We start from the raw sequence: 67,032 nt of genomic DNA, 5'->3' as shown, positions 1-67,032 counted from the left end.
GATAGCAGAAAATTTAATCGAATTCATTTCTTCTCTCTATAAGCAAACGGATTGATAGCATTAAGCTTTGAGAAATGCTGGATTCTCATCAACAAGATGTTCATTGTGTCTTGCTCCAAAGCCTTATCCTACTAATGTTATATGGAGGCTGCTAAATATAGGTAATTTTTATGATATTCAGACATGAAGAGAAGGTAACTAGTGGTGTTTGTGTACAGAAGAAGCTGATCTGTGCAGGGAAAATACAAACTCTGCTTCCTCATTTCCATGACAGAGTGAGTTTAAAACTGTAACATGTCCTTTTTCCCTCTTGCCTCCTCAGAGAGAGGGGAAAGAAGAAAACCAGGTTCTTTGGTCAAAAATACACTCAGAGAAACTGGGAGAGTTCATCTAACACAGCAACTTGAGCAACTTTAATTAAGGATGTTTAGTAGCTGGTCATGATCATGAGCAAATGAAAATCAGAATTAGGATGATGTCAGTCCAGTTAACTTTAATTTGATTCTCAACATGCATCAGTCAGCATAGCTCCATTAGTTGAAGAGCATGTGTCTGATACTGTTGCTGTTGTCATCAGAGCTCTTCTACACAAGAACATTAAAATCAACAAATCAATAAGATGGAAATGAACCATCAGCAGGAACCCTGCTGCTCCTGCAAGCTTAAAAAAATCCAGAGAAGTTTCTTACACACAGAGAAAATCACAACTCTTGCACAACCAGTCTCAGCTTTTTTCATCTATTTATCCAGGTTTACCTTCTAAACTAACCTTGCCCCAGCACCTCCTGATGCTCAGTGGTGCTAGCAGAGTATTTGGACTCTAGTAAAACAAGAAGAGGTTGGCATGGAATGGCATATACTGATCTGTGGCTGTAAGTATCCTGCTCTTCTGTAGTATGCATAGTATTTTTCCAGTAAGCATTAGCTTGAGATTATTATGCAGTAGTGCATCCATATTTGTACAACAGAGGTAGCTCTGAAATGAGAAAATAAATATATAGACAGCTCACAAGTCAGTGGATAAAGGTACATAAAGCTACCAAGTACATACAAAAATGTCTTGCAGTGTGAGGGAAATCCATGTCAGGTCTATTGACTTGTAGGAAATAGCCCTCTGTTGACTTTCATCAGGTGTAGGCATTGCAGGTATATGCTGAGGTTTGTGTTGTGGTCAGAGACAGAAATGTAATGCAGCCATGAAAAGCCAGGCAGTTCAAAGTGATCATCACTATGCTATGGGCTATGCCATGCTTCACTGTCCTCCAACCTCAGTTTTCACTCGACTTTGAGCCAATGAGGAACTGTGGAGGAATTCTTCATGAAAAGGGTATTGAGATCCACTGAGAAAATACCTGTCTCTAAACCAAACTCTCTTTAATGCTTTGTATTTCCCTAGTAATGTGTGCTGCATACAAATAGTTGCTCATAAATAACAAAGCTCATATTGCCAGCCTACAGAGTGCTGATGCATACCCTGCCAGTGCAAAGCATTACTCATTTGAGCTTGATAGAAAGGTACTGCCTCTGCTGAGATGGTCGCTGAAATGGTACTTCATTAAAAATACAGATATCAGAAGGAATAGATAGCATTTTGAATGCACGGCATTTCCCTTATACTTCCAGTCATTGTTCATCATAGTTTGCATTTTGCTATGTTATGTCACTTTTCATTTGACTTGTATTTTTAGGGGATTTTGGAATTACTGCTTTAAAACCTGTCTCCATTCCTTTGAGATAAAAAATGCAGATCTCACAAAATCATCTTTCCCATGTTTTAAAATTCTCTTGGGATTGGTTTAGGAGGGGCATTCTCCATTATTCTACAGCTGTGGTGCAGCAGCTGTGGTGGCCAAAAAGTGATGCGTAAGAGAAGCTGTTGTAGTGCAAGCTAAGGAAAACGTAAGTGGTGAACATAGAGCAGGCTTCAGAGTGTTTACATGATCTTGTAAAGGTTTTATTTTTAATCAGTTAAAGTGAGTATTTATTCAGATACTTGTGCAGTTATGCTGATGGTGGAATGGTTGTGTCAGCCTCCATGACAAATGTGTAAATGCATTTGAGTGTGACGTTAAAACGACCGTGGTGGTGATGGGAAGTCCCCAACCCAATATTGAATGCAGATGGTGTTTCAGGGTTGTCAGTCAATCAGGTAATCAATTGGGAACAAATTCTTACGTTTTTGTCTTAGCTTTGAAAAGTGCAGAGAGATCAAAATCAACTGCTACTTTGCTGACTGGACTTGATTTTTCTGCACGTACAAGTAATTCATTTTTTACAGCAGAGATCTTTGGTCACCTGTAATGTGCTCTACACTGGCCTCAATACATCACTGTCTGATGTCATCACTGATCCCCCTTCTGTAAGCACTAGTGTGTAGTCCTTCAGAGACAAAAGTTTTTCCCCAGAAGGAGAGGATAAAGTCTTGGGTCTTCTGTATGAAGAGAACCAAAGAAACTAGAGTCAGGATGATGAAGAAGTATTGGAGAAAATAATGATAATGAAGATCTGGTAAAGAAGAACAGGGCAGATCCTGGAAGTCATAAAAATAGGAGTACCTTGGAGGAGTAAGCCAGTGGGATTTTAAAAAGAGCAAAACCCAAAACCATGCACAATAGCTGGTCTGGTAGGATCAGGAGGAAGCTATTTTGCGATATTACTCTTGCTGTGAATTTGTCAATTCTGTGGCTCAGTATAGATGGTAGAACTCTATCTTTTCTGTAAACATCAGCAGCCCACTTGTTATATTTCCAGGAGACATTATTTAAATTGCAGTCTGGTCTCATGATAGACACAGCAGTGTTGCGTTAGCAGCTTCTCAGAGCACATTAACATGGTAGCTCTGTTGTAGTGGTGTATTCCAATGTGAGGAGTTCAACTGGCATGTCACATATAGCATGTTTTGATGTGTTCTATTTCTGTCAGTTGTTTCAAATTTGTAGAATTGGGAAAAATATTTTGATACTCTTGAAAGAGACTTAAAGACCTTGCTGTAATTTTATGCATTGACATACAATGGTAACTTTTGCATAGGAGGACTTTGGGCATAGGTCAAGATAGTTTCGTTTTAACTTTCTAGGTTGAGCTTTTTTCTTGGTTTCAGAAACTTTGTACCTCTGTTTTTTCACTGATGTTTTGTTCTGCAAAAAAGGTCTGATCTGTCAGGCCAATTCCAAAAGGCCAAAATTACTCCTGTTCTGGGTAGCTTGATGTCAGCATTCCTTAGCTGGAAGTCCCTGGTTAACTGGATTTATTAAATGCATTGGCACTTAGCTGAACTCTCCAGCTAGTCCTGGATCTTGGTGAGAGTGTTACATACAGGTATGAAGGATCAAGTAGATCTTCATTCAGCTGTTCTCTTTGATGTGGATGGGTCAGTGATGCTTAGGGTCCCTATAGCTGCTGCCTGTGAAGTCTCTGTCAGATACAATGTTCTTTGGATCTGTTGGTACTCTGTATTGTGTCCCCTGGGTCGCTAGGTCCTCCAAGGAGCCAACACGGAGAGCATGATCTTCCGATTTACCATCAGGTGGCGTTAACAGAGCAGATAGAGACGTGCTCTGGGCATTGCTAATGAAGAAATCAGTGGTACCAGCTTCCTGGGAAGTTTGGCTTACTGGCTTCCTGGTACCTTGTTACTCACCAGCTCATTCCCTTAGACTGTGCTTGGGCAGCTTTCCTGACACTTTCAAATCTTGTGCAGAATGATGGCCTTAAGTTTCTGTTGTTTAACGCTCAGTGATTTTTCCTAAGTCATATGGCCTAGTTTCTCATCTCTGACTGTACCATTGAAATACGTTGTTGTACAAGGATTAGATAAATTATTAGGAACAAGCTTGTGGAGGAATGAACATATTTGGAAAATTATTTTACGTGCTCCCAATATAAATGAGAATTTGTTCACTTCAAAACTGCAGTGGCTCTCAGTTGGAAGAGAAGATTTCAGATTGCAAAATTATATTAATTTCAAAATGAATACATTCATTTATCCAAAGGGATCTTCTTTACCTATATCACAAATTCACCTTCACCAATGACTGTTCAATAGAAAGCCATCTTTCTTGTCCTGTATGAAGTCTTCTGGTTGCTGACAGAGCATATCCTTCACATTTCCACATCCATGAGCTGAGGAAATTGCCCAAAGAATTCTTGTGCCAACCAGCATCTTAGTGCCAGGGGTTTAAGGGGGAAAATACACAGATGAATTTACAGCAAAGGTTGTCAAGTGCACACTAAAAAGTGTCCAGTTTCTTCTTTCAATGAGTCTTAATAAAGGATTATGTGGGAAATTATCAATGTCTAGAACAAAACCAGTTCAAACTAGAGGCATGTATTTAACGCCAGCAGGAAGGTTGTTACATCCCGCTCATGGCTCTTACAAAGGCTGTAATTGCCACCCATAAACCAAGTATTCCTGGCGGCACCTGATGCTGTGCAGCCGGTGTAAAACAGTGATACAGCCTTTTGCAATATCATCTGAGTCTTCCAAGCACATGTGATTTCTGGGCAAATGCCTTTGTCCACTGAAGTTACTAGACTTTGGCAAATAGGTATTTATGAAAAGGATCAGGACCTGGTGGAAGAGGGTGGGTATTTTCCTATAACAGTGCTTTGGAGGAAAAGTGAGGCATCAGAGACCCAGCAGTGTCAAACTAAGTGAAAGGAAATAATAGTTAACCAATATTTATGAACCCTTCCATCCATTACCGGTCTTAAGGAACTGTATTTCTGACAGTCATAGATGACATAACCTGGGATGTAGACTCTGGAGGGAATGTTTTCCCAGCGTATAGCTTTAGCTCAGGAGCAGTGTCTGAGTCTGCTAGCATGTAGTGTGCATGCTAAGAAATAACCAGCAACTGCTCAAAAATAGCAAGGCCAGAGAAAAGAAATTTAGGCAGAATTCCCGAATTATTTCAGTCTATTAAATGCATGCTTTGAAAAGCTCAGGCTTCAGCAGTGATGTTTACACATGTATGGTCCTTAGCCTCTGCTGACTAATTATGATTCTACCTATGTTGTTCTTGGCAAGCAGACAGCATTTGTTCAAGGGGGCTCCTGCCAGCTGTGCTGTAGAAAGTGCTGTTCAATAAGATTCTGATTAAATGTTTTATTAATATTTATTATTCACTGGTTGCAGTTGTTGGTAACATGTATTTGCCCAGGAGAGCTTAAACGAAATGCAGGAAGGTGTTAACTGCGGGGGGGGGGGGGAGGAAATAATTCTGTGGTTAGTTGTGTTCTCTGCCTGGAGTATAAGTGCTGATACAGACACAGCATGTGGATGATGAGGGTGCCTGTTCAGTGAATCCCACCCATGACCTGGTGTAGTGTAACTGGCAGGCTCTGATGGAAAGGCAGCCATAGCATGTTTGTTCAGTAGCGAGAGGCATGGGCAGCTGGTCTGGCATGGCTTTAGCTCTGTCAGTGTTTTACATGAAGCAACTACTTGCAGGTGATTCTCAGAAACTGGAAAATGAGGACACATTGTGCACTGTGTGTTCCTCTTGGTCCAGCACTGCACCATGACAAACTGCTGCCTCCTCCAACACTAATGAAACAGCTCCTTTCAGTCATGGTAGTTCCCACATGTAGTGAATCAAATGTGAAACACAAGCAGTGGAATTTACCTGGAAGCCTCTGAACTGGACACAAACTTGGGTTGAATAATTGACAACTTCTGTGGGACTGTTGATGCACAGAGGCAGTAGCGTGGTCACAAGCCCAGGTGGGTTTGAAGCATTTCCCAAATCAAAGTTTCAGACGAGCACAGCCTCCTTCCCCCCGTCACAGCTGATTATACCAAGCACAATTTTCAGATGTCTGAGCTGAGTAATTTCCATCAGCCAAACTCCACTTTACAAATAGCATATTTTTATTAAAGTGTGAATTGTTACTTTTTGTTAACATTTCTGTATAAAATCATTGTGGCCTTGCAGCAAACTCCCCTCTCTTTGCTCTCAGGAGTGAGAGTGAGAGAAAGGCAAGACAGTTAAAGGCTTCCTAACGTGAAGTTTGTCAGTCCAAGTCTTTAAATTAAATGCCTGAAATTTAGACACCTCACTCTGGCCATCCCATCAGTCTTCAAACATATAACACACAGTCTTCAAGCATATATATATATGTAAGGCATATATATGTCTCTACCAGAGCCAAACTTCTGACCTTCAAGCCAGACCTTCAGATTTATACCACTTACGCCACTTCCACACATCAGTGTTTTTTGAACAGTCAGCATATTTGTTGTGCATTTGTATTAAACTCTTTTAATGTACTGTGGTTCTGTTTCTGTTATGCTGATGCCAGCCAAGAGTAATTCCTGGGGAGTTAAGCTAGGATGAAACTGTTGTAAAGAGGAAAAAAATTACTGCATTTCTCTTTAGGACTGATTTTTCCTTTGCATTTGAACATTTATGACTGATTGTCAATGCTGAACAACATTTTTCTTCCCTGAGGTTTAAGAAAAGAATGAGATGAATTGCCAGCTGCAAGATGCTCAGAGGTGTATTTTAAGGCAGAATAGGCTGACATTTAGTGAAAAAGGAGTCAGCATTTCTTGGGGGTGGTTCAGGTTTACCCCCTTTTTTTGTATTAAACCGTGGTGTGCTTCACATTTTGTTTGTGAGCTCTTTTATGAATAAAATTCTTAGCTGTGAGTGGTGCTTCCTGTGCTCTGTGTTGATAACCAGACCATCTTGACATTGCACATGAAACCAGCTCCATGCGTGGTACGCACTGAGCTCTCTTTACTTAGTCCTGTTGATCTTAATTGATAGGGCTTATTTATGTGCATGAGGAGATTTTTCATATGATTGGTGTATTCAAAATATTGGTATTCATTTACAGGAACAAATTTGACTACCAAACATTGACTTTATTTTTTTTAAATGGATTTAAATAATTTTTAGAATGTTTGAGCGCAGTCATAATGGTGTACTCTTTAAAATTAAGCAGATTTGCTTCATGTTTAGACTGAAATAAAAGCAGTGTTTGACTTAGCAAAGCTTGAAGAAGTGGTTCCATTTCAGATATTTAGGGTTCAGTTCTGCTTGTGATAGTTGAGGAGCCACTATAGTGTTATGAGTTTTGTTTGTTGACAGAAGCTGGCATGATAGAGGAAGTGAGTTGGCGCTGGATTATCTGAATCTGCTTAAAACCCCTTTACATTTTGGTTCCAGGAAAATACTCTGGAACTTCAGGTCAGAGGGAAAATGAGACAACATGCGAGCTCACTTGCCTGGCACAGTCCTGCTTAGGTCAAGTGTTGGAGGAACATCACCCAGCCAGGAAGGAGGCAGGCTTTCGACCACAGGAGGAGTTGCCTTTCAGGCAGGCTTTTACCAGATGCTTTTTAAAGTAGATTTACAACTCTTGTCATGCACCAGGGCATAGCATGTGTGTCTGCACTTGGCCTCTTGTCTTGACACAGCATCTGAGAGTGGCTAGAATAGAAATGAGAACATCATTTGCTGAGATGGCACATGTTTTCATTAAAATGTAATCTTACACCTTATAATAGGATAGATAGCAGCTTCAGGATTGAGCCTTGTGTACAGTGGGTAGGCACAGTGAAAATTAATTTTTTTTCATTATCTTGAATGGTAAACCCATCTGCCAGATACAGAGTGGTGCTGAACAGTGCTTGCTCTGATTTTCTGTGAGGAAACTAATTAAAAGATTGTAGCTTCTGTGTTTAATAGTTGTTCAAAATATATTGGTGGCAATGCTTGCCATTTGAATTTCATCATGTTGCAGGCAGCAAAGGGAGAGCATGCTGACACTTCCCTCTCTGTGGGATTTACTTCATCTCATTCGCTTTCTAATCTGATCTCCAAGGATATCAAATGAGAGCTTCTGTTTGTTAATGAATGCCCAATGTTAAATGAAAGTGAAATGAAACCTGATATTCAGCAGTGTGTAAGGCGCTTCTGGCAATGTCCCAGAGAACTCATGTTTGTGTCCAAAGGAGAACTGACTTTCTCAGTTGTGTGCAAGAGTAACAGCTTTGGCACACTTCAGTGGTTCAGTTGACAAGACATTGTTTCTATCAGATACTTGTAAATAAGGTCCTCTTAACAAGGATGCTGAGAAACACTTCCTGTTTCCTGGATCCCACATGGTCCAGCTGATTTGCAGGGTACTGCAGTTCTGTGAAAAACTTGCTCTGCCCAAAACCCATGAGAATTCAACTTTACTCAGCATCTTCAAAGAATATTTTTTCTTTTAAGTAATAGTAGCTCAGCTGGGTGCACAATTAGAAGTGAAGGAGCAGGCTGCAGCTCTTGGATCTACCATTCTGACTTTTGAGCTACAGTTTCCCTATGTAGGTTTAAGGTCCTTTTGCCCTTGTAGATGATGTTGCTGGGAGCTGCAGCTGGCACAAACCTGCATGCGTGGAGCCCATTTGATCAGTTGTCTTCACCAATTTCAGATAGTTTAAGTAAACTGCTCATAAACCAGGCCCAAGACCTTCAAAACCCAGGTGGACCATATTGTTGGTGATCTACCAGTGAACACTTCCACAGGAATCCTCTTCCATTAACAGGATTTAGTTGAAGTCCCAGTGAATGTTAATGCCAACAGAGATTAAACTGTGCCTGCAAAGTATCACCATAAACTGTTGTACTTTGTGTTGTCTTGTTAACTCCTCATCAGTGAAGGCCAGCTTATGAGGTTGCATGTTGAGTGCTATTTATTTGGATAAACTGAAGTAGAGAAGTTAATATTTCATCTTAAAATCTCTAAGAGCAGGTGCACATTGCAGCCTTCATAGCATACAAGATATCTCACAGGTACTGCACTTTTAGCAAATAATTGTAAGGGATCCAGTACTTTAAAATTGTCCATTTGTTGTTGACTTGTGTGACCAGTGAGAGTTGGGAGATTGCCACTGTTCTTTCAGTTCTGTATTCTTCACTGCTGTGATTAATCCTCCTTCCATTCAAATGGGTGTCCCTTAATTTTGTAAGATTTCACCCTTTTTTCCTCTGCTTACATAGGAAAGTAACTTATTAGCATTAACAAGTTGGGAACAAAGACCTGGAAACCTGCTTTTGAAATGAAATGCTAATGAATGAATTTCCTTCTCTAATTGTGCAGGAAAGGGTTTCAGATTTTCAGAATTATTTCTGCTTTATCTGGCTCTTGCAGGAAGAAAGAAATTAGAGTTGTCCAGCAGTTCCACCAGCTGCAGTTGCATAACTTTATATGTGGGATGGTTAAGGGACCTAACATAACTGAATTGTGAATCATACCTGTGCCTTTATTTATTAGATATGATCTTTTTCTTACTGGAATTAAATGATATCTTTATTTTTGCGTTTTTTACTGCTTGATAATAAAAAAATCACAAAATACCGTTTGGTGCCCCTTTGGGCATAGCCCTTAGCTTCAATTATTACTTTGGAAGATTACTTTAGAAATGCTCTTTGTAATGTGAGTCCCATCCTTCTGTGAGCTTTTAATCTCCTTTGAAAACAACAGGGCTGTCTTAGGGTACATTGGAAAGCAACTGATTGCAAACCTGTAGCAAATTTTGTTCAGAAATAATAGTTTTATATCTTGATCTGTTTGCCACAGAACCTTCCAAACTGAGAGCAGTTTTATCAATAATAAAGGCATCGTTTGAGCAAAATTGAGAATAGATTAAGAACTGATGACAACTGATCCCAGTAAAACTAGGAGTTAAATTGGATTCAGAAGAGAGGTCACACATAACGAGCCATTGATTCTGAATTTTTTACTTTTATTTTTGATTCAGCTCTGTGTTCACTCGAGGTGATTCATTCTTCCAGTGAGTTCCTTCCAGGAAGGATTCCCCACAGTCCTCAGAATTTTGCTGTTTGTGCTACTAAATTTCTTTCTCCATTATTACAGTTTCTTTTTGGCTGAGTCCTCTTTGATTCCTCCCAAAGGATCCTTTTATAAATGGAAATGCAAGAGCTAAGCTGCTTATTGCAAAAAGAATTGCTCTAATAATTGTTTACTTCCCTCCCACCCTCCCCCCCACCCCCCAAAAAAAATGGATTATATGAAATGGAGATTTCCATCTATCCAACCAAGAAACTTGAAGACTTGTTAATGAGGTCAGAAGTAGTGCAGCTGCTGCTAAAATGTGAAAAAGTTAATGCGTTAAACTGGCCTTTTAACTTATTCTTTCGTATGAAATAAAGCATGAAGAAGAGATGACAGAATGTATGCAGCTTGGACATTGTATCTAAAAGGCTGTGTAGGACTTGAAACACACCACTGAAGAACATGCAACAGGGGCAGACACCAAATGTAGGCTGAGTATTAGAAAATGGAATTGTGCGATGACTGAGCAGAGCTCAATGTCTCACCCTTCACTGCAGATTTAAGTGTCCCAGTATTAGTGTTGTCATCTCTCTCCATTTGTAACCACCTATTTGAGCAGTGAATTCGGGAGCAAATCAAAGCCTCTGGTGGAAATAAATCTGCAAACTCAAAACTGTTTCCCTGCTGGTTGAAAAGAGCATTTGCTATCCTGTGGATCTACTTCACTTCCAGGCAGAATGGGCCCATGATCGTTATACTGGGTGGACAGTGTCTCCATCTTATGTGTCAAGTTTTTTCCGTTGCTTGGAGCTGTCTGTGTGGAGGTTGATCATACTGTTCACATACAGATGTCTTTTTGCAGTGAAGTGTCTGGGATTGGGGAACATCCTAGGCTGATCCAGGACAGCATTTGTTCTGATTTACAGGGGAGGAGAAGGGGTTGAGGACCTGGACATTAATCATAACCAGATTGCCAAGAGAGGGGACAGTATCTGCTCTCAGTTGTGCCCTTGCTTTATGAAGAAGAGAAGCCGCACTGAATGTATCAGGATGAGGCAGGCAATGGATGTTTGAACCACTCCAACCACTCCAAAATCCTGATGAAGTTTTGCTTACACCTGTTAAAGTGCAGGTTCGTTTCTGCCATGCAGTACTTAGTATCAGAGTGTTAACGCAGTGATTCAGTGATGACATGACAGTGGGAGAAGCAGTTTTTGTGTGATGAAAACAAGGATGTGAGTGGGTGTGTGCCTGCCAGGCAGTGATACATGACTGCAGCTAGCATGGTCATGCCAAGCTAGTCAGCTTGGAACCAGCTAAGAGCTGGTAAGAACCACCCAAGCATTGACAGGAGCGGTGCCTGAAGCCCGTACATGTGGCTGTGCTATAGGCATTTCAGCCATGTCTGTACAAGGTGTGAACATGCCTTGGATTACGCAGCAAATCAGTCAGTGTCTGGATCAAATGCCTTACCTTCTCTCCTGCTTCTGCTTTTATCTTGCTTTGTTCTTCTAAGAATTCAGAAAATGCCTCCAAGGTGTGCTCCCCAGCATAGGCCACCTCCTGAAAGAGTTTTACGGTTAAGTATTAACTCTGTACACAAAAGGCTGGAAATAATGCCATAATCAGATGCAGGATTTCAGTTCTTTAGACTGACTGAACTCTGGACTTTTGTGCTTAGTTTGGAAAGTGAGGGCAGAGGCACAGTGGGTTCCAGTGTTGTCTGAAACTCAAGTGTGAAGAAGAAATAGATGTATGTCCCTCAGAAGGAAAGAATTTGTATCAAAACCATAACCATTATTGTATAATACCAATACCAGACACCAGTATCTTTTTGTGTTTAACAGTAAGCACTTGCAAGATATTTTGAAGAACGGTCTTTCAAGTGTCAAGCCATGATATTCAGTGCTGGCTAAAGATTTTAATGGAAATAGAGTTTCTGAAAAAGCTTGGAAATACACAGTCCAGAAGTACCAGCTGTTGCACAGCTTGGAAGAGCAAGATGATGATGAGCAGTGATATTAATTTTCATACACTTCATGTTAAGTTGGGGTTTTACTGAGGATTTTCTTCTGAGGAATTTTAATGGAAGAAGCACTTTCAGTTTAGAGCTCTAAATTGGGTAGGTCTAAGCACCATATTGTATTTTAAAGATCCACCCCCCAAATACCTTTGCTCTCTGGATGTATGAAAAGATCTTGCACAAGACTTCTAACAAAAAATTGTAGAAGCTCGTGTGCATGACACTGGGAAGTGTCTGCTGTTACCTGAGTATATCTAGAAATAGGCAGATACCTATTCTTGCTTGGGTTAAGCTCACTTATTCCCACTGAGACGAATAGTGCTGTGCTGCTTTACACTAGTTAGTCTTACACTTGATGAGAGTTCAAAGGATTGTCTACAAAACACCTCCGTTCTCTGTTGAATTCGCTAGAAGTATGCACAGGTTTGATGTTTCCATTCAGTTAGGTGTTCTCTTGTAATAAGAAGGGTGTCAGCTGGAACAGCAGTTTCTCAGAGTCCGATGTCCTGTAAAGCCAGAGAAGCAGCTGAGCCCTGCACTGGTTACTGAGGGTGTGTGTCAACACTTCTCAATAGAGTGATTGTCCGTAAGAGTATGTAAATGCTATTTTTCTCACTTAATCCATAGAAACAAATAGAATAATCTTAAATCTGTCTGCATGTTTTTCTCTTACATTTGGAGTGGATGATGCAGTGGATGAGTTGTTCATCAGCTTCACAGATGGAGCTCAGATGATGCCTGGTCACTCCCTCCTCCATGTAATTCATCAGATTCCCTCTCTTGTTCCTTCAGCTCTGGCTATAACTGTTCCTCAGCACAGAAACACTCAGTGCTTTGGAAAACTGGACACATGCTTAAACACCCAACTATAGATCTAGATGTCTTAGTTCATGCAACTCCACTAAACTCCAGTTAACCTGGACTGGCTCCTGATTTAAAAATGTTGTGCGTCTAGTTTTGCGTCCACTAAAATTGAAAGGGTGACTTGTCACCAACTTCAGGAAAAGTTGAGCCTGTTCTTAAACAAACTTAAGAGTGACAGTCCACAGACAGTTCATAGCCTGGAGACCTAGCAGATACTTCTGTTCAAAGGATTATATAGAATACAGTCTCATAAGGTGAGAGGGCTTGGAAGACACTGCATAATAATGTGTTCTGCACATGGTTTTGCCTCTAAGGAGGTGTTAAGGGTGTCTCTGGTGGCCAGAGAACTTAATCCAGTTCTATAAAACAGCTTTGGGTCATGTTAGCTGCATTTCCCTTTGTTTACCAAGAGCAGGTTCATACTTCTTTATGTGCATTTTGATGTGCTTTCTAGAGTCTCCTTAACCCAGGACAATGCTGTGATACTACATTTGTATCCTGTGCTCTGACTTTGGTTACCTTCCAGAAAAGAACAAGTATATGTGGAAGAATTCCCAGTATAACTGCTGGTTGAGTGGGATATGACTGCTGCATTGACTGTGTGTTAACAGCTTGAGTGTGTCTCAGATCATTTATGGTTGCCTGTAGTGAGTAAAGATGGATGTGGCCAGCTGTTCGTACAGTGCCAGAAGAAGGAAGGCCAGAGTCAGACATCTCTGCGCTGGTAGTCATGCCCAATATAAAATCCTGAAGTTGAGGGAACTAGTATAAAAACTATGGTCCACAAGGAAGAACGTGAGATTTCAAATACTCTTTGATTTTGTGGTATTGTACATATGCAACAATTCCTTAATAGTTAATGAATATTGTTACTGACATTTCTTGACAAACTGACATTTATTATGATCATTTAGTGGGTTCCTGCTTTCCTGCATAAAGACTGAACACGGTGTGAGTGTGCAGGACTGCAGTTCAACTTATTAGGAGCTGTGCATGCACATCTGAGAGGAAAATCTCTCCCTCAAAGATTAAATGAGGACATGGGCAAATGTCTTAGAATTTAATTTAAGTATAGGACTAAGAAGAAAAATGAAAAGCTTAGTAATGTCTTAATTATAACAGTGTCTTAGCATTGAATTATTTTTTTTTTGCTTCAGAGATGTTTTCTTTTAATTAGGTTATGTAGATGGAGGAATGTAACTTTAGTATTTTTCTTTGCCTCTTTCTGCAGCATTTTCTGATTATTGTGTAACATAGCTGATTATAGCTGATAGCTATAGCTGATGGGTAGCATATTGTACAGATCATTGGTCTTAACAACAAGTTTTTATTCCAAATTGAGGATGTGATGCTGGAATGAAGTAAAATTGCTGGCATAAGTGCATAGAAGAAAGTTTGGGATTTGGATTTAGTGAAAATACAGAGTATATCAAGAGTAGCACCAGCATTTTAGAGGGTATAGTCATACCTGCTCTGGAAACAACCATGGCAGAGTAGTTCTGTAACAGTACATCTCTATTCATGGTTTGAAGTAGAAAGACGCTGCGGTGATGAGGAGGTATCTGTAAATTCACTCTGAGTTGAGACTGTTGCTAGAACCCAACAGGCAGATTGGAGATTGTTCAACAGCAGAATGTAAGGTTGTAATGACTTGCAAGTCCAAGTTAGTAAATGATGCATGGGCTTTTGCCACAGCCTCCTACAAAGGAAAAAACAACAGAAAGAAATTCATATACTTGACAGCAATGAATCCAATGTTGAGTAGCTAAGGACCAAAGATTGATTGCTTAAAGAGCTCCTCACCATGACAGGCACATGCAGACAGACACACACATCCCTCCTCAGTGTCTCCGTGTTCTTCCCTGACAGCTTTTTCACTTGGTAGTCTGGTCCAGCAGGAAAGAGTCTGAAGAATGGATAGCGAGCTAATCCAACAGACAGGATGTTTGCTGTGACATCTGTCTTTGCAATGGTTATGTCTGTGTGACTTTCATAGCGCTCTCCTAATTCATCCCAGATTGGCAGGAATTTTCTGCAGTCATAGGACCAAGGGGCATCTGCAAAATTAAAAATAAAAGTAGAAGGATAGAGTTTGGCAGAGAGCATGCGCTGGTGCAATTGCTGGGACACATTTAGCCCTTAAAATTAACAGGGGTTTGGATTTCAGTTGTGGTCAATCTCTACCTGAAATCATTCCCCTTCATGAATTTCATGAGTTTTCATGTAGTGATAACTACCTGTTCACTAATGCATTTCTGACAGCAGTGCTGCTTTAGCTCTGTTTAGGTTTTTTATGACTATAACAAACACACAACCCTTGCTATATGGCTTTGCTGGAGGGATGTGCCAGATGACCAATGCAACCTAAGTCTTGCATCACTGCTATGGTGAAATGCTTGCCAGAAGCACAAAATGCTTTCTGTGTACTAAAATTAACCATGTTAATAAACTATGCTATATTTACATTAAAAGGAGGAGTTTGAGCTATGGTGGTGTTTTGACTGAGCACTGAATGCATGCTGGTTAACAAAAAGGCAGACTGCTGAGAACACAGTATCCCCTTAAATAGCATACAACATGGTCACAGTCCTTCAATAATGAGAACAGTGCTCATACTCAGTTTGGATGTAATTAAACTTCCCTGAATATGTTACATTCCATTTATCCCATTTATCAGCCTTTCATTTCCAGCAGACTTGGTTCAGTTCTTTCCTAGATCAGTCTATTTGTGATACTGCAATGTAAAGATGACTTGCATGAATTAAATGACTGCAGCCAACAAGGAGGAGTGTAGGAACATACTGCCTTTAAGAACTTTAGAATTACAGGTAGTACAGCTACTTGTCTTTGTCAATGCAGTACGTTTGCTCTACTGAAGTAATTAAGGCACAAACTAATCCCTGGTGTCTGGTACAGGGATAGGGCATTGGTTTCTTGTTGGGAAGAGTCAAGCAGGAAAGCCACTTCCCTTGCAGGAAGAGGAGCAAAAAGGTGTTACAATTTGCTAAACCACAACTCCTCTCTGGCATTTAATCCTAGATCATGATAACCTGACAACCTCATTTAGCTCTCCCTCTGTCCTTGGAAGACAGACCGACTCATGCTGTACAGCACCTTGCAGTGTTCTGTTGTACAACATGATGCTCTAGCGTCGTTTTGTCTTTCAACACTGACATTTGATATGGCCTTGACAAATATTTATTTAAGGGAGCCAGTGTTATTCAGTACAGCCCTAAGTCAGCAAAGGTATCGCAGTGTTTCTGTAGATACGACACATTTTTGCTTCAATGCTTTTATCAGACAATGAAAATTCATTAAGCTCAGCTTCTGTAAAGTGCAAAGATGAGTTTGGTACATAAGCATGAGTTTTTGTTTTTCACTTCAGATTGATCAAGTTAAAGCAACTTAAAACCTGAATACAGTAATAACACTTAAAAAAAAACATAACAAACACAGTCCTGGTCTTATCGAAGACAATCCTGATAAAATTCTTCCCAAAAAGCACTTTGACAGGCATCTTGTCCCAGTCCTCTGGAATTTACTCACTGGAGAGGTCTAGCTAAGCAGAAACAGAAACACTTCTGTGAAAGAGCAAGGAGCATTGAGGAAGTGTACTCTAGCTCAAGTTACTGCGAGACCAGTGGGACGGACATTTCTCTACCTAATGTGCACTGTTACTATGTGGATTTTTTTATATATTTGTAGCCAGCCTTTGTGTGCTAGTACCTCCTCTCCCTTCAGCAGGGAGCTGAGGTCTTGCGCCCATGTGTAATTGGGAGTCGGAATTACTTATCCCTCTCTTGAATACAGACTCCATGGTACACAGTCTGAAAATGACCTTTTGAAACATGTTTGCATTCATTGTACTGAATTCTTTTTGCCCAGTGTTCAGAAGCTAGACTACTGAAGTTCTTACCTATTGTTGGCTTTAAAAGTGATGTAAAACACACAAGACAGTGTGCATTGCTGCTTAAATCTCTGCCTTTTTCACCAGTGACAGTCTTCACAGAACTGCTTCAATTTACAGTGTGTTAGCTGGCAATTTCTTTTCTTTTATACATCAGCACAGTAGTAGAAAGGCACACATTCCCCATGGAAGCTGTTCCCTGACGGGAGTTTGTCACTCAAGTAAATCTTGGTGGAGAAGAGAGAACATCCCCACCTCTTCTGTCCTTCTGCCCCCCCTCCAACATTGAAATCAGGATCTACTGCTCTAATCTCTTAAATTCTGTCTGCTGTCAAGTGGACTATTTCATCTTTTCTTCTCATGATGGAAACAAGAGAACATCACCCTGAAGAGCACTGAATAAACAAAACATTTTAATGTATTTTTCTTGTGAGTGTGGAGAATGATGCTTCATTATGATAACAAATACTGCGTTTACCATTGGGAATGATTCTCCTGGTGGAAATTCATTCTGAGTTCACCTACAACAAATACCAAATCTTACTCCACTCTGAAACTCAATTTTCTATTTATTGGACTTCTCCAAATCCTCAGAATCTGTTGCAGTCATTGTTTGCATCTCTCCCAACTAAGGGAATTAAATAGCTCCATTATTGTATTGGCAAGATCAAGACATACGGAGTTTGAGTTTTTAAACAACTAAAGTACATCAGCTGAAATCAACTAGAACATTGTTCGACAAATGATTTATCCAGTTTTTACATAGGAGGACTAGGGAAATTTGTAGTTCACATCAGTTGTTAAATACAGAAGAAAGCTCTGTCAGCAGCTGTAGATGAATGCTTTGAAAGGAGAGTAAATTACTAAACTGATGATCAGAACAGCACATTGTTATCATTTAAAAAAGGATGTTTTGCAAATTTGTCAGTGTTTTAGCTAGGGTAGTAAAGGGATGTCTCATTAGTAGTGGACATACCTTTGCATTTCCATTTAGGTAGCTCTGGCAGACTTCTTTCAGGTTCTCCACAGTCACCTCATTTGCAAGCATTTTGTACATTGCCTCACTTGTCAGATTTAGGATTCTCAAGGCAGGAATGTCAACCTCCCTGATGCGAAAGTACTCAAAAACTTTTCCTTTCCTTGGTTCATTAGTATCCACCAAGACAAACATTATCTGATAAGAAGGAGTTGTGCATCTGGCTGAGTCTTCCAGCTTTGGTTTAGCCATTTTAGAGAAGTGGCCTGTGGAGCTTGACAGTGGGTTAGGATCTGACATTAAATGCAAGAAACTGTGTAGAACAAGGAATTGTAAGTTGTTTGGTCTCAGACCAACAACCAGCAGTTCTGTGGGCTTCATCATAACTTGATCCTAGTTAATAACAAGTGCTAAAGCAGCCAAAAGGAACAAAGCTTTTCCCTCTGTCATTTGCAGTGGTTTGCTATCACATATTTTAGTAATGCTTCCAAATTATCCGTCAAAACTTTTATTGCTCCACCTAATAAATCTTAACAGGACAAAAGAGCTGAAACGCCTGTAATCCAATGTCTTTACCAATGTGATGGTGGCAGAAATTGCCACAACATTGCTAAAACTATCTTTGGTCGGAAGTTGCTCCTGCAAAGTTGTATTTGCAATGTCAGAAACAATTTGATTGGGAGCAGCTGGAATTAAGTGTTGGTTTACAGGATTGTTGCATTTTAAAGAATAGTTTTCAAGTGAAGGTTCTTTTTTCAGGTTGTCCCCCTAACATCTAAAGAGTAGTTGCTGATACTGTTTTAAAATGATTTGGTAGACTTAGAAGATGAACTGACAGCAGTGTACTTTTACCAGTAGCGTTGGTGAGTCTTTTTCCATTGATCATTTGGCATTCATATTTGCAAAGCAGGGATTCAGCATTACAAACCTTCCCTGTAAATTCTGCAGCAGCAGACTTGTAGTTTTCATAAATTGCACTGAACATCTCCGAGTTCGTTGGGGCGAACAGCAGGATGTGATTTTCAACAGGGACATCAAAAATCTTCACAGGTGTCTGGGAAACAAAAGACTCAACATCTGTTCCACTCTTTGTAAGCAGAACAGTGAATCAGAGGCTCAGTGTATCGGTGTCATTTAGTCGTGCTATTGCAAATTTTACTTTTTAAGACTCAGTTCCCAATCATTTCCATAACTGTTGGGTTTTTTTTTGTTGTTTTAAAGAAGATAAAGTGAGAAAAATCAGCAGCTGCTGAGTGTTTTCTCTCTTCCAGGGAAAATCTCATTGTTATTCATAGATTTTTACAGTCAGAAGGGACTGTTGTGATCTGCCAGGCTGACCTCCTATGTAACACACACTGAAGAATTAGCGCTAAAGATGTGCTGGAAGTAAAAAGCATTGTTGCCCAGGAAGGCCCAGCTGCAGCAGCTGTGGGAGCTGGACCTGGTTGGGGTACTTCCTTAATTTCTGAGTGGCATCAGCAGCTTACATCTCCTTCCCTGCATAGAGTTGCCCTTCCTCTCATGCCACCCTACCATGATTAGTGGCAGTGGGATGTCCCCCTAGTAAGCAGGTATTTCCATGATTCCCATGTCTTTCCCTTCATATCTGCACTAACAAAAATTATTGCTGGCTTCTTTCTTCCTCACCTTGGCCAAGAGGACCTGTTTACTGCATGGGAGTGGAAGAATTGAAAACCTTCCAATCTCCAACCCAACACAGTTACTGCAGAAGCAGCTCAGGCCTTCATGTTGGCTCCACAGGAGGGACGTGTTTGTGTACTCAGATAAGTTCGCTGTTTGGCCAGGCATTCTTCTCTTCTAAGAAACATCTTGCCAAAGGGAAGCATACTTTGGCAAGGATTAGACCAAGAACTGCCTCTTGGGTTCTGCTGGTGTTTCTAGATGTGTTTAGGGCTAGCATAGTCAAACAAGCAAACAAAATTCTCAAATACTAAGGAGGAGAATAGCTCCCTAAGTCTTTTTCTGCATGGGTTCTTGTCTTTTTTGTCTTTCTCCTATGGCTTTTGTTAATACAATGAAATACACATACCTCAAAATTATATTCAGAGACCAAATCCAGGGTAAAGGTTTTTATTAGCCTCATTAGATCCAGTTTGTTCTGTCTGTCATCTTCCAGCACTTCATTATGCACAGGTTTTCCCTTGGACAAATAGTGAAGTTTGTGAGGTTGTTGCCCTTACTGACTACATCTGCAAAGAGACTGTCTTTACTCTAAAATGTTGTTCTCAGCTTTGCTGGTTTATGATCCTCTGTAACTGAAATTCCATAACTTGTAAAATGAATGTCACAGCTAGATTACAGAACAAAGATTATAGCTAAAATTCAAGGTAAACCTGACAACTTTAATTTGCTTGGTAATCTTGACATACTGAAAGATCTGTTCTATATATATGCTGTGACATACACTCACTCGGCACATCCTTGGTCTGACTAGTTCATAGCCTAAACGTTGGTCCTACTTGTGTAGTTTTATTCCTGTTGTTGGACACCTCTTTTGTGGACTGAAAGAAAAGAAGATTCCTGGCCAAAGTCAACACAAAGGAAAAGAGGTGAATGTCTGCAAAACTCACTGAACTTGGCAGCATGTGTTGGTCAGAATGTGGGTTGGAAAATAAAGGTTTTTTATCAAGATGCCTAAGTATAAATTAGGAGCCTGAATATAGGCAACCGTGTTGAAGACATTAGTTGTCCAAAAGTTGCTGTTTGCTTTTACATGTCACTCTTGTCTGTACACGTGATATTTTTTGTGATAAGCTTTTTGAGTTTCAACTAGAAAATTTTAACTTGAAAAATTCCCTAACTGCCTTTCCATAACCTAAAGCTGCTACAGCAGCTACTGTACCACTGTACCTTGCCTCCTAAGCTTTTGTACTCCTACCTTCTTAAACACAACAAGGGTGTTCTTTTGGATGCCATAATTAGCACAGACGTCCGCACTGGCTGTCATCCCAAAAGGCATCTCTGGCACATCTCTAGCCATCTCACAGAAAACTTCCACACTGTCACTGTGAAGTTCCTAGTCCCAGAAAGAATATGTATAAAGAATGTGTCCCACATCCTGCTGGGGTGCGTAGAAGTGAGAGCTATTAGTGAGGCAGGCTGCTAAAGGCTTGTTAGGTAGAGACGAGAGCATAATTGTGAACTGGGTATAACTTGCCATGATTACCTTCAAGTGGAGATCTTTACAACAGGGGAGATCCTAGGAATGCTGTGACCCTGCTTGTGCCTTCACCTTTCCAGCAAGTGCTGCCTGGCCTTGGTCAGTATAGATGGTGTATGGTTCCCTGTGTCCTTGTACTAACCTCATCTGCCCAGCACTTCCCTGGCATTTCCACACTGCAAAGACTTCTGCAGATGAGGAAAGATCATGTCAACAGCAGCTCCCCTGCTGCAGCTCATCTGTACAGCCAGCAGGATGTGATGGATTAGAGAGGAGGGCTCTCTGCTTGCGAGAGGACCTGACTGATGTGTTTGGTGCTTTGACTGAGTACTCTTCAAGGCAGGGACCTTGACTCCTACATCTGTCAAATAGTCGCTGTGCTGTCCACCCTCAGACTAATAGTAAATAAGCATGATGAAAGGCAACAGCGCTTCCAGATTTGATTTAATCAGACAATTATTTCATGCTAGATGAATAGTAATTTATATGCTGAGTCCTCCCAGCTCATCCTGGCACTCACATTTGTGAACAACCTGTGACTAATAGAAGGCCAAATACAGCTCTTTATTTACTTGGATGCTATTTTGTGGCTTCCACCCATTAAATTTCTGATGTGACCTAACTCATGCTCATCTATTGTCATTTCAGCCTCAGAGTGAAATCATGGAGTCAAGTCAAACACATCTGCAGGCAGTATCTGCTATCAGCGTGGTTCTGGGAGATCACCGGTATCACTGCAATAGCAAGGGCTTCTCAACCTGCCCCAGCCCTGGGAAACTGCCTTCCTTCATAAATGGCTTCAGGCAGATTGCTGCAAAGCAAAATTCTGGGCACTCTGAGCATTTTCACAGTTTGTCCTCTTATGCTGTACGTGTTCACTAGCTCTGTTACTATGGGGCATTTTGGTAATGAATCCTGTTTTCCCCATCCTTAAGACTTGGACTATCCACTGTAGCCAGCACACTTGGGACCTTATCAGCTGAAGTGTAAGTCCAGACACTGTGCTTTTAACTAGGCAGAGAGATACCACAATAAATGTCTCTTTAGTTATAGAAAATCCTTGATTGAATGTTTCAGATATGAAAGATTTCAAGGACAAATTGAAAAGCAAGAAAAAAATATTCCTATTTTACTCCCTTCTGACTTCATGCCTTGACAGTTAAAATTTATTTTGCACTACTTAACTGTTGTTCTGTATCATTCAGCCCCAAATCTTAACAACTTTATTCTGCTGTGGAAATTAGTAGGAATTTGCTTGAGGAAGGACTATATGAGTTGGATCATACACAGTAAAATATTTTATGACTTCCTATCGATGCAGATTTCTTAGCTGGCAGGAACTATAATGCACAGTTAGCCTAATATTTATGGAGCTGTCTCTGCCCCCCCGAGTTTTACTAAAGTTGTTTAAATCATCAAATGGGAAGAGGAAGAAAAGGTACTCCAGTTATGTTAGACAATATTTACTGCTTTTTTTTTAATGGACTTAAGCAGGAAGGGAACAGTCCTTCACTAGAACAGCCTGCAACTGTTCATGCCTATGATTTTACACTCAGTTTGAATAGAAATGCAGTGATCAGGTAACCTTACATTTTTAGTTCAGTTACAACTCTGGGCAAGGATTACAACTTTATGCATTTGGAGGCTCCAGTAGCAGCATAATCCACATCAACAATGGGTTGAGCCTTTCCAAAGAAAAGGATTAAGTAAGGATAGGTAGATCAGTAGTTCTGCCCTCTTCCCACCAGCCACCAAATTGGGATGGTTTGGCAGAAGCTCTTTCTCTGAGGATACAGGAAAGTCTGCTGTGACCAGAGTTGTGCAAACACTGCTGTCACATCACGTCCTCAGAACCTGGTCTCAGAGTGGTAGGTCTCTGTGCCTGGGAAAAGTGCTGTGGTGCAAGATGTTCTTATCTCTGCCTGTGCTGCTTATTTTGAAGTGTGAAAAAGATAAAAATAAGTAGAAAATGCAAAGAAAACTGAGGGCCTGGATGTTTCAGGCAAGTTCTAGGTCTTTTGGATGTGTGGGATTTGGTGACGATAGCAAGCAGTATATCCCAAAGTTGAAACAAACCAGCCTTTTGAGTTTTCCAGTGAATTACCTTAAAAAACCCAGTCACTGCCAAATCGTCAGCATTTATGATGGCTTCAGCCTCATCAGTAGAGTTGATTAAAACAGTGCTAGGTCCTGTTCTTCTTTTCACCCATGTAATAAAGGCTGAGGCTTGCCTGACTCCTGTGGAAAGTAAAGATTGTTAAAATGACCATCAAAATGAATGACAAAAATTTCTGTGCAATCAGGATGGAGGTAGTGGGGTGCAGAAGGATGGTGAATACAAATGGACTTGGGCTTCTTAGGACTGGAGTCAAAACCAATTCAAGGTGGGCCTGTGGCATCACAATTCAAGCTCAAGTTCTAGTCATTGTTTAAACTGTTACTAACTGTAGAATATTAATGGTAGATCAATGCTGTGTTTTCTGGGACCTCTGTAAATGACTGTACGTCCAATTAGCTGCTTAGTCACATATGGAGAATAGAGATGAGGAAATTTAGACAAGTAGAGAACCAGTTCAGCAAGATTTCCTGTGTCCCAAAATCACAGTCAGCTATAAAGAGCTATTGACCTGAGGTTTAATCCAAAATGACTTCAAACCAATTGCAGATTTTATTGAACTGTCTCTTCAATTAAATTAGGTGTCAGAATTGCTCCTTCAGTGCTGTAGAAGGGATCTGATAGGCTTAGAGACATTAAAATTCCTCTGGGGTGCTGCAGCTTCACTGTTCAGTTTAGACACCAGAAACAGAGCTGAGGTGTCAAAGTTGTCTTGTAATTCTGGATTGTTCCAAATTACTGCTACTAGAGATGACAGTCTGTTTATCTGGTAAGTTCTCTTTAAGCTTTCAGGAGTTTTAGGAATCTTGAGTCTCTTTCAAAGTTTGTAGCTATCATGTTTTCAGAGGAATTGGAGCCGTAAATTTGCTCTGAGGAGATTAAAATCTCAGCTGTAAAGTAGCCTTTTCATTTCTGTGAGTGTGACATTCTTGGATCAGAGCTGAGTCTAGCAAAGAGTTAATGGAAGTTATATGTAAGAAAAAGTCTGTATGCTGTGAAAAGTGCCAGAGTCAAGATGTACAGTACAAGTGGATTATCAAAGATGCGAGTCCTGGTACTGTGCATTTTAGCATTATGACAAGATCAAAATTGAGTCAGACCATTTTACTGCCATCAAGTCATTTTGCAGCAGGCTGGACTGCAGCTAGCTTAAACCATGTTTTTTTTTAAGATTAAGCTGGCAGGCATCTGCTCTGGGGTGAATAGGCTCCAGAGCAAAGCACACAGCAGTATCTAGTGGCCACATAGTGCTTGACTTCTGCTATCTCACATGAAGATTTGAGGTCTTGCAGCTTATGTCAGTGGTACAACCCCTCAGCATATTTTTCATGTGGTTAATCTTTCTATTGAGTTGCTTTAAACAGCCTGTGTAGCTTGTTTCTACTGGCCAGATTCTGGCTTTGGAGTTGTAAATGATGATTTTGCAAAGCATAGTGTTTGGCTTTCACACTCTGTCCATTGCAGGACAACCATTTAAAAACTCCCTCTGCCGTAAAATATTTGAGTTAATTTCTTGATTTAAGTGCAGTCTGCAGGGTTGTCTTTTTTGTGGTATGAAGTATATACCAAGCTCTATATAAGAAGTCACTGGGCAGTCACTGCATGTTTTCAGTTGCCAATTAGCAGTGGTTTTAAAGTAATATGCCGTAGGTCAGATTCTACTAGTTATTGTACGTAAGCATTTACCAGTCAACAAAGTGTAGTTTAAGTCATTATTGGTGGTACATCTGAATGGTTGATGCTATCTTTTACAAATCACAGAGCAGAAGCTAGTTTCCTAATATCTTGATAGTGTGTCTTAAATAGCAGCTCTCTGCTGAAGGGTGACCAATACTCTGTGTTCACTGGTTCTTGCTAGTGAACCTGTCAAATTGGTTTACTGGTTTAAAAGAGGTTTTCTTGTCAATGCTATAGATACAATCAAAGACTGAAGGTAGGTGCTTTCGCTCTTATGTAGCAGCACCTCTAATAAAAGTTTAGTGTGGCAAGTCACTCTTTTGTGGCATGTGTGCAGAAGCTGCTGTTCGCACAAGTGGTGGGAACTTGGTAAGAAATAGCAATGAGGAGCAAGTTACTAAAAATACTGAAGATCAGCTTTCAGCAGCAGCAGCCACGGGGGGCTCAGCAGTTAAAGAAATCAGAGCACTTGGTTGTGTACAGGCTCAGGAGGCAAACTCCAATTTTCTTTTTTTGTTAGCTATATTAAACTTGTGATGCAACTACGTCTGCTCAGAGCACACTGACAGATGCTTGGCCAAGTCCTGCCATTTTTGTCAACTCTGAAAAAATTCATTAATTTTGGGAAAAATTAAAAAAAAAATCTTCCTTGTATACTTTTAGTGAAAGAAAAAGTCTCCATAAGGCCTGGATTTCCCAGGATTGCTCAGTCCTATTGTCTTTGCTTAATAAGTTTTTATAAAAGGCTTCAAATAATTCCATGGGTTTTCTGAGCCACATATGAGCTCCCTCTGATGGCTAAATTGCAAAATTATTTTCCTTGGCTTAGGAAGTATGTGTAGGAAATATATTAATGTAGGAAGTATACCTAGGAAGTTAGGAGGTATATTAAAGAACCTTGTGAATTCATGGTTCGTTGTCAGATGCACAAGAGTATTGCTCCACCCTACTGCCGTAGGTGCACTATCTGTGAACTAGAAGAGCAAATGGAGCAGGTTTGGGACCACATTCTTGTTTGGTATAACTCATTTATTTAGGTTTACTGTGCAAATGGGAGTAAGCCATCTTCTTGCGGAGATTCTCTGTACTTGGTGGAATTACACCAGCAATTAATTTGGCTAAGCAAACTAAACATTGCAAAGCATGTTCAGATATACACCTGGAAGAGTAATTAAAATCAAAGTTATTGCATTGGTACAGATGTAATTGTTCATTTTAAATCATGGGCAAAACCAGTTGTCTACCTTGCATATTCTCTGAGTATCTATATTTTTCTTCTCAGCAGCATAATATAGGTACATCCTGCTGTTACGTATCATTATCTTATCAGTGCATGAGACAGTTTACCTTTGCAGTCTATGGGATCTTCCCTGCTGCCATCCACAAAAAAAAATTCACAGTAGGAAACTCTTGAATATTAAATTCACTTCTCAAATCAGGTTGGTATGTGACATCAATTTTACCAAATTGGATTCTTGGAGCTGCTGTTTTAAGCTGTTATGCAGCTTCTGCAAATTCTTCAGAAAAATTCTGAGATGTTTGGGATAAAGAAACATCTGGAAAGAGTCAACCAAAAGCAAACGGGTTACACAGGCGTGAAGCTTCCTTGTGGAGATTTTTCTGTCACATTGTAGCTCGAGTAAGCTACAACAGCTTACTGAATAAGAGGTTGAGTAAGGTTTTTTATGACTCAAATGAAGGATAAGTTATATTTAGTTTTTACTTCTTTGTATTGATGGTGATTGCTGTCCACTCTGCATATCCTTGGACCAGTCACAGTGACCAGCAAGTAAGATTTCAGTACTCTTCTGTTGGGAAGAAATGACGTGGAATTAAAAAGTAGTTTGACTGACTAGACTGGGTATGAATCAAAGGGAGGTCAAGAGCAGAGTTAATTATTACTCACATTAGGACTCTTTGATTAGGTACCATTTTTGTAAGCACTTCACTAAGGCAAACCTTTGTGATGCAGAAACTACTTTTCCAGGTAAGAGATGGCGGTGGGGGAAGGACAGCAACAGAGTATGGTCTTTTAGAGACTGGATGTCCTGGGTTCAGCAGTAGCACTCATTTTTCCCCTTCTTGGTAGCTGGTGCAGTGCAGTGTTTTGACTTTCAGCTTGGGAACAGAGCTGATAGTGATGTTTAGGTTTGGCCAAGGACTTTGTGAGCCTCATGCTCTGCCAGGGAGGAGGGGAGGCCAGGAGGAAGCAGAGACAGGACACCTGACCCAAACTGACCAAAGAGGTATTCCATACCACAGCACGTCATGCCCAGGAGGTAACTGGGAGGGAGCCGGAAGGGCTGGGGGACGGCAGGGTTGGAGGAGGTATTGGTCAGAGCTTGGTCGGGCTGGGGGGGGCGAGTTATTGGTCGGCTGGTGGTGAGATGATGTATTCTCTTCCCTTGTTATTTCCTTTATCATTATTATCATTGGTGGTAGCAGTAGTGATCTGTGCTATACCTTAGTTACTAAACTGTTCTTATCTCAACCCGTGGGAGTTGCATTCTTTTCGATTCTCCTCTCCGTCCCTCCGAGAGCAGGGGGAGGGCAAGAAAGGGGGGGAAGTGAGCGAACGAATTACCTGACTGGGTTTAAACCACGACAGTTCTTTTTGGCGCCCAACGTGGGGCACGAAGGGTTGAGATAACGACAGATCTGACTGGATTAATAGTCACTCGTCACAATGCTGATTTATTGGCTCTCAGAGTTGTTCTTGTTGATCTCACAGCTTCAGAATGTTGTAACTTACGTAGAGCCGGTATTTGCTGTGATAGTGTTTATCAAGTATGGGGCTTGGGCTAAGGTTCTTGTCTCACTGCGCTTTATGGCAATGGCTTGTAATACGGGCGGGCTCCAGCAGCAGGGCGGGACGGACGTGGCCGTGGACTTGTACCTGGCCGTCCGGCTGCTCTTCACCGTCCTGGCCCTCGCCCTACTCTCCATCTTCGTGAGGCTGCGGGGAGCCGAGGGGGAGCGGCCCCGGGAGCCGGCGGCAGCCGAAGCGGCCCGGGAGAGAGGCCCCGGCGACCAAGCGGCGGCGGGAGCGGGGCCGGAGGCCGCGAGGGGACGGCTGCCGGTGGAGGAGGTCGGGGCGGTCGAGGAGCAGAAGGAAGGGGCTGCCGAGCAGCGAGAGAAGGCGGCGGAGGAGCCGAGCCCCGCGGAAGAGCCGAGCCCCGCGGAGGAGCCGAGCCCCGCGGCCGAGCCCAGCCCCGCGACGGCCGAGAGCATTCCCCGGAAGCCGCCCGCCGAGCCCCAGGAGGATGCAGGAGACCACGCAGCATTTCCCAGCAAGGCAGAGGAGGAAGAGCTGGACTCAGGAAAAGAGAAGCTGGTGGTGGGAGAGCCGGCAGGCACAGCAGCTACACCAGCCCCAGTGACAAGCACAGCAGCATCAACTGAGAGTTCTGAAGGTTTTGAATGGCCTTTGGGTGTCCTTGGGACCTGCCTGCTGATTGTGATGGGGATCAGCATGTTGGCACACACACAGGCTGTGTTCTACCCACAACCATTTTGTCTGTTCTCAAAAGTTAAGCAGAGTCAGGTTTGGGTCTTGTCTGGGGTTAGACGACAATATGGGGGGACCAAGAGATTTTCCCCAAGGCTGGACAGTCATGAGTGGCAGGGTGTGTGGGACAGTATGGGCAAGTATCTAGTCCACTGGGCCCCTCCAGTGCTTTGGAAGCATTGGAGATGGAAGGCAGCTGTATGGAGTCCCCAGCAACAAGCTGCAGAAACTGCTGAAGGGGACAGTGAATTATTTTAAGCCTGGTGGGCCCATGGCACTTCAGGCCATCAGAGCAGAGATGCAACATAGAGATGGACTCATGATCGAGGGGTGGACTTAGCAATGGACACTATTGCCCAGGTTATTCACGAGTGTGAACACTGCACACAGTCTCTCCTGCTCTGGAAGACTGTTACAAGAGATGGAGCCTGACATCATGGACCAGATGGATTCAGCAGCTTTATAGCTACTGGTCCATGCACTTAGATAAGAGTGATGGTATATTGAAAATGTGGGATCTGAGCATGACGTGAATGGTATGGAATAAGGGGTGGATAATGTCCTGGGTTCAGCAGTAGCACTCATTTTTCCCCTTCTTGGTAGCTGGTGCAGTGCAGTGTTTTGACTTTCAGCTTGGGAACAGAGCTGATAGTGATGTTTAGGTTTGGCCAAGGACTTTGTGAGCCTCATGCTCTGCCAGGGAGGAGGGGAGGCCAGGAGGAAGCAGAGACAGGACACCTGACCCAAACTGACCAAAGAGGTATTCCATACCACAGCACGTCATGCCCAGGAGGTAACTGGGAGGGAGCCGGAAGGGCTGGGGGACGGCAGGGTTGGAGGAGGTATTGGTCAGAGCTTGGTCGGGCTGGGGGGGCGAGTTATCGGTCGGCTGGTGGTGAGATGATGTATTCTCTTCCCTTGTTATTTCCTTTATCATTATTATCATTGGTGGTAGCAGTAGTGATTTGTGTTATACCTTAGTTACTAAACTGTTCTTATCTCAACCCGTGGGAGTTGCATTCTTTTCGATTCTCCTCTCCGTCCCTCCGAGAGCAGGGGGAGGGCAAGAAAGGGGGGGAAGTGAGCGAACGAATTACCTGACTGGGTTTAAACCACGACACTGGAGAACTATTTCTGCCTGTTGTGCTGTGTGCCAGCCCTTCTGTAGCTCAGATGGTAGAATGCAGTTGTGTGTTTAGAGAAAGGAGAAGAGTCATCCTAGTCTTAGCCCTGGAGCTGTAAGTTACATTAATGTGAAAAAGGATAAGAGAGAGAAACTGGTCACACATCAGCTGCTCTGTGTTCAAAGTCAAGTAAGAGGTGGAGGTCTGGAGCTTTACAGTTTTGCAACTTGGGTTGGCAAGAAAATAAATTTGACTTTCTTTTGATTAAAATTGAGATAGCCTATCTTGTTGAATTTGTTTTGTTATAAAGAGCAAAACCTTTTTCTTTAGATTCTGCACAGAAGAGTATGTATCATCAATACACTTTTCAAATAGGAAAAGATGAAAAACATCCAATTAATGTTAGTTTCATGCATTTATGTGTGTTCCTGTGTGTATGTATACACACATTCAGATACATACTTAGACAAGCACACACACTTTGCTTTGGCATCTGTGTGTCAAAGCATAAATCTAACAGAGTAACTCTCTTTTGTTCTTTTACAGAATTACAATTGCACTTCTGTACAACCTACCTGGTGAAGATATTGCCCAGCATAATTATAACCAAAAAGGTTACCATATAACCATATATTACCATATAACCAAAAAGAAACATTTCTGTAGGAGTTCTGATAAATGAAAGATAAAACCACTAACCTAACTCAGTGCTGAGTTACATTTCTTGCATTATTTATCATTATCTTTGCTCTGAATCCCAGGCATCAATCATCTTTTTCCACCTAACTGCCACAGCAAGGAGTGGGAAGAGTAACATTAAATAATGTTATTTTCTCAAAACATTAACGTGATAGGCCCTATAAATTCTGTCACATATAAACCCATCTTGACTTAGGCTCACAGAAACCCCAGCACTGGAACAGCTGCTCCAGCTGCTTATGTGCCAAAGGGGGTTCCTGTTGGTAGAACAAAACTTAGTGTCTGTTCAGGAGGCACTCAGATACCATACTGATGAACCGAAGGTGCTTCTCTAAAAAAGTAAATGATCCTTAAGGCATCAGTCCAAAGCAAATTGTGGTTTTAGGATCCATTTTTCTCTGAAATATTCCAGTTACAAACGGACACTTTGAGAATGATCTGTTGCCACTGAATGACCTGAACAAGCATGACTCCATCCCATAAAAAGTCCTCACTGCAGTCAGAGACCAGTAGAAATCAGAATATCATAAACCTGGCAACTCTAAGACTGAAGTTCAGTGAGTGAACAGCCTTATTCATCAGACAGATAAAAACTCTTTCCTTGACTACCTAAAAAGCATGTGGAAACATCCATCACACACCTTTCCTGAATGATTAGGCTCCTCTTCAGCTTTCCATCAATTCCTTTTCATTCCATTCATTCTCTGTTTGCCTCCCAGGTGCTTTACTTTTCAAGTCACTTGAATGTCGCAGGAAATCATCACTCCTTTTATTTGAAGCCTTTTCTTGAGTTTTGTTTCACTTTCTCTGGTTTAGATTTTTATTGACACTGATCGCTTCAGGCGCTGGGGTGAGGAAGCAGCTGCTGAGGCTAACAGCATCAGAGCTCAACTTAAGGAGACCTGAGCACCAGCAGAATACAAGGGCTGACACAGATGAGAGGTAACAGAGATGGTGGTGAGGTCATGAGGGAGATGTGCATGGGTGCTGGGACATGGGTTTGCCGAGATGTTAAATCTTTTTTCCTAGATAGTGCTTTTGACCTGCCTTTTGAAAGTATCACTGAATTCCCTCCCACCCTGGTCACTGCTGTTTTGTGAGGTATCCTTTTCAAAACACATGCAAACCTCTAATGGAGCATTTTAACAGATTTCCACCATTTGGTCATGGATACAGAAGGTCCTGAAAATAAATTGTCTGAGAACAGCTCAGGCTCTTTGGCTCAAATATGGGAAGAATTAAAAGGAACCACAGAACTAGGAGAGTTAAAAGCACCTGTGAGGTGTCTTCTTGAATTTAAACTCTTTCCTTCCTTTTTGATAACAATTAAGCTGAAACCAATCACCTTTTTAAATCATTTGTAGGAGGGGAGACTGTAGCACCATTTCTGCAGCCGCTTTGCTCTGACAGTATTGGCATGTTGTCTTTGTGAGGAGAAGGCCCTGCACTGAAGAATGTCACGTTTTCAGCACCTTCCGTGACGACTAAAGTTTCCCTTATTTTAGGAAGTGTTCTAAAAATGCTTCCCTCTAAAGGTCATGCTGAACAAATCTTACATGCACCCTCATTCCACAAAGGAAGCGTGTTGGGTGTGGGAAGATTGACGCATTTTCCATTTCATGAACTATAGTAAAGGATATTTTGTTGGTTTTGTTTTCCATGGACAACCAGTGAACCAGGTTAACATGAAATCCTATGTGCATTGAAAGTGAAGCCTGACAAACTGAAAGGGAATACAGATTTTGAATCAGATTGTCAAAACTGCTGATTTTTACAGCTGAAGCTGTTAGCAGTCTTGTTCTAGGCACTGTAAAACATTTTGTGAGAAACCAGTCCTACCTCTCTGAAGAATTTACAGTGTGACCGCATAAGGATCAAGAACAAGGTTGGTATCATCACATGTTATCATCTCTATTTTAGAGAGGCAGAGTATCTTTTGCCTGAAGCCACACCAAATGGATATGGCAAAAGTGGGAAGAGCACCAAGAATCCTGTACTTGGAGAGACTCTTTCTCTTGAGCACATCAATAACCTGAGTAAGTTGATTCTTCTTTTTCAGTGAACTTTACTGAACTAAAATATATTGAAATGTGGATGGAGAAAATTTTTGCTGATAACATAAATGTGTTTATGTGTTTAAAACGTTTTTGAAGTACACATACATGAAAGCATGGTAAGTTCCTCCTTTAGCTAATTGCTGGTGGCCTCAATTTTTTTCCTGCATTCTATTTTGATGGTCTAGTGATTGCTGCAGTTATTGTGAATATGCCTGTTGTCATGCTTAATGCTTATTTCCTAGCTCTTAGTTTCTGCTATGGTCTGAAAGTAATTTTAGCAGTCCCACTTTTCATCTTGTGTGTAGGCTGCTTTTACAGTTTTACTATAGATCTATAATTTTCTCTGTAGCAGACTCTTGAGATGAAGAATGGATTTATGTTTAACACACCAGAGTTGGAGGGATGTTAATCTTGTTGCAGTTGCGAACTTTCTTGTGTGGCCTTGAATTCTCCCATTCTCTCCTGCGCTGACCTCTGTACTTTTAAACTTACATTTGTAGTTCACTTGAGATCATCTGCTATGCAAACAGCAAGCATTATTCTACAGTTTGGATCCGTATTCAAGGCATTCAATAAAATAAGCATGTGTAAGACATACCTACAGAAGGGACCCATGTTAATCAGTAAGTCTGTGCTGTAGGTAAGTAGAACATTGTCTAGTGACTCTTGTACCTGTCTGGACAAACATTTCCACTGTCCTGCTCTTTTTGCATGCATATTTTGCGAACAATTTAGATGACTCTTTTAAGAAGATTTATTTCTACAAGACTGACAAAGATTTCTGAGAAAACATGCAGGCGTGAGTCACCCACGTTCCACTGTTTTTCACGCAGCAATAGGTTCTTATAGTAAGCTTAGTTATAAGAAATAGCAGTTCTGGGTGGTTTTGAACTGTTTTCATAAGGAGACATTGTATGCTGAAATCATCTCTTAGCACAGGAGTGAGTATGCTTTGGATGTTGGCTTTGTAAGTGAGCTGATCATCTGATCTATACAACTGATTTAAGACCAGTCATGTCCTTCACCCTGTTTTCTAGAAATCCCCTGTATCTATATATAAGGAGCAATTTATTGGTGGTTTGTGGTTTTTTTTCAGTAACACCTTCAGCTTTTGTGCCTTGAGCAGGAGATGTTAGTTTTTAAGAGTAACCCATATATTACTGATTAAATGCCATTATCTTAGCACAAATTGTTAGTCACGGGCTGCAGGAATCCTGTGGCTGACCCAGTGCCTCACTGCGTATATAAATGTTTTGCTAGAAAAGGTAAACATTACTTTTTCATAAATGAGAGTGCACTGCACTGCTTGTGTTTGTCCCTAGGTTATCTCTATGTTTATCTAGGAACTGAAAACTTCACTGGAAAGGACAGGAGCAGGCATTCTCAAGAGATCTGGGGCGTCAAACATTTGCTGAGGTCTAGGCCTTTTCCTGAATTATTCTGTTCAGGCGGGAGAAAGTGGCTTTAGCATGTGCTCTGCACCCATTTTGTTTCCCAAAATATGCTATTAACCAGGTTAAAGGCTTGTAGAACTAGAGCTGTAAGAAGTTTGGAGAGGTTGTTTGTCTGGCCTAAAGCAAGAAATGATACCTAAACCAATCTTGACAGCTATTTGACTAATCTGGCTTTAAATATTGCCATGAGTGGACATACCAGAGCCGCCCTAGGCATCATTAGCCTTTGTGATAAATGGTCATCTTTATCTCTGCCTATGATATCTGTAGTGTTTAAATCCATTACACTGCCAGTGAAAATGAATAACAGCGTAATACCTGTTTCTATGCAGGAACAGTGAATTTGGTTACATTTAACATGTCTCCTCTCAGTCACAGTGTGGGCTGTTGCTGATGTGGGCCGATGCACTGTATCTTATCCCTGGGCTGGTGCATATTGTGGGCTGTTTCTGCCTCTCTGGCCTGGGAAAACCTTAAGCATGAATGGTATTCACCGTACTGTTTGGGAGATCTGAGGACTGTTCTTCCATGGAGAAATATGAGACAATTGCAGAGTCCTGTGAAAACCATTCTGACAACAGAAAATTGGAAGGGTTTACAAAAGGCTTTTGAAGAGAAACAAAACAGAAGATGTGCCTCACTGTGTTCTGATAGTTGTTGCCCCTGGGAAAATCAGAGTAATGCATAACTTCAACAGGCTACAGTTTGCAAGGGTGTGCAGTAGTGCTTTTAGTGTTTGTGGGTTTAAGTGTACAAAGCGTATTTTCCCTGTGATGAAGACATTTGTGAAGTGCTTGCGATTTGGGGGTTTGTTGGTTTTTTTGAAAGCATCAGTATTCTGCAATGAAAGCTAACATAGGAACTTATATTTATCTAATGTACAGTGTAAGGCATAAAACTCTCCCATGCAGGAAACACTGGTGTAATATCTACCTTCTGCTGGTGGCAAGTGCTCTATATTCCCTGTGCTGATAGGCATTTGTGTGATATTCAGATCAGTTTAACATGGATAGGGAGATGCCACAAACTGCAGCAAAGGACAGTTTCCAATTGAGCATTTAGATTAGGTCCTCCTGGAACATGCAGGACATAATAACTCAGCTGGGCAGGCAGGAGGACTTGTATCTGTATAGAGGGTAGGCACATTGCTGTGTGCTGCTTGCGTTGGTTTCAGACATTGTTCCCTGTGCCTTCCCAAAAAAAGTGAAGCTAGAACCTCTTTTTCCTCACCCTCTTTATGCTGCTCCTTCAGCTACTCTTTTGTTGAATGCAGTTGTTCAACAGAAGTTGACAGAAGAGTGCAGATTTCTGGGTCACTACTTTGTTTCCATGCTGGGTACCTGCCCAGTGTACTTTGCTCAGACTCTGAGGGTAGCCTCATGCTGCTTGGCAGAAAGTCAGCATACATTTTTGTAGTAAACCTTGCCTGAAAGAAGGCAGATCTGGGACATTGTGAGGGTGAAACTGAAGGACATTAGGACTTGTGGGCAGAAGACATCAAAGCGAGCCTCTCCAGATAAATATTGTGGGATTGGTAAGTACATAATGGAACACAACAGGGAAAGCATTGGGATTTTCACATAAAAGATAGGCCTAGGGCAGATCCTAGAGTGCTGAATCATTTTCCCATGTTGTTACAGTGCTGTATCAATCCCACTTTCTGGGAAATGTGGGATTCCTTCCCATTCTCTGACTGTGTCTTTGTGTTTGAGAATGGGTCAAGAAGAGAACAGTCTCGGGTACTCCCTTCATTCTGAATTTCTGAAGCTAACTCCTGACAGGCCCACAGACTTCCTGTGTCTCAGGGGAATATTGCTGTGTCTCTCATTATCTAAATTCCCTTAATAGTTCCATATTCACAGAGACTATTTATATAGCCTGTTCTAAGGAGTAGGACACAAAATATTAGGGCTTTATGGTTTCTCTGTGCAGGTGTGTGTGTGTGTCCTGTCTTTAGTCTCTTTCTGTTGTGGCAGTGCAAATGATTACAGAAAATGAACCATCTGGCTCAGCATTGTGGAGACAGGTTTCCTACATCCTGGGGCAATGCCTTGCTGCAGGATAGTTTTTCACTGCCCCAGAGACTGTTTAGTGGCATGTCTCCAAAGACAGCCATTGAGATTGAGGTCAGTGATTTCCAGATAATGTGTGTGAGCTGTGGAGCTCATCACTTTCATGAGTGATTCTGTAATTCTCCACAGAATCTGTAGATGCCTTTATGGTTTATGGGGGAAAGGCAATCCATGAGTTTTCTGTAAGCTCTTGACCTTGAATCCAAACCAGAAGGCAGTGAGAATCACTAGAGCAAAGTGTGGTTGGGGAGCAGTGTTTCATCACTGACTTCTTTAGAAGATGCATGGAATGGAAGAGTGTTTCTCCTTCCCTTCTGACGAAAGCCAGTTGTGAGGATAGTGGGATATGAGAGAAGTCCAAGATTCTGCTCTGAAGTAGGGGGAAGAAATCCTGATTTAGATCTCCTGCATCCTTTGAGTGCCCAAGTCCCTGGGTTAATGTATTTTGAACAATACTTTCTTCATCTCTTCATGAAAATTTTCATATCTTTCCATTCAGTGTTAGGTTGAAATCATGGAGCATGTTGCAATATCTCATTGTTGATCAGCTCTGCCAGTACTAAGGAGCTTTGGCTGCAAACTCTTCTCTCATCTGGATGTTTAGGTTCTGTGCTTTGAATCAGCTCTTACAAAGCTGAGAATGGAGCTTGACTGAGGGTTTTCTGCTAAATTATTTTTTCACCAAAATAATGCATCTTCCGAGGGATCAGAACAGTTCACAGGTGCAGACTGGATTTGGCAAATAGCTTTAGACCTCCACAACTAAAAAATAAAATCTTGCTAACTTTCAACACTTTCAAAAGTGTTCAGAAGTCTTAACCATTAAGTTTTATAGATATTTCTAATGTGATTGTTCTGAAAGTTTTCAAAATATTTAAAGTTTTATAACGTTATTTCAGGATTAATGAAATGTTTGGTATTTTCCAAGCGTATTTTTTGTTTAGTTATTCTGTTATATTTAGGTTTTGTTGTTGTAAAAATACAGGTATTTTCAGTTCAGATTGACCTACACTGTTACTACTATTTATTATCATCATCATCCAGGTTTGATAGTGAGGCAAAAGAGCAATTTATGTACACTTCTGCAAAGTTGGGATATTGCTGCCTTAATTTCAAATATCCCTTCCAAATATGAAATAGATTGGGGTTTTTAGCTTGTACCTGCTCTGATGCCTGTCTCCAAAGGTGTGCTGCTTTGCAAGGTGTTGGTATAATTTAAGGCTGTGTGGATGCGTGCACTGAGCTCAGTGAGTGTGGCACAGTGAAGCAATGTCAAGGTGAAGCAATGGAGACAAAGCTTTTGCTCTCTTATGCAGATGAGGAGTTTCTCCTACCAGCAGACTGCTGGGAAATACAGCTCCATGTTTGTGAAGACAGAATTATGCAGTGTCTGAGCTTTTACATGGCTAACATCATGAGAATGTACCTTTTGGCTTTTGCTTTTGTGATATGCTTTCTGTGAGGTTCAGATCTTCTAACAAAGTTAGTTACTTGAAAGCACCTACTACTTTCCTCCCCATGAGGAATGAACATGAACTTAATAGAAAAACCAAAAAACTGGCCTCCACCTTATCAAGTGCTAATTTCAGCTAAAGAGTCCAACATAACGCAATTAGAGACACCAGAATATTGGAAAAGACACTCCCTGAAGCCCAGACTCTCACAGAGGAGACATGCCAACTAGCAAAAACCTTACACAAAGCACTAATGAAAATGTAAGAGGGAGAAAAGCCTTCTTTTATTGGTGTTTTTTTTTAATACCCATCACTGCTGGGAAACACATACTTGCAAAATCACGCAGTGGAAGCAAGAGAGTGCCAACTCAGTACTGTATGCGTGGACCCATCTTACTCACAGTATCCATCTTACATAGCAGACTGGTATTTACCCACCCCAGAAGGGAATAAATTACTGTAGTTATGGTCAGAAATAGAGACATGGAGACAAAAAAAAAAGAAACAAGGACTGCTGGGGGACAAAGCAATGGTAAAGCAAGCATACCAAAGCGCCACAGCATCAGTCATGCTCTGCACAGCCATCAGTGTCAGAGACAGCAGAAGCTGATACTCGGCGAACCCCACCAGCAGGTACTTAGTTTCCTTCATTGCTCAGTCAAAGTTGCTCTTTTTCAGCAAGAGGGCATTGTTCTCCCTTTTTATTTTGAGGAGTTTGGCTTTCTTTGGCTTTGTTTCATTTGGGCTTATGCTGTCTGCTGCTGGGAAGCCTGTGAGAAGCAATAATGGCAGAAGGAAAAACTGATGTGTCTTCATCAGTCCAGTTACTGAAAAATAAAGCAAAGGAGCACTAAGCAGTAGGGTTTGCTGCTTAAATGGCTGCTGTTCTATCAGCCAAACTAAGAGGCTGATAAGGTTGATAATGGAGTCTATCACCAGTGGAGCCAACTGCACCTTTCCACTGGAAGATTAATATAGTTAATGACTTCAGCAGTGTTTGGAAAAGAAGTATGTGTGGGGAAGGTGGATTTACTGTTCCTTGCCTGCAGAAGCACCATTCGATTAGTAGTGCACTTCTCTAATTAGACAGCCTGCTTGTGCCACCATTACCTAGTGCAGAGCTGCAGACAAAACAGTAAATGGGGTACCTGGGGCAGTATTTGAGGGCTGCTCCTCTGCTGAATATTTGGATGTCTGTTGCACTTATAGAGCTATCTGATTATGGATCTTTTTCAGAGCATGCTGTAGTCAGGGAAAAACTCACATTGCTTTGCATGTGTAATTTTAATGTCTACGTTTCTTCAGTGCCTTGTCTGTGAGGCTCTGAGCTCTGCTAAGGATGGAAAGTGGCAAGTTGTAGCTCAAGTAAGGTATTACTTTGTGGGTTAAACCAGAGATTTTGCCACTGGTTTTCAGCAATAGCATGATTTTATGCAGCTAATACCTGTAGAGTAAGCTGAAGGCGCTAAATGTTCTTCTCATTCTTAGATAGATACTTCATTCTTAGGATAGTCATCAGCTGGTCTGTGAACTATGAGGCCTCCCTGACTGTTTTTTGAGAACATTTTAAGAAGTATCTTACAAAAAATATTGAGGCACCATTTACTAAGAAATAGTTATTTCCAGTGCCAGTCTGTAATTGTAGCAGAAACCCTTTCTTTAACCCTTAAACTGTGCTGAAATTTGTGAACTGTACACCCAAAGCAGTAGCCTCTCAAGAAGGGTCCAGGTATTCTGGTGGTGGTTTTGTTGGCACAGACAAGGACAGGTGGATCTGGATTAGTAGAACCAAACTGATAGTTGAAGAAATTGCCTCCAATAATGACTCTTGCTTTCTCTTCTGGAGCAGTTAAGTGTTGCTTTGTTCCTTCATGCCCTTAGGCTAAAGGATGGAGTGTTCCTAATGGTGTTTGATGTGGTAGCCACATTTATTGGGGGTGAAGGATGTTGCATGGCATATAGCTTCAATTTAAGTTGTTTTCATGTCTGGTATGAGTGGGGTTGGGCCTCAAGTGAACTCTTTCCTCTCAATCTCAAAGGCTGTAATGTACCTTGAGATGTGTCCTATGAGCACTTGCAGAGGGTGCATAATGAAATCAGAGGGAGCTGTATATTCAGGCTGCTTGCAAGATAAGGTCACACGTAAATATAGATGCAGTAATCAGGTACTAAACAAAAGGGCAGAAAGATAAGTCTCCTGTTTGACTTTGTGGTCTTTTTCTCTTCCTAATAGGCTCCTTTCCAAAGATGCCTTCCAAGTAACATTCTAGGACTGTTAAAAAGCATCTTCTGGAAGTACAGGGAAAGCCTGACAAGGCCTGTCTTAGCTGAACAGGCTGTGTTGTAAGCTCAGAAAACAGCCTGAGGCTCCCAGAACATCAGTAGGATGACAAAACCATTTGCTTAGAAAGCTCGTTTTCCTCTTTCTGCCACTAAAACAAGTAACAGTCAACACAAAGGCCTTTTGGAAATCTCCTACTAGGAAATGGGCACTATTTTTGATAGGACTTCTAACCAATATGTCCTGGAAGGAAATTGCAGTTTCCGTCATATTTGCAGTGAGGAAAGGAGTGGGATTAAACAGAGCTGAACAGAAAATTGAAACTGATGGAATACAGTGTTTTGGTTTGGGCATACAGCAGATTAGGTCACATTTCTGCACATTTCTTTATCAGTGCTGACTAGTTCTGGCTCCTTCGTTGTGTGCTTTACAGTTTTTGAGAGGTATATGGAAAATCTGACTTTTGCAGAAGTCACAGGAAACGCTGAATGCAGAGTAAGTACAGTTCTTGGGCTTTCTGGTCAGTTATTGCCCACACCCTGGAAATTGTTGTACGATCGAGAGCCATTGACAGATGCCTCACATGTGAGCACCTTCTATTTGCATTTCTGTTTTGCCTCACAAATACAGTGATTTTAGAGTGGTGACACTGTTATTTATTGGCATTAAACACTTTAACCTGTTACGAGATCTACACTTGCAATACATAATGAAAGTAACTGTGCAGTATCCCTGTTAGAAAGCTTTGTGCTATTAAATAAGGAGAAGGTAATGCCACAGAAGGGTTTAAAAGCATCAAGAAATTGGTTACACTCAAAACAAGTTTGTCAGAAGATTCTTCATTTGTGAGTAAAGATCCAGTTTTATTGACTTACAAGGCTGGGCTTTAAATAAGTGCAGTATCATCAATTTTGTCTCTTCCACATGTACCTGTATGGTATGTAGGAAAGACCAGGAGGAACTGGAAATGCTGGAATTTTCTTTGCACATTTGTTTTACAACATCTATTGTTTTCCAAGTTGCACACTTCAGCTGAATTGCAAAGCAAATGGAAGTCTTTGACATTTCACCTTTCATTGACTACTGTTTATTTTGTGTTTATTCCATGCCTCAAATGAAAATAGAACTCACAAGGAAATAAATTAGATTCATTAGTTTTATTGTTGTCTAAGTTCAGTGTGAATCGCCACCTAGTGTATATTTAAGACACTGCATAATTACAGAGATTTTTTAAATCAAGGTCGTAAAATGTCCTCAGAACACTTTCTATAGCTAGTGGCATTTTTTTTCTGTATGCAAGCAAAATAAAATCTGAAATCTACAAGAATCAAGAGATAGATATTCAGAAAAGGACTGGCAGGTGAAAGTTCAGAGATATGAGATTCATTCATCAGCTGGCCAAGTAGAGAGCAAAGATTAAAATGACAAAAACAGCACAAGATTTCTTTGCCAGAAACAGAGAAACACTTATTTTACAAATCACATAAAATAATGGGGAAAAATGAGGACAGACACAACCAACCTATTTATTGAAGCTGGCTTGCATTAATTTGTCCAGCACCACAAGGTAGGCAGCATCCAATACATGGCTGATTTTAAATGTGTTTTCTTTCATTTCAGATGACCGATTCCTTCAGGTGTGCATCTGATTTTTTAACCCACTGTCTGATAAAACATCATTGATCATGAGGACATTTATTAAATCATGGATTCCTCAGTGTTTGCAGATTCTTGGGTCACCTTGCAGGTTATTCCATGGATGCAACAGGCTGTTTACATCTCAGATTATTTCTTATTATGACTCTATAAACCAGTGTAAAAAGGAACTGCCGGAATATTTCAACTTTGCAAGTGATGTCTTAGATGAGTGGTCACGACTGGAAAAGGTAATATTTTTCTTTTACTTCATAGACATTGGAACAAATCTTAGATGATACAAATCAATTTTCCTGATTGATACTGGGTAGTATAAGCTGCAGAGTAGAATGCACTGCTTTATTTTTCTGTGTCAGAAATATGAGTGTCATTTTAAGACACTAGTTGCCAGGGTGAATTGGTTATCTGGAGTTATTTTGGATAGAAATGAAACATTTTAAGGTTTGTCTTTTGTTGCATTCTAGGTTGGAAGACAAACAGCAAATCCAGCTTTTTGGTGGGTAAATGATGAGGGAGAAGAGGTAAAGTGGAGCTTTGAAGAGCTGGGATTTCTTTCTAGGAAAGCAGCTAATGTACTTTCTGAGGCATGTGGTTTGCAGAGAGGAGACAGAGTTATAGTAGTGCTGCCTCGTGTTCCTGAATGGTGGCTACTGTATGTAGCCTGTATGCGAACAGGTGAGTGAGTTTACTGATCACTTGGATGCAGAAAAAATAAATAGAAGATATGAAAAGTACACTAAATTAAATTGGGAAAAAAAATGTAAGCAGGAATATGCTGCTGTGCCCTGTACAGTTCAGCTTTTGCATAGAGGGAGAATTGGCAGCATCCACACAGGAACCAAAGCAACACTGTACTAGGTGCTGAGCAGACATGGTCCAGTCAAACGCCTTCTTAGTTGAAGCCATTGAAGGTTGAATGGTGTCGTGGTTTAAACCCAGTCAGGTAACTCGTTCCCTCACTTCCCCCCCTTTCTTGCCCTCCCCCTGCTCTCGGAGGGACGGAGAGGAGAATCAAAAAGAATGCAACTCCCACGGGTTGAGATAAGAACAGTTTAGTAACTAAGGTATAACACAAATCACTACTGCTACCACCAATGATAATAATGATAAAGGAAATAACAAGGGAAGAGAATACATCATCTCACCACCAGCCGACCGATAACTCGCCCCCCCAGCCCGACCAAGCTCTGACCGATACCTCCTCCAACCCTGCAGTCTCCCAGCCCTTCCGGCTAGCTCCCAGTTACATCCTGGGCATGACGTGCTATGGTATGGAATACCTCTTTGGTCAGTTTGGGTCAGGTGTCCTGTCTCTGCTTCCTCCTGGCTTCCCCTCCTCCCTGGCAGAGCATGAGGCTCACAAAGTCCTTGGCCAAACCAAAACATCGCTTGTTATCAGCTCTGTCCCCGAGCTGAAAGTCAAAACACTGCACTGCACCAGCTACCAAGAAGGAGAAACATGACTGCTACTGCTGAACCCAGGACATTATCCACCCCTTATTCCATACCATTCACGTCATGCTCAGATCCCACATTTTCAATATACCATCACTCTTATCTCAGTGCATGGACCAGTCCCTATAAAGCTGCTGAGTCCATCTGGTCCATGATGTCAGGCTCCATCTCTTGTAACAGTCTTCCAGAGCAGGAGAGACTGTGTGCAGTGTTCACACTCGTGAATAACCTGGGCAATAGTGTCCATTGCTAAGTCCACCCCTCGATCATGAGTCCATCTCTGTGTTGCATCTCTGCTCTGATGGCCTGAAGTGCCATGGGCCCACCAGGCTCAAAATAATTCACTGTCCCCTTCAGCAGTTTCTGCAGCTTGTTGCTGGGGACTCCATACAGCTGCCTTCCATCTCCGATGCTTCCAAAGCACTGGAGGGGCCCAGTGGACTAGATACTTGCCCATACTGTCCCACACACCCTGCCACTCATGACTGTCCAGCCTTGGGGAAAACCTCTTGGTCCCCCTATATCCTCGTCTAACCCCAGACAAGACCCAAACCTGACTCTGCTTAACTTTTGAGATCAGACAAAATGGTGGTGGGTAGAACACAGTCTGTGTGAGTGCCAACATGCTGATCCCCATCACAATCAGCAGGCAGGTCCCAAGGATACCCAAAGGCCATTCAAAACCTTCAGAACTCTCAAACGATGCTGCTATACTTGTCACTGGGGCTGGTGTAGCTGCTGTACTTGTCACTGGGGCTGGTGTAGCTGCTGTGCTTGCCGGCTCTCCCACCGCCAGCTTCTCTTTTCCTGAGTCCAGCTCTTCCTCCTCTGCCTTGCTGGGAAATGCTGCGTGGTCTCCTGCATCCTCCTGGGGCTCGGCGGGCGGCTTCCGGGAAACGCTCTCGGCCGTCGCGGGGCTCGGCTCGGCCGCGGGGCTCGGCTCTTCCGCGGGGCTCGGCTCCTCCGCCGCCTTCTCCCGCTGCTCTGCAGCCGCCTCCTTCTGCTCCTCGACCGCCCCGACCTCCTCCACCGGCAGCCGTCCCCTCGTGGCCTCCGGCCCCGCTCCCGCCGCCGCTTGCTCCCCGGGGCCGCTCTCCCGGGCCGCTTCAGCAGCCGCCGGCTCCCGGGGCCGCTCCCCCTCGGCTCCCCGCAGCCTCACGAAGATGGAGAGTAGGGTGAGGGCCAGGACGGTGAAGAGCAGCCGGACGGCCAGGTACAAGTGCACGGCCACGTCCGTCCCGCCCTGCTGCTGGAGCCCGCCCGTATTACAAGCCATTGCCATAAAGCACAGTGAGACAAGAACCTTAGCCCAGGCCCCATACTTGATAAACACTATCACAGCAAATACCGGCTCTACGTAAGTTACAACATCCTGAAGCTGTGAGATCAAGCGAAACAACTCTGAGACCCAATAAATCAGCATTGTGACGAGTCACTATTAATCCGGTCAGATCTGTCGTTATCTCAACCCTTCGTGCCCCACGTTGGGCGCCAAAAAGAACTGTCGTGGTTTAAACCCAGTCAGGTAACTCGTTCCCTCACTTCCCCCCTTTCTTGCCCTCCCCCTGCTCTCGGAGGGACGGAGAGGAGAATCAAAAAGAATGCAACTCCCACGGGTTGAGATAAGAACAGTTTAGTAACTAAGGTATAACACAAATCACTACTGCTACCACCAATGATAATAATGATAAAGGAAATAACAAGGGAAGAGAATACATCATCTCACCACCAGCCGACCGATAACTCGCCCCCCCAGCCCGACCAAGCTCTGACCGATACCTCCTCCAACCCTGCAGTCTCCCAGCCCTTCCGGCTAGCTCCCAGTTACATCCTGGGCATGACGTGCTATGGTATGGAATACCTCTTTGGTCAGTTTGGGTCAGGTGTCCTGTCTCTGCTTCCTCCTGGCTTCCCCTCCTCCCTGGCAGAGCATGAGGCTCACAAAGTCCTTGGCCAAACCAAAACATCGCTTGTTATCAGCTCTGTCCCCGAGCTGAAAGTCAAAACACTGCACTGCACCAGCTACCAAGAAGGAGAAACATGACTGCTACTGCTGAACCCAGGACAAATGGTTATAAACTAAGGCCACGTTTAACCAGATACATTGTCAGTATGAACAGTTTGAATGCAGTAAGATGTATGACTGTCCTGGGTTCCGCAGTAGCAGTCATGTTTAAGACTGGTTAAGAATTCATCACAGTATCTTTTTGCTCAGCTATTACAGTTTCGCAAATTCTTTCACAGAATTTAACCCATTGCATTTTTAGAGCGCTAAGCATTCATAATAGAACAATTTAGCATCAACAGGGACATGATCAAGTATTTTTGTCCCACTTATAAGCTCTGTGATTTTGGTGGGTTGTAAATGTGGTTAAGGCTCAGAGAATCCAGTTCTATCTTATCCAAGATTTTTTTGGAATATGATGTGGGAGTAGCATTCAGTATCTCAGTGTCTCCATTTCCCAGTTGTAAAATTTGGTAGACATCTCTGAAGGTGCATGAAGACTGTAATCAGTATAGGTCAAGTCTGTTGAAATCCTTGGGAAAAGGAGGATATAGAAAGCACTAAAGGGCATAGAAGTGCACTAAATTGACATTCAACCACTCTCAATGTGATTTCAGTCACATTGTAGTCAGTATCCAAACTCAGGTTTGTTCACATTACAAAATGAGTCCAAGCTTGAGGGATTTGTTGACTGAGCAGCGTATGTAAGCTGCCTGACTCAATCCGTTTATCCCATATCAAGACGTATTAATTCCTTATTGAAATGAATAATGGCTTTATTCCAGATGTAAATATAATCCATATGCTGGTCGTCTTCATGTACTTAATAAAGGGGATGATAACACTTCCTTCCTGAGTTATAAATCATGAAGGAAATGCTCAAAACCACTCTAAATCTACATCTTACTCATGATATAGATAACTTTAATATGGATGACACAAAACTTAACATCAGTGCTTCAGGGTTTGAAGGTCTTTTAGAGCCAGATAATTCCAGGTCATTTCTAGGGCACAAATTTACCAAGCTCTGCCTACAAACATGAATTATACTTGAGTCCCGTTTCTCAGAGAATAAGAAATAGCTCAGCTTTTCTGTGTCTGGGGTCATGTCCTGTGAATGTAATAAAGAGAAATGGTCAATTTTCTAAATTGCTTGTTGTTTTTTTCCAGGAATTGTCTTCATTTCAGGAACATCTCAATTAACAGCCAAAGACATCTTATACCGACTCCAGACTTCAAAGGCCAAGTGCATCATTACCAATGACACACTGGCACCTGCAGTGGAATCGGTCATACCTGACTGCCAGTTTCTGAAAAGCAAACTAATTGTAGCCAAAGGGAGCAGAGATGGGTGGCTGAACCTCAAAGAACTCTTTGCGTGAGTATCTAGCTGTTACACCGTCACCCCTGTGAGGTGAGAAGCTGTATCAGGTGACATTGCTGAATTTTTTAATTAATTTCCAGAATGCAAATGAAATACAATTTTGCACCCCTCTGCCAACTTGCTGTAATCACTGCATTAGGTACAAAACCCCCCAACACACTTCTTGGGAGCTATGTTCAGATCTTTCTGCTGCTTTTTATTCAGCAGCCTGACAGTTTGTAAAAGCTCTTTGCTTCTACTGGGATCACAGGACAAGCACGCAGAATACTAATCTTGCAGTTGTTTCACACTTGTCTTCTAGAGCCCAGTCTAATGCCTCTTGAATTCAATGAGAAGATGCCCATTGCCAGCTCTTAGAGCTCAGCTAACCTGGGATCAGTTATTTCTTCCCTTTGCTATGTTGGTAGCCCAGACAATCTGAATTGCTCATCAGTCTCTTGAACATAAATGGTATAGTACATGTCTAGGACCTGGCATGATAGACTGAATTTGGCCCCCATTGTCTTCATATTGTGAGACAATATGTGTTGAGATAGAAGTTGGTTTTGTTCTGTAACAAGCACCCTGAGTGCCCTTGCGAAATAGTTGTAAACAAAGTCACTGGAATATGCTGTAGGTACTCACATCTTGAAAGTTACAGCATACAGAGCACACTTGTGACTAGCAAAATGTGCTCTCTAACTCTTACCTATGGTGTCTGATGCAACTATTTATTTAGTGAGATGTATGACTGTATAGTCAGGGGTTGTTTTCCTGTTTATTTCGTAAGCCCTGAGAAGTACTGCTTCCTTTGTGAAAAACTACATGCAGTAACTGTCATATACTGTTTCTTCTGAAGGGTGGCATCTGCTGACCATAAATGTGTGAAGACAAGGAGTCAAGACCCAATGATAATTGGTTTTACTAGTGGAAGTACAGGCTTTCCAAAAATGGTGGTGCAGTCCCACAGCAGTTACGGCATTGGATTTGCAACCAGTGGCAGGTAAACCTTGCAATTGCTCCCAGTGTCCTGGTTAAGTGACATGATCACAGTTAAATTTAAAATATGACTGTAAAAACTCCAGTAAATGTAGGCATTTCATAAGTGTAAGTTCTTGCTTCTTCTTCACCTTTCCCCTCTCACAGTGAATCCTTATTATAAAAAGCTTCTTGAAGACTCAGTAGACAGCATCAAACGCAGTGTTCCAGCGCGCAGAGGACTGACTGTGGAGTAGCAATAAGGGCAGCGTCCTTGTAGCAAAACCAGATAAAGTGCTTTAGTATTGTGTAAACCTTCCTTGAGAATGAAAGCAACCTTGGGCCATAGCGTTATACTTTAAAAGTTACAGTTTATTCTGAATCTCTGTTTTGGTACTGATTTGCTTTCATTTAACATCTTTTGTTTATGCTTTGAAGGAGTGAGAAATTTCATTAAAATCAAAGGATACATTTTCCAAGGAACACTGAGGTGGAACTTGATGATATATAATCCATAGAAGTAATACGATTAGTTTCATAGAGAAATAAAATGTGATTTAGCTGATGTCACTAATCCACAAGGTGGGGAAGGCCTACTCCAAGTGATCTGTTTGGTTTTTCATATAGATCCAGATTGTGCAACTCAAGCCAAGGATGTTCTGCACTGTTCAGAAGGAAAACAAATGCTGGAAATGTTAAACAGGAGGGAGTGATGGGAAATAAGAGAGTGTTTAAGATATTTCTACTCTTAGAAACTTTCTAAGAAGCCCTACTTGCTGACATAACATCTTCTAATGCAAGCCTCTTGCTCTTTAATTATGCTATGCCTGAGCCTTTCACACTCTATGAAGCATTTTTTTTTCTCTCTGTTTTATCACCAGGTACTGGATGAACTTGACTCCTTCAGATATAATGTGGAATACTTCTGATACTGGCTGGGTAAAATCAGCTTGGAGCAGTGTTTTTGCACCATGGATCTGTGGATCCTGCGTCTTTGTACACAATATGCCACAGTTTAAAACAGAAGTTATTGCACAAGTAAGTGTAACATTTATAACTGAGTTTTATTTCCATTTTGCATAACAGGAGCAAAGCCCATACAGAGCATGGATACCCACTGTTCTGTAGCAGAAGGGATAATAATTCCCACATCCCAGGCAATCATCCCCCCTTTTGGTGTCCAGAAACCTGAGGGAACATGTGTTCTCCATCCTGGTTAGGCCAAGTGACATGGCTACCGGGTAGAGGGGGTGTGGTGAAAGATGCAGGATAAAAAGAACTCAGGATCCCTGCTGTCTTGTCCCATATTTAGCCAAAGTTCACTTCAAGTACAGACTTAAGCTGCTTTGGGTTCAGGATGAGCATAGGCCAGTGATCAGAGTATGGCATAGATGTGAATCAGGGCCTTCTTATCCTGAATTTTCAGTGAGTTGCCAAAATGCCTGTTCCTCCACCCTGCCGTTTCACAAAACCAGTTAGCTGGCCTGTATGCCCCAATGTTGGTCTCTTGTGTGGAGAGGAGACTCAGACCTCCCAAGAATAAAATTGGAAAAGCTTTGATCTAGTTCACTGTTGTCACTTAGTCTTCAGCCTAGGGCGCAGTTGCCTGGGAAGCAGAAAACAATCTTAACTGGAGCTACTGCTTTCATTGATGTTCGTTTGCATAAGAATGGTATTTGTGAGAGCAGTGGGACTGACAGGTACAGCCACTCCACAGTCAGGATTCAGTCACCAATGCATAGGTGTTCTCTGTGTCGAATGTATGTTGCATTTTTATAGTTTTCATTTTGCAGACATTTGCAGACATAACTTGTGTTAATCACCTTCACATTTGCAGGATCAGACCCAACATTGCATTCTCTTTTCAGCAAAATAACTTTCTGTGTTTCCTAGACTCTCTCAAGATACCCCATCACTACCTTTTGTACTGTTCCCACTGCCTACAGCATGCTGGTCCAACATGATCTGAGCAGGTACATCTGAGCATCTGTCCATTCCAGGGGGAGCAGAGAGAGACTGGGATACAATACTGTGACAGCTGTAGCTGTTTAGTTCCTTATGTTGCTTATTTTTATTTTTTTCTATTAAAAGAAATATAATTGAAATTGCTCCAGAAAATTCTCAGTGTCTTATTTGATCTAGAATGTTGGCATGTAACTCAGCTGTCCACAAATATCTGATGAGCTTCCTCAGACTTCTCCTTTCTTGTTAGCTCTTCCAGGAGAACACCTTTCCTCCCTCTTCTTCCAGAAAAAAAAATAAAAAGCCAGCTACTTCTGTAGGCTTAAATTATAGGTTTAGACTAACAATAGTTCATGTGGCTTTAAACTAACATAGTACAGCAAACTGTTCTCACTTGCTAACACAGAGAGAGAAAGGAATGTTTGGCTGATGGGAAAAGCATCATCATAGGACTGATAACAACTAAGGAGACCCAAGGATGCTAGCCTTCAAGATAGCAGAGTGGTGCCCAATGTGGGGTGAGACTGGAACAGAACAGAAGCAAGGACATACCAGCTGCTTGGTAGTGCCTTGTGAGCATGTGCAAGCACTGAAGTCATTCAGTGAACACAGTGAGGAAGACTATCAGTGACCACCAGAGACCCCCACTCAGCAAGATAATAAGAATACATAATTAGAATGCAAATATTATAATTAGTTCATGGAAATAGCATGAATATGCAAGCTATTTCCTGGAAAAGCTGTAAATCTGCATGAGCGTGCTAAATATGTAACTGTTGCCAACAAGTAATGGGCGCGCTCACCTTTGCAACACTATTCACATGTGCACCCAGCACTGCAATAGAGAATGCCTGCCGGCTGAAACTCCAAATTGAGTCTTACAGAGTTTCTCTGACCAACTTTCATGGTAACACTTCCAGTGACACAGATGTAAACCCCATTGTCCTTAGTGGTAACATGAGCAATCTACGAGTTCAATCCAGATCTGTGTAGCGGGATGATTATTGTAATTTCCAAAGTAGCTTTTGAAGTTTTAAGCATACTAGCTCTGAAAGTTGAGGGAGGCTGTTCAGTTAAGACCATTCACTGCTCTTTTCAGCAGTTTAAGAAATAAATATTTAATTTGCTACTTCTCTCAAGGTATAAGTTCATGAGTCTGAAACACTGTGTAACTGGAGGGGAACCACTCAATCCTGAAGTGATGGCGAAGTGGAAAATCCAGACAGGGGTGGATATCCATGAAGGTTATGGCCAGACAGAAACCGTATGTTTGCATTAATTCTTGCAGTATGCCTTTTCAAAGGTAACAATACCAGAGGCACATTGTGCTTGACAAATCAATGGAAAAGGTGAGAATCATTTAAATGAATTATAGGCAATATATAATTATGCTTATATAGTTCCAAAATCAACTAGCAGCATGTTTTAATGTTTATAGGAAGTACTGTGACTGTGGAGTTCAGCCCTCTGCAAAATCCGTGCCAGAGATTATCTCAAAGAACGTGTAGTAGATCCCTTCCATCACCTTTACTTAAAAGGCAGAACTAAAAAGAAATAAAATAAATAATTTGCTCTGGGTATCAATTTGGCCTGTGTGAGGTTTTAATGAAAAATATTAAATCAGTTCACATCCAGACTTCTCTGCAAGTGAATATTAACGAAGCTATTAAGAGTCAGATTTCAGGCATTCTCTCTCTCCTCTTACCCTTGGTATAGTCCCAAATTAATTGTCCCATTAGTGAAATAGAATCTGTAATAATTTCACATCTGCTGTCTTGCAAAATCAAGTGTTTTCAGAAGAACCCAGTGGCTCAGACTGAGCACAGCCAACCTCATTCCACAAAGCTGAACTAGAATGCCTCTCAACCCTCTCTGATGTGCTTGAGTACCACAGTGCGTTAGTCCTGATTCAGCCCTTGTCCCAACAAAGTCATGAAGAGGTGTCATGCCTAACGGAAACAATAATAAAGTCTACAAGATGTTGCACAAATGAAAAATAAAATCTATTTGCAGGTGACAATTTGTGCCAATATGAAAGGGATGAAAATTAAACCTGGCTCTTTGGGAAAACCTGTTCCCCCTTATGATGTGCAGGTATGTTGGTACGTCTCAGCTCAACTGAGCTCAGCTGCAGTTGTGGGTACAAGAGTAAGGGAACAATGTCTGTGTCCCTTCTCTGCCCTGCACTGTGCTGTAGCAGATATTTAATTGAGCTAATCAAAGCTGTAATGATGTGTTCTTTCTGCAGATCATAGATGACCATGGGGATGTTCTGCCTGCAGGAGAAGAAGGCAACATTGCTGTCCGTGTTAAACCAACGCGACCATTCTGCATGTTCTCTGAGTACTTGGTAAGTCTTGGTCTGTGCCTTCCAAGAAGCTGAAGAGAGATCCAGGGCAAAGTTCTGACTTATTCAAGAAGCAGAATTTCATCTAGGATCTTCACAAAGTCTCCCTAGGCTGCTTGAGGACTTTGAGCCTGATCAGTACATTGTTCTGAGAATCCTGGAACAGACTGGCAGAGCATAACTTCAAGATGCAATATAAACCAGGTGCTACCTTGTTCCAGACCTGTACCTCGTAGTTGGCACAAACTTCACATTCAATGCATCACTCCTTTCCATTCTACTCCCATCCTTGGCTAAGGATTAATGAAGGAAGCTCATAAAGGCTACTGTAATACATCAAAAGTTCAGGAAGACTTTCCAAAGAGCACAAGTATGTTACGACCTCATATCACTGTCAGAGGTATCAATAGATTTCTCTCTTACATCTTTAAAAGTTACCACCATGCACGTATATCTGGTGTCAGAGAAACCCTTTGTACAGTGATGATCCCATGGGTTTGTGGTAGTGGCATATGTAATCTAACATCACTATTCAAATGGGAATGCTCTACCCACTGCAACCAGAACAGGTTTAACAGAATTCAGAAAAATGGCCATCTTGGTTCAGATCAAAGGTCCATCTAAGGTAGTATTCAGTCTGCGATGGTGCTGAGTTGTAGTATGTACTTAAGAAAACACTAGAATCAGGAAGATACAAAGATACTCTTCACTGCATTTGAACTATCATGTTGTGTATGCTTTGGGAACCTGTCTATGTGTTTAAACCTCCTCTGAAACCCCATAAGATTTGGATATTTTTAGCATCCTCAAACAACAACTGGCACAGAGTAATTACTATGTGATAAAAAGCTCCTTTTGGTTCAGTACTATTATTTCAACTTTTCATTTTGTCTTCTGTCGTCAAGGTGTTTTTCCTGTGTAATATGCACCTGATAGATCAGTTTAGGTAGTGAAGTTTTTCCTGTAGGTCACCTCATTTGTGTTTTGATCTTGAAGGCTGGGGGGTAAACAGTTTCCACTGACAGGAGGTCATTGTGGCAACCCCGTGCAGTGATAAATTATTTCCCTGAAGACAGTAGGTTATTCAGTTTAGTAATTTGCTGTGATGGATGAGCATTTTGATTTAACACAGCCTTTTTTCCCTAGCACATGAAACCATATCTACACAAATGATGTTTTCCACCTCTCACAAGTTTCCACCACAAAATTGCTGGTTTTCTTAATTGAAGACATAAAATAATACTTACGTTGAGAACAACTTAAAAATTGTCGTGATCGTTTTTAGCATCACTGAAAATAAATACATTACATTTCATTACATATATTACCTTTCACTAACAATCAGATACATTTTTTTACATGTTTGATTGTTGTCAGGATAATCCAGAGAAAACTGCTGGCTCTGTGCGTGGAAATTTTTATGTCACTGGGGACAGAGGGATTATGTGTGAAGAAGGATATGTCTGGTTTGTTGGAAGAGCTGATGATATAATTAATTCTTCTGGGTGAGTCAGTTGCTATTAGCAGTGCTCATTTGTCTGTTAGAAGTCAATCTGAAACACCAGTTGAGTGGCTGCCTTGCTGCAGCTGTCATATCTGCTTTTTCTCCCAGGTATCGCATTGGCCCATTTGAAGTTGAAAGTGCATTAATGCAGCACCCTGCAGTCTCAGAGGTAGCTGTTGTCAGCAGTCCTGATCCAGTTCGAGGGGAGGTAAATAGAAAAAAAGAACATATAGAAAGAAATACACTTTATTCTGAGCATCAAGTTCCTTGTATGTACTAGGCTGCTTTGGAATTAAGATGTTGCTAATTTATAAGATTAAAATCAGTCAAAAAAACTTTAAACCCATACCTTGACAAATCTTAGAATTTCATTATTATTTCCTTGTTTGCAGGGTTTTATTTGGGGAAAGAAAAGTTTGCCTCTTAAGACTTAGTTTGGCATCTTTTTGTCTAAGAACTAGGATTCAGATTATTTCTCTTTTTGTCACTAAGCACCTGGTAGCAATTATATGCAGAGTATGTAATTTTTCTTTATGTTTCAAAGTTGACAATATAGAAGCTTTGAGCTCCAGGGTGAGATTTTCAGCTGGTTATTTTTTTTGTTGTTCTACAACTTTCTGAAAGTTTAGTAGTGTATAAAGTGGAAAAAATAGCTGCAGAGTATTTCCTTCATAATATTGCATTCTGTAATAAACAGCCAATGAAAAGAGAAATTAGAGAAAAAGCTCAAATTTTTGCATTCTGAATTTTGATACTCAGTTCTGGCAAGAAATATATCCCTTTATTCCCATGTCTGGAAGGTAATGGGGTCCCTTAACTTTTGTGGTACAGGTAGTCAAAGCCTTCATTGTTTTAGCTCCTGCTTATGTGTCACACGATCCAGAAAAATTAACTCATGAGCTTCAGCAGTATGTCAAGAAGGTGACTGCACCTTACAAGTATCCGAGGAAGGTAAGTACACCACAGAAAGACAGGTCTTCTAATGGCATCAGACATTGAACAGTCTTTGTACTGCTTTGTCTTCTTTTCAGCTGCATTCTGACAAACACCCCAAGCATAGTTAAATAAAATTAAAATAAATTACAGGGTCTGTTGCAGCTGTGGCCGTGGGTTCACTGTATGTGCTGGAAAGAACCCATAGGGAGGAAATGGTAGTGTAAATTGCTTTTATCAGAGTCCTTTCATAAAATACTGAGGTTTTCATAGCAACTCAAGGGCAAGATGTTCAGCTCTTACAAATTCTGCCCTGGAGCTCTGTTCAGACTCTCACCCAAAGCAAAGGGGAAATTCCTGCTGGCATCAGATGGGTTGGAATCCATCCCTTATAACCAGAAAAAAACATCAGTAACTCCCTGTCCTGACAGCTGAAGCACTTACCTCTTCAGGACTGTGTCCCTGCAAATACTGCCTGTGCAGTCAGATAAGATGTGTGGTAAGGAGTTTCATCATCCCAGCCCCAAGTTGTGCAGCTTCCCATCTTTTTACTCCAGCCATAATTAAAGTGTCCCTTCCTTGCACCCAGGAGTTTAATCAGAATGTTATTTCACTAAAAGTGAGCATTTTTGCCCTTCAGGTGGAATTTGTTCAGGATCTGCCAAAGACGGCTACTGGGAAAATCAAGAGAAAGGTTCTAAGGAACAAAGAGTGGGGAAGAGTCTAATGTGATCTGGAAACTGAGGAGAGAAGATTCCCATCATCTGTACCAGCCATAGTGCATCACACTTGGCATGTGGTCAAGACCCAGAGCACTAGGAGAACTTAGGAAAAAACAAGCCATAGGAAAAAAAAGGGGGAAGTAACACTCACATGGCTTGAGAATGCCATCGGCCTACAGATTTCCAGGAGACAGCAGGTGAAAGTAATTAAGAATGAGGACTAGGAGAGAAAAAGGTGATTACAAAGGTTTAATTATTTTACTAGAATTAGTATGAAAAGCTTCCTTAAAAAAAGTGTAATGACAATATTTTAATAATGTTTACAAATAAATGAGAAATTAATAAAAATCGTCTTTCTCCTGTAGTGGGTATCAGCAGTGAAGTGATATTCTCTCTTCAAAACCTACCACTGTAACATTCCCAATTTCTTTCTGTCTGGAAGGAAAAAGACATGCTCTTTAATACCTTCCTCTTGATGAATTTGTGATCTACTTAAGTGGTTGAAGTGGGGGAAAAAAGAAGATACAAAGTACTTTAGGTAAAGGTGCAATTTACGCACAATTGACAGCAGTGTAAATGATTACATGAAAAAGGTTGCTCCTCAGGAAGAATCGTGCTTCCTGGTCTGTTTTGTGCTATGTCCTCATTACTGCAAAAGAAGCAAGAGAAAGAGTATAAAGGGTTTCACTCCAAATCCTTTTTGGCAGAATGTCATGTTTGTCAGGTTCAGATAAAAGCTAATCTTTACAGTGGCTTGTTTGGGAAACATAGGTCCTGAAAGCAGAATGAATTGAATGAAGAGGATTTACCCAGCCAGCTCTCCATCTATACTGTCCACAACAAACAGGTCAGGAAAACATTGTTTGAATTCCTAGTGTTGCTGACGGTTGAGAAGCAGCAGATGGTACTAAATTAGGAAAAATAATGTCTGATTCTTGCAGCAGTTCAGAGGTCTTTGCCATTACCGGTCTTTTCCTCAATTTTTTCATTTCATTTTCACCTGTAAGCTTGCTGGTGAAAAAGTGCTAAAAACTGAAGGCTGTCACAGGAAAACTGTGATGGCATTTTTATAGATAATTAGGGAATCCTGGATTTAAAATGTTTATCTTTCTACCGGTCCCGAATACCATTTCCAATCTTGAATACTATTCCTGAATGTTCTTTCTCTCCTATTTACTTCACAGGCTATTGTGTAAATTTTGTTATTGCAATGCTCTTAAATCTGCAGATTAGAGCTAAACCGTAGAACCAGAGAAGACTAAGAAATGAGAAGTGTCTGTGTTATTAAAAGGAATAATCAGAGTTATTAGGCTCTTCTCTTAAAGGAATTAAAGTGAATCCATTGGTTTTTAGCATTAACAGTGGAGGTCATGACCTCGAAGAAAGGTTACATTTAACAAAAATCTTACCTGTTTTTACTGCCAGTTGTTTCCTCATGTAAGAAAAAAAAATAAAAAAAAAAAAATTAATGTCTATCCCAAAATATGATAAAACCCCCCCGAATTAATGTCTATTTTCTATGGATGTAATTAGGGAATACTTAAAATACCTTTTTTCACTAGTAAAATCCTTTTAGATTAATTTTTTCTGCCAGGTGCTATTAATAGAGTTTTGATTTAAAAACTCTATGTAAAATGTAAGTACTGTCTAAGTTTCTGCTCTATAATCATCATTCTGAAGTGGGTGACACTTAGGGAGACAACACTTAGTTTTATATCCATGTCCTGTGATTGTTTCTCTGGAGCAAATTACTCCTTACAGGTTTATTTACAACTGGTCGGTATTTCTGTACCCCAGTCTCAACGTAGCATGAAGAACGCTGTGAATTACTGTTGATTTAACAACATATCTATTCTGGGGGAAAAATTATGCTGTCAGATATCACTGAAAAGATTAAGTTTTCCAAGTTCTAGGTATTTGAGTTCATTCACCTGGTAAGCAGATTAAATATTACTGTAAAAGCTTCTGCTAAGGAATAAGGAGCTGTTAAATAATTTACTTTTTCTCAGGGGATAAAATTTGACCAGAACTGAGATCCAGGCATCAGAGATGTAATGATAAGTGGTTACAGTTGAAGGCACAGGACAAAAGGTAAAGAAATACAAAAAAAACTTTAAACCTTGGGACAAAGGGCAAAACTTTGCAGCTTTGTTCAGGCCACAGAACTTCCCACATGGCAAGGAACTTAGCTGAGAGCTTACCTATAATATGGTTGATAGTTTGTGAATAGCTTCATCCTTTGTAAGAACAGAAAATTAACCTGTATTTCAGCAGTTACTCACCTTAAACTTAGTAACCTGTGCTTGTGGTTAAAAAAGGCATAGATAGACCTAGGTTTTAGGATCATCAACTGGCTCCTGCTCTGACTGCAGGCTCTCCCAGATATGTTTGATAATCTTAATGTACAAGAAACCTCTTGATAGCTTTGAAATGTTTGGAGTTGAGCACAGTCTTCTAGGTTGTTGAAAATGATAGTAGTAATATAAAAAGAAAGAAAAGAAGTGCAATGGAAAGGAAGAAAATAATTTGACCTCAGAGCTTTTAGAGTCATTATGGGGAGTATAGATGGAAGAAGGCATTTACAGCGAGCAAATGTAGAAGTGTCTAAATAAAATTTGGGGACCTATGTAAGGGATTACTGAAGCAAAGGTTCTCTGAGATATGTGGTGATGAATGGATATATCAGTCAGCAATTATTCAAGCTAAAGCAGTGAGAATCTTGATGGAAATAGTCTGGAAACATCCTTCAGCTCCATGTGAAGGAAAAGGAATAGAGAATCAGCTACTGAATGCTTTGGAGTAAGAACCAGTAACCTTCTTGCATTGCAAACAATAACCTCTGAATTTGTGTTTGACTAAGGAGAGTTGTGGACAATTAACAGCCCCAGAGATCCATAAGGGTCTGCTGAGTTACAGGGAAGAAGCCAGATTAGTACAGTACATTAAATCCTTAAAAAGCTGATGGTAAAAAATGAAAGAAAGCAGGATGGAGAAGTTCACATCTAATTGAACTGATAAAAACATCAGTTTGGCTGTGACTAGCCTAAGTGACTTCAAATAATAACTTCAAACTGAATTGTCTTTGGATAATCTTAAGGTTCTTTTTTTCTTTTGTTGTTGCTGCAGGATTCACTGCAACGATTCTGCTAATTTTCATATAGTCTATAGCATCTACGTACATCCTCTTCTGCCATGAAGCTGTTGTTCAAATTACAGACTCTAAAATCTTTGTGGACTTTGAAGCCTCCTAATAGAACTTTCCATGGACACCCCAGGCTGCTCACATCTGATGTATATTCACAGTATGAGCCTGTCAGGCAGGGCAAACAGGAAATACCAAAATACTTCAACTTTGCAAGTGATGTACTGGACAAATGGTCTGAAACTGAAAAGGTAGTCATCTTTTGGTGTGCAGATGAGATACTTTAATTTGAAATTTTCCTTGAAATAAGTTGGGCATTTCTTTTATCAAAAAAATCAGTTGTCAAAACCCGTTTGCATTAGGAAATGATACAAAATCTCATTCTTTCTTGCTTTATTTTAAAAGTGTCCCTGACCCTTGGTGCTTCCTATATAGGTAGAAAAAGCAGTGGTAAGTCCCTTTTGACTTTGATTTAACTTCGGAATGGCTGTGTTTATTTCTTCTGCATACTATAAGATATTCACATCATAAAAATACAGGTAACATAACAATAACATCGCATGCTAAGGAAAACTCTCACACAAATATTTTAATTGCCTTGTCCCAAAGTGGATTTGTCCAGATGCCCTATAGTTGAAGACCACTTAACTCTCCTGCTCTTGGCACTGTGTCATCCTGTTGTTTTATTTTGTCCTCTGTCTGTACTGCTTGTGTTTAAGAGTGTTCCACAACTTCATCCAGAATATCAGGAGTAGTATGTGAAGTATATCCTATTATCTGCTATTTTGTAGGAGCATTAATGCTGACCATAAGGTTTAAACTGAAATAGGGTCTAGACTAGGCCTTGAGACTGGAAACAGTTTAGCTGGTAAACATTTCTGGTTCAGAAAAGGAGAATTTATTGGAAATACCTGAGCTTGATCCATTAAGGACAAAGGAAAAAGTAATAGTTTATATACCAGTTGTGAAATACTCAAAACTTGCAGATACTCAGTATTTGCAGATATTTGTGCATTATAATTTCATGTTTTTTTCAGAAGAAATGTTTTGGGGTTTGATCCCTGTATTTTATAGGCTGGAAAGAGATCATCAAACCCTGCCTTTTGGTGGATAAATGGAGAAGGTGAAGAAGTGAAGTGGAGCTTTGAGGAGCTGGGGTTCCTGTCTCGGAAAGTGGCAAATGTACTGACTAAAGTATGCGGACTGCAGAAGGGGGACAGAATTTTTGTGGTCCTGCCACGAGTTCCAGAATGGTGGCTGATAACTGTGGCTTGCATGCGAGCAGGTCAGTGAGCATATCTGAGACTGGTAAAACTGGCTAATGCAAATTGGTTGAGAGGATCAAGAATTTAGCATGGCTTGTAAAGAAAAAGTAATAATCTAGGGAGTATCCTAGCTATGCAGGCAGTCTTGGATGATTTGCACTAGGTGCTGTGGGAAAAGTGGCCTGTACAGCAGGCATGGAGGTGAAAGAAGTCAGGGAAGAGCCATGGAAGCCACCAGGCAGGTCCATGTTTCATTCCTTACTGGAGAGCACAAGCAGCTCCACTATTCCACTATAACTGTTTGGCTTGGGAATGCCAGGGGAAATTAATCTCAGAGGTCAGTTTAGGATTAGTTAATAGTTTAGGTTCTCAGAAAAGGATCAGATGTGAAAAACGCTATCCCTAACTAACTTTACTGCTCTTCCAGGAATTGTCTTAATTCCAGGAATATCCCAGTTGTCAGCCAAAGACATATTATATCGACTCCAGGTGTCAAAAGCCAAGTGCATCATTACCAGTGACACACTGACTCCTGCTGTGGACTCAGTGGCATCTGAGTGTCAGTTTCTGAAAACCAAGCTAATTGTGTCCAAAGGCAGTAGGGAAGGATGGCTCAACTTCACTGACCTCTACAAGTGAGTATGAGTTAGAGACACTACAGTCATGTTGCAGAAGGCAGACCTGTTCTTCACAAGTACTCATTTACAAGTATTCATTGTAACACCAAATTGCCAGCATTAAGGTGTTAATTGTGACAGCTTGATTGTTGATACACATGAGAATTGTTTACCAACAGTGGTCTTGTTCTGGGCAGTTTCTGTCCTGTTCTTAAGGGGAAGTCTGTCTTTGAGGAAGTGTAACTCCAAATTATTTTAGTCTGATTTGGTGAAAAGCTTCTGTGAAGCTTATTTGGGGTAGGAGTTCTGCAACATGCAATAACTTAATTACATTCTGAAGCCTGTGTAAAGTAACCATTGAATTATTTGCATTATTGATTATTGCATTCTCTATTTTAAAGAAACCAATCTGCTGACCATTCCTGTGTCAAAACAAGGATTCAAGACTCGATGATTATCTTCTTTACCAGTGGAACCACAGGTTCTCCAAAGATGACTGAACATTCCCAGGGTAGTCTTGGTTTCAGACCCCTTTTAAGTGAAAGGTATGAAAGGTCTGAGCCTGGTTGAACTTGGGGTAATTAAAGCTGCATAGTAGAACTGATGAAAAATAACTGAATAAGAAATACCAATGTATGGCTCTAGCCCTTCTCTCTCCAAAATCAGACTAGAAACTCCAGCAGATTTCTAGGGCAGTAGGATCACCCCCAGTGTTCCAATTTTTCAATGAATAGATGTTATCCTTTCTTTGGAGTGGTTCAAAGGACAGCCATCAGCTGGAAATGGTTTGGTGCAAAGAACCAATATATATTGTGCTGTTAGGGCTGCAAAATGCTTGGTGATGTGTAGATGAGCAGAGGTAGAGTCTATATTGGTTGAACAGATCATCCTGTCCCATAGCCTTAGAACTGAAATACCCGGTGTCCAACAGAGCGTCCATCAATGCTGCTACTTCAGCCCTATCTTCCTACCTAGTGGAAAGTCACCTTATTGAAAGAAATTCATACTACTCTCTTCCCCTTACTCTGTCTTATGAATGTCATCATATATGTATGATATACATGTGAGCGTATACTTATGCAAGCATATAGTTAGGTGTCCTTTTATCCTAGGGCTAGCTCATAAAATAAGCTTATTCAGAGCGCACAGTGCACATGTATCTTGTGAGAAATCTCGTGCTTGTTGGTTTTTTGGTTTGTTTTTTTTACATTTTGGCTTTTTTTAGTTTTGTAGTTCGGGTGAAGGTGTTAAGCATAAATTTTTCATTATCTTTTTGATCATTTTTTTCTGCTCTATCAGGTATTGGTTGGATTTGACTCCCTCGGATGTGATATGGAGCACAGCAGACACAGGATGGGTAGTAGCTTCACTGGCATCTGTTTTTGATCCCTGGGTTTTCGGATCATGCGTCTTTGTACATAAGCTACCACGGATTGAATCAGCAGTCATCTTAAATGTAAGGAAAAACTCATGGAGATGTGTCAGTTTGCAGAAAGAGCACAAAAAAAATATTCTTAGCAGCATCTATAGATCTCATGACTGTTGTGTTTGAGATGCTGTGTCTGTTGTATAAAGCCTCTACTTGCATCTTTGATGTACACAGAATAGGCCAAACCTGCCCTTCATTCACACATTTTGCTTATATCTGGTGAGCACGTGAATGAAAATCATCCAAAAGCAGCACTAATGGCTGGTATTAATGCAGACTGAAACCTAAATGTTCCTCTGCCCATGCTGACCAAGATGAAAGTGAAAACCTTACCTACAATGTTGACAAAGAGGAGCCTATTCTGGCCATGCTCCAAGCTACGTGGTCTGGGTGTCACATCGACATGTTAGCACGGGATTTTGTCGTACCAAATATCCTGTGAATCACTGCATATTACACTAACTGCAGGAGGGTTTCTTACCCAACAGAGAGTGTATGGTGCTTTTCCATAGAAAGGGGAGCATACATTTTCCTTCTAGATTACCTATTCACTATACATCCAAAACGCAGTTTTTTTGTCTCAGCTTCATATGTCTGTCTTGTTTAACTCACTAGACTCTCTGCAGATTCCCTATTGACACACTGGTTAGTGCTCCAACATTGTTCCGCATGCTGGTACAAACTGATGTTTCCAGGTATGTCAAGGAATTGTTTACTCAAATTTATCCAAACCAAACTTTAGTGATCTCCCAGATCTAGCTGTTTGACCAAAAATAGGGTAGTAGTTTAGTTTAAAATACCCTTCATGAAAAGACTGGCATAGAAAATGTCATAATTTTCAATTACTGAATTAATTTTCCATGCCTTGGGAAGGAGTGTCATCCTAGAAAGCGGGTGTCAGCATATCTGTGAGGGAGTGACTTGTTGTGGCAGTTGTACATCACCCCCTGCTCCACTTCCCACTGACTGCCACTGTTCCTGCCTCCCCTCTTGCATTTTCCCACTTGGGCTGCTGCAGAGGGTCAGCAGTCAGGGCCCTGACCCAGCAAATTGCTCTGTGATTCGTTATAAGCATGTCCTTAAATCCCAGCTGACTTCAGCAAAAAATTTACTTTGTTTTTCATGCGTGTTTCATTCTGACTACTACTACTCAGAGTGTTGAGCACAGACTGATGACTTTGCTGTATCAGGAGCTGAAGGATCAGGGTTCCTCTGATTTCCCCAGTTCATGGGACTAACTCTCCCAGTAAACAGCTCCCCAGTATTATTTGTTTGTAGTTGCATGTTCCTTGTCTTGCCACTAGATTGAAATACTGCTTCTTTTGTTTTTTAACTCCTTGTGAAGCTACAAATTCATGAACCTGAAGCACTGCGTGAGTGGAGGAGAGCCGCTCAACCCAGAAGTTCTGGAGCAGTGGAAAAGCAAGACTGGGCTGGACATCCATGAAATATATGGGCAGACTGAAACGGTACATCTGTAGGGTCAATGTTCTGTTAAATCTTTATAACTCCTTTTTGTTGCATGATGTTTTCATGGTTTGTTTTGAAAGAACACAGCCTGTTTCTTCCTTGATGTTTCTATGAGTGTCTCAGACCCTTGCCACGATAACCTCTGAAAGAAACAATTTCATGGCTCTCCTCACAGAACCTGCCAGAAACATGGATTGCTGAGAGGAAATGTGCTAATTTCCATAAATGTCCTTCAGCAAATCCCAAGAGACAGGGACAGGCAAGAGGGCAGAGTCTGACTCTTAAGGAAAGGGACTGCTTAGCAGAGGGCATTAGTTCTTTGCAGATTATGGAAAAGTATCCTTTCAGGGAGTTTCTTGGTTTTGCTTATCTGTACCACATAGCTCTGACATACAGGATCCTATGAATCTTAATTCCTTACTTTGGAATTACTCTAGAAAGTGCATTTAATGAATTGAATATAAATGTAGCTGTTTTCTATTGTAAAACATTGATTTAATTTTGATTTTTTCAGGGAATAATCTGCTCTGGTTTTAAAGGAATGAAGGTTAAACCTGGATCAATGGGGAAGGCAGCTCCCCTTTACGATGTTCAGGTTTGTTGGCTGCTCTTAAATTCTTTCATCAAGTATTTTGTTTGGTTGGGTTTGGGTTTGTTCTGGGTTTGATTTTCCCATTGGACTAAAATATGTGTTGTTTCTCGTTCTAGATTGTAGACAAAAATGCTAATATTCTGCCTCCAGGACAACAGGGGGAAATTGCTGTCAGAAGCAAACCTATAAAACCACTTGGTTTTTTCTCTGGATATGTAGTAAGGACTTCATTTTATTCACACCACCACTGATCTGTCCAGTTGAGCATAGTGGCTCAAAAGGTTGAATATTTTTCACCAGTTTATTATTTATCACCAGAGTAATCTGTTTGTTTGGATTGATGGATGTTAGAAAATGGAAGAGTTTGCTGAAGATTGAGTTAAAATTTTATAGCAATACCAGTAAAATTCTTGAACATTCTTGACTGAAAAATTAAGTTTCAGTGCATTTAATGTTACGTGTGTTATAGCACAATGTATAGGTAGTGCATGTTCAAAATCTAAACTACTGTTTGTAAACCACTTTGAGGATAACCCTAAGAAAACGGCAGAAACTGAACGTGGGGATTTTTATGTCACTGGAGACAGAGGGACTGTGGATGAAGATGGATATTTTCAGTTCATTGGAAGAGATGATGACATCATCATTTCTTCAGGGTCAGTTTGCACACTTCCTTTCAAAATCTGCCATTGTATAATCCTACATGTTGTGTTCCTCGTGAGCTTCTGACATGATAATTCTGTGATGAATGCATTGACCTTTGATTTAGGAACACTTGCTTTTATTATTAACTTTTCATAGACTTGCAGTACCATCTTGGTGATGTCAGTGGCATCTCTGTCAATTTCACCTGCAACATCTTGTCTGTTTCAACAAGAAGTGAAGACTGCCATTGACAGAGGAGGGATTTTAATCTAGTTTGGGTTTTTAACTAAAATTGAAGGACATTGCTATCAAAAGAACATTTGAAATGTTTTATTTTTAACGTGGTGGAATGAAACAATTTTATGTTATATGATGTGATACCATAACATGACATTGGCTGGTACTACAGACCCCAGCTATCAGGTTGAGATGGAGCTCCAGTGTAGGAGCTGCAAGGAAAGGGGAGAGATGGGAGAGCCTCAGCAGTCCTCTACCACATGACTGCCATGAAATGCTCCTACCTTTTAACACAGCGAACCTTCCCATTCTGCCTGAGTTTTCTGTAGTTGGTTGTTGGTTTGTTTGGGGTTTCTTCTGCAATATGAACATTAAAAACCCATTTGGTACTGGTTTTCCAGCTCATAAAGACAAATCCTACTTTTTTTTTTTCCTTACCTAGATATCGCATTGGGCCTTTTGAAGTAGAGAATGCCCTGATAGAACACCCAGCAGTAGCAGAAACAGCTGTTGTCAGCAGCCCAGATCACCTCAGAGGAGAGGTAATGATGGCTGAGCAGTGGTGGGGGAAGCAGTATGTTTGTTTAAATATGTAATTTTATAAGGCAGTTCCTACTTTACTGAATAATGTACAGCTCTAAGGCAGTCGTGTCATCACAGATAATCCTGTTTGGGATGACAGACAAAATCCCTTCTTATTTACATGCCTTTGCTTTTAGTTTATTTTCATCCCAAGATCTTCTCTGGAGAATATTACAGTGATGTTTACTTTCCTCTTGTTGTTAAGCACTTGTCTATACACTGAAATTGTCTTTTTTTGGCTGTCTTGGTGTAACCAAAGTTATTCTGTACTAGCATACTGTAACTGGCATTAGAAAGCACAGTGCTGTGTGGGGATGATATGGGCCTTCTGTCCCCCATGTGAACTTCAGAGAGAAACAAAATGTCCCTCAGCTTCAGGGAGAGCTCTGCAGAGGCACCTTTTATTACTCCTCCTTCTTGATGCATACTGATAAGATAGAGCAAGTGCTCTTGCTTTGTAATGAGAGAAGAAAAACTGCTTTCAACTTTCCCTTCTGTGAGACATGTGCAGAAGCTGGGCACAGCCATTTCTTACATCGTGCTGGTTTCTCTGCTCCTCCCTTTTGCATGTCATGAGACTGAGCAGTACTGTTCACTGGTAACTTGTGTATGAGCTTTTAAAAATAAATGGTGTTAGATCACTTCTGTTGACAATTTCTTACAGGTTGTGAAAGCATTTGTGGTCCTTTCCCCAGCTTTTTCATCCACTGATTTACAGAGTTTAACCTGGGAATTACAGGAGCATGTCAAGAAAACTACTGCACCATATAAGTACCCCAGAAAGGTAAATGCTTCTGAGATGGTCAACCAGGTCACCCTTCCATAAATCTCACAGAATTACTATTTGGATTTTCATGATTGACCTGAAAGAGACAGTGGCAAAGATTCAGCTAAAGCCCTGGCTCCAGGAAATCTTTCCTAAATAACATTTGCTTATTTTGGTTTTCATGCATTTGAGTTAAGTGTTTGCTTAAACCTCCCAAAAATTTCTAAGCTTCATATATTATGCTAGTTAGCTCTGTGTATTTTAAGTCAGCCTCACAATTATAATTCTCCATTTTGTATTTAACCTTCAACTGAGCACTCTCTAGTGACTTTAGGGTAGTATCTGACTGAGTCTGAATAAATTTTTATCTACTGCTGCTCACAGTTAATATGTAAGATAAAAGCCCAGGAGGATACACTTGGTGTTTCTCAGTTATCCCAGCCCTACAGGAGAAGAGCTACTAGCAGTGCCCTAGTTCACTTGTGCAGAACTCATAGGAACTAAAGACCATAGTATCTCTTTCTTCTTCTATCAGTTGTCTCTGACTTCTGATACCATTTAGGTATTCATCCTTCTGTTACAGTACTGATGCTGCAGTACTCGGTTAGTTGGGAGGCAGCTACACAGGTCTTTGGCCTGTAGGTAGCCAAAGAAACAGTTTGACAAATGGCATAATACACTGCTTTGATTTGGCTTGGACTTGATCCTTTAGGCAAGCTGTTCTTACTGACAGGAGTCGTCTTAGTTTTCTGCATATGCTAAGAGCTAGTCTTGGAAAATCAACTCTGTGGAACTTGCTACGTTGTTGTCTGTCTTTTTTTATTTAGGTGGAATTTGTCCAAGAGCTGCCAAAAACAGTCACTGGGAAGATCAAGAGGAATGAATTAAGAAAGAAAGAGTGGGGACAGATGTAGCACTGTTTGGAAATTAACAGAACTTCTTTCATTCCATTAATGAATTGCACATTTCCCTGATGTAATTGCCTTCCTCTGTTTTGTTAAATGCCTGAGTATCAAAAGCTATAGATAACACCAAGATGTGATGTTTGCACCTGCTTCCAAAGTGTCAGTACCACTGTTTCAGTTCCTGAAGCACTGCTGGAAAAGGGAACAAATGATACAACTCCATTCTAGTCCCAAATGTCCACAGGTTCACCAGAATTTGGCTGGTGACCCATCTCTTTTAGATAGCATTCAGGATGAGTGAAGAGATATTGCTGATTGTCGGTTGTCTAGCTCGAAGCTGCAGAAAAGGCAGGAATGGATTTGAGTGGTTTAAATGCTCTGTACTTAAATGCAGTGTGTTTAATCTGAATGCAGCCCTCCTATCACTTATTGAAGATGGAAAGACTCCTCTTTATTGATATCACCATACGACCTTCATAAACCTTTCTTGATTAATACATGTCTTGATGATAAGCAGTGCTAGCTTCTCCTGTGCTTTATCCACAAATAACGTCCATGCAGAAGTAGCTTCATTGTTCCCCTCTGTTCCAATGTTTGCATACAATGGACAAAACTCCCCCCTCCACTCCCATTCCATTCCATTCCATTCCATTCCTCTCCATTCCATTCCATTCTGTGCCAGCACCTGGCAATGCAGCAGTCACAATGCCCTGAGACAGGATAAAAGAGAACAGCCTCCTGTGTCCCCTGGCAGAGGTGGCACGGGGCAGCCCTAAGACATCCCAGAGGAAGCCCTTGAGCTTCTGGAGTTAGCTACAGGGGGCTCAGGCAGGAAGGGCAGCTGCTGGTGGAGGCTGCTGGAGGTTCTCAGCTGCAAGGCCAGCTCCTGGCTGAAACAGCTATCCCTCATGGGAGGGATAGCAATCCTTTTCAGCTGGATAGCCATGGCCAGAGCATAGGAATATGTTCTTGAGGAGCACTGTAGAGCTCACCATCCTCATCTGTCACAGAGCCAGGGGCAGCAGCCATAAGCAACAGGATGCAGAGGTGTTTCCAGGGATCCTGGTGCTTCTCTCAGAAGCCCGTGAGGTGACTGCAGGTTGAGGGAGAATTGGGCTTGGGTATCTCCTGGGGGGTGTGACCAGCCTGTGGACCAGGAGCAGGTCTTGCTCACATGCTCAGGAACAGCCAATCGCCAGCACTGGGGTCAGGAAAGAATTTTCCCCCGGGGCAGACTGGCATTGGTCCCCGAGGGTTTTTTGCCTTCCTCTG

At 41.2% G+C, this 67,032-nt stretch overlaps 2 protein-coding genes across 4 annotated transcripts; both read left to right on the top strand.

Annotated features, from left to right (window-relative positions):
- The first annotated feature begins 34,736 nt into the window (after nucleotides 1–34,736).
- LOC134172017 (acyl-coenzyme A synthetase ACSM4, mitochondrial-like) lies at nucleotides 34,737–54,459 on the top strand. Of its 2 annotated transcripts, XM_062634734.1 has the most exons (14): nucleotides 34,748–34,912; nucleotides 40,806–41,071; nucleotides 41,306–41,516; nucleotides 45,472–45,679; nucleotides 46,524–46,667; nucleotides 47,524–47,680; nucleotides 48,536–48,615; nucleotides 49,745–49,868; nucleotides 50,618–50,698; nucleotides 50,853–50,954; nucleotides 52,329–52,456; nucleotides 52,564–52,663; nucleotides 53,287–53,406; nucleotides 54,029–54,459. In XM_062634734.1, exons 2-14 carry the CDS (start codon nucleotides 40,871–40,873, stop codon nucleotides 54,113–54,115), a joined length of 1,743 nt encoding a protein of 580 aa, XP_062490718.1. In that variant the 5' UTR covers nucleotides 34,748–34,912; nucleotides 40,806–40,870; the 3' UTR covers nucleotides 54,116–54,459. The 2 variants fall into 2 exon arrangements, with proteins under 2 accessions (XP_062490725.1, XP_062490718.1); XM_062634741.1 differs by lacking the exons at nucleotides 48,536–48,615; nucleotides 50,618–50,698; nucleotides 50,853–50,954; ... (2 more) ...; nucleotides 53,287–53,406; nucleotides 54,029–54,459 and having other exon boundaries at nucleotides 34,737–34,912.
- A 313-nt stretch (nucleotides 54,460–54,772) lies between these two features.
- LOC134172009 (acyl-coenzyme A synthetase ACSM3, mitochondrial-like) lies at nucleotides 54,773–66,276 on the top strand. 2 transcript variants are annotated; one of them, XM_062634710.1, is made up of 14 exons: nucleotides 54,773–54,957; nucleotides 57,237–57,503; nucleotides 58,327–58,537; nucleotides 58,945–59,152; nucleotides 59,536–59,679; nucleotides 60,434–60,590; nucleotides 61,179–61,258; nucleotides 61,909–62,032; nucleotides 62,548–62,628; nucleotides 62,742–62,843; nucleotides 63,154–63,281; nucleotides 63,950–64,049; nucleotides 64,754–64,873; nucleotides 65,683–66,276. In XM_062634710.1, the coding sequence occupies exons 2-14, from the start codon at nucleotides 57,303–57,305 to the stop codon at nucleotides 65,767–65,769; spliced, it is 1,743 nt and encodes a 580-aa protein (XP_062490694.1). In that variant the 5' UTR covers nucleotides 54,773–54,957; nucleotides 57,237–57,302; the 3' UTR covers nucleotides 65,770–66,276. The 2 variants fall into 2 exon arrangements, with proteins under 2 accessions (XP_062490694.1, XP_062490704.1); XM_062634720.1 differs by lacking the exon at nucleotides 54,773–54,957 and adding an exon at nucleotides 54,997–55,014 and having other exon boundaries at nucleotides 57,327–57,503.
- The last annotated feature ends 756 nt before the right edge of the window (nucleotides 66,277–67,032 follow it).

The sequence above is a fragment of the Pezoporus occidentalis genome, unplaced genomic scaffold (genome assembly GCF_034315485.1).
Source record: "Pezoporus occidentalis ecotype Australia unplaced genomic scaffold, CSIRO_AGI_Poc_V1 ctg113, whole genome shotgun sequence".
In the NCBI taxonomy this organism is placed as follows: domain Eukaryota; kingdom Metazoa; phylum Chordata; class Aves; order Psittaciformes; family Psittacidae; genus Pezoporus; species Pezoporus occidentalis.
This window is presented reverse-complemented; position numbering and strand designations above follow the sequence as displayed.

Coding starts and splice junctions, on each gene's coding strand:
- LOC134172017 (XM_062634734.1), top strand. CDS start 40,871: ATGAGGACATTTATTAAATCATGGATTCCTCAGTGTTTGCAGATTCTT. Junction 48,616..49,744: donor GTCCAACATGATCTGAGCAG/GTACATCTGAGC, acceptor ACTTCTCTCAAG/GTATAAGTTCATGAGTCTGA. Junction 50,955..52,328: donor GCATGTTCTCTGAGTACTTG/GTAAGTCTTGGT, acceptor GATTGTTGTCAG/GATAATCCAGAGAAAACTGC.
- LOC134172009 (XM_062634710.1), top strand. CDS start 57,303: ATGAAGCTGTTGTTCAAATTACAGACTCTAAAATCTTTGTGGACTTTG. Junction 60,591..61,178: donor AATCAGCAGTCATCTTAAAT/GTAAGGAAAAAC, acceptor TTAACTCACTAG/ACTCTCTGCAGATTCCCTAT. Junction 62,033..62,547: donor TATATGGGCAGACTGAAACG/GTACATCTGTAG, acceptor TGATTTTTTCAG/GGAATAATCTGCTCTGGTTT.